Source organism: Protobothrops mucrosquamatus, unplaced genomic scaffold, assembly GCF_001527695.2.
Source record: "Protobothrops mucrosquamatus isolate PMUCROS unplaced genomic scaffold, P.Mucros_1.0 scaffold593, whole genome shotgun sequence".
Lineage (NCBI taxonomy): Eukaryota > Metazoa > Chordata > Lepidosauria > Squamata > Viperidae > Protobothrops > Protobothrops mucrosquamatus.
This window is the reverse complement of record NW_015386892.1, coordinates 332,093-399,991: the sequence shown is the minus strand read 5'-3', so window position 1 is coordinate 399,991 and position 67,899 is coordinate 332,093. Positions and strand designations below refer to the sequence as shown.

General features: G+C 45.3%; 3 protein-coding genes across 3 annotated transcripts in view; 2 read left to right on the top strand and 1 right to left on the bottom strand.

The window, feature by feature from the left end:
* The window catches only part of LOC107288801 (acyl-CoA dehydrogenase family member 11-like), a 20,269-nt gene extending 15,169 nt beyond the window's left edge, over positions 1–5,100 (top strand). Inside the window, exons 7-12 of the mRNA XM_015817450.1 lie at positions 2–126; positions 537–629; positions 1,230–1,337; positions 2,057–2,228; positions 2,945–3,011; positions 4,093–5,100. Of these exons, the coding sequence (XP_015672936.1) occupies positions 2–126; positions 537–629; positions 1,230–1,337; positions 2,057–2,228; positions 2,945–3,011; positions 4,093–4,219 (692 nt within the window). The 3' untranslated portion in view covers positions 4,220–5,100. The remainder of the gene's footprint in view (position 1; positions 127–536; positions 630–1,229; positions 1,338–2,056; positions 2,229–2,944; positions 3,012–4,092) is intronic.
* Positions 5,101–8,915: 3,815 nt separating this feature from the next.
* Positions 8,916–36,070, bottom strand: MTMR3 (myotubularin related protein 3). The gene is made up of 19 exons (XM_015817437.1): positions 36,056–36,070; positions 34,067–34,143; positions 33,435–33,524; positions 32,856–32,972; positions 25,346–25,428; positions 24,855–25,021; positions 23,695–23,791; positions 22,293–22,406; positions 21,128–21,333; positions 19,878–20,009; positions 19,374–19,485; positions 18,240–18,435; positions 17,518–17,703; positions 16,982–17,152; positions 15,747–15,892; positions 13,844–15,245; positions 12,272–12,360; positions 10,969–10,995; positions 8,916–9,304 (listed from the first exon to the last, which is right to left on the bottom strand). Exons 2-19 carry the CDS (start codon positions 34,133–34,135, stop codon positions 9,130–9,132), a joined length of 3,579 nt encoding a protein of 1,192 aa, XP_015672923.1. The 5' UTR covers positions 34,136–34,143; positions 36,056–36,070; the 3' UTR covers positions 8,916–9,129.
* A 21,672-nt stretch (positions 36,071–57,742) lies between these two features.
* ASCC2 (activating signal cointegrator 1 complex subunit 2) overlaps positions 57,743–67,899 on the top strand; it is an 11,123-nt gene continuing 966 nt past the window's right edge. The window contains exons 1-15 of the mRNA XM_015817436.1: positions 57,743–57,833; positions 58,892–59,050; positions 60,099–60,269; positions 61,179–61,308; positions 61,754–61,821; positions 62,052–62,162; positions 63,017–63,129; positions 63,823–63,897; positions 64,094–64,201; positions 64,547–64,615; positions 64,874–64,948; positions 65,298–65,472; positions 65,871–66,085; positions 66,676–66,795; positions 66,965–67,189. Of these exons, the coding sequence (XP_015672922.1) occupies positions 57,753–57,833; positions 58,892–59,050; positions 60,099–60,269; positions 61,179–61,308; positions 61,754–61,821; positions 62,052–62,162; positions 63,017–63,129; positions 63,823–63,897; positions 64,094–64,201; positions 64,547–64,615; positions 64,874–64,948; positions 65,298–65,472; positions 65,871–66,085; positions 66,676–66,795; positions 66,965–67,189 (1,895 nt within the window). The 5' untranslated portion in view covers positions 57,743–57,752. The remainder of the gene's footprint in view (positions 57,834–58,891; positions 59,051–60,098; positions 60,270–61,178; positions 61,309–61,753; positions 61,822–62,051; positions 62,163–63,016; positions 63,130–63,822; positions 63,898–64,093; positions 64,202–64,546; positions 64,616–64,873; positions 64,949–65,297; positions 65,473–65,870; positions 66,086–66,675; positions 66,796–66,964; positions 67,190–67,899) is intronic.

Sequence of the window (67,899 nt, the reverse complement as noted above, 5' to 3'; positions counted from 1 at the left end):
GCGTTCCTGCTGGTGATGGAGCTCGCGAGACTGCTTGGCCTGGAAGAAACGAAGATGGCGACGGAGCAGGAGAAGCACATGCTGAGGCTGCTCACTCCTCTCGCTAAGCTTTACACTGCAAAGCAGGTCAGGGTCACTTTGATTCCGTGGGCTAAGCGGTTCCCAAGACTGGCCCAGAGGGCATCTCAGTCTAGGGATCAGGGAATCGGGAACCATTGCCAGCCCCTCTTCCCCAACAATGTTTCTCCAAAGGCATCAGTTTTTGTCAAAAACTCCTGAAAGCAGATGCCTTTGAACGGAACGGGCTTGGCAGAGGAGGGCTGCCGGGCTCCTTCTGATCATATTTGACTGGGCAGAAGACCGTAAGCAGGCAGGGCCCCGAGTCCTCGAGCCAAGCGGGCTGAGATGTCTTTAAAGATCAAATGCACAAGAGCAAAAATAGATTCTAACATTTATGTATCTGGTGGATTGTTGTTTGTCCTTCTCTCAGCCCGGCTTATTTGTCAGATGTGTAAACAAGTCAGTTTGCGTTTCAGGCTGTTGCTGTGAATTCAGAAAGCCTGGAGTGTTTCGGAGGACAGGGCTTCATGGAAGATACAGGCCTGCCTGTTTTGCTCAGGGATACCCAGGTAAAAAGCACTGGACTTTTTCATTATTTTTTTTACTCCATCTCCTTACTCCTTCTTGCAGTCTGCTGCTATTTTAGAGAAGAAACAGGAAGACAAATTTGCACCTTAGTTCCTTTGTTTCACTTTTTCTTCCTAAGCTTTGTTATCGCAGACTTCTGAGATCATGAAGGGGAAAAAGTAATTCAGGCCTCTGAATACTCAGAAAGTTCTTTCGTAAAGAAATTAAAAGCCTATTAAATGGAATATTTACCTTTGAGAACGTTAATAGTGGCATTCCACAACACTTGGAGATGTTCCAAGTTTGTTTGGAAAACAGATTCACTTACAAAAGAAAATGTTAAAAAATAACATTTCCAAGGTCATTACTGAGAACTGATTTATTTTTAAGCAATTCTAGTGAGAAGGACACATTAAAGTGCAGAACATTCATTCATAGAAATGTGAAAATACCTTATTCTTTAGTGTTTATGGTGCTAGACCCAGAAAACCATGGGAACTATTGGGAGACTTTGGGACTGTTATCCTCGGTCAGCCCAACTTACTCCTCAAAGTTGTCCCTCTGGCATCTGCTTCTCCAGCTCTGCCTCTCTTCCCCCCCAGGTGCTACCAATCTGGGAGGGAACTACTAACATCCTGTCCCTGGATGTTCTGCGCTGCATTCTCAAGAGCCAAGGAAAAGCGCTGGATGTCTTTTTCTCCACTGCCCAGGTAAGCTTTCTGCAGACACCAATAAATGAGTTTGTCACACCACCGATAAATGTTAAAATTTGAGAGGCACCTAGTAGAAGCAACAGGCTCAGTCAGCCTCGTGTAAAATTAAGGCGGCATTTTTTGACGTTGATGTGCTGCTGTTGCCGCTTCAGAACTCACTTTTCTGTAGTTTGCAGTTTATTTCATCTTGTTCGTAGTCAAGCATTTAATTATAGTGCCTTCAGTGGGGAGGTTTTAGAGAAAAAGGAGGTGCAACGTGCATTTTACAGAAGCCTTAGAAAGCCCAGGATAGCACAAAAAGTAGCACCAACCAGGTTAACAGGCTCTAAAACTGCTGTGTGTTTTGAGGAAAGACTGGATTAAGTTATAAGATTGTTCATCATCTCCCATTGGTCTTCTAAGTAGCACAATCAGAATTTACTACCACTTCTTACATCAGTTGTCCCATCCACTAATTTTGAGGTATGTAACCCTCAAAAGACCAATGCAGTCCTTAGCCGGAATAAAGGTTGACCCTCTTCTCTGATTCACAGATGCTTGTATAACCAGTTCATTCTGAGGTGCCACTAATCTTATCCTTATTTTTTTGCAACAGTCTTGGGGGAATAGAGAATCCTATCTCCAGAGAAGTAGCAGTTGAGTAATTTCTTCTGCTAGCCCGAGGTGATTTGAGTTATTATGAGTGTTTGTTCTGTGACTTGGGGGTTTCCTTGCAGGCCAAATTGGAGGCAGCTACCCGACAGTCCGAACTGCAAACTTCTGTGCAAATAGTTCAGAATAATCTGCAAAAACTCAAGCAGTTTGTTCTAAGAATGGACTCAAAGGGAGAAGCTGAGTGGCAAATTGCAGCAAGAGACTTTGCCTATTCTCTGGCATGGATCTATGAAGGTAATTGCTCAACACAAAAATCATCTCAAATTGTTGAATGTTGCTCAGAGAGACTTTGAATCCTCTAAACCAACGCAGCATTCAGAGTATGCATGCAATGCTTTAAAAAACAGGATTCTCTTCTTGGAGTGATGGCACAGACAGAAAACCGAACAGCCTCTGGTTCTGCAACTGTTGGCAAGCAAGCTAATTAGAGAAAAACTAGCATGTGGTATGTGCAGCACTGAGGATGGTAGTACTGTGCTACAGTTAGAAATAATAAAAAAAACCACATCAAATTTAACAGTACAAAACTGAATCGATCAGGGAGGCAGAGAAACCCACAGATTTTGAGCTTGGATTAAACTTAAGATCAATAACATTAGTCTTGTCTTCTATAAATGGGATCTGAAGCAGTGTCCTGTTCTTGTGCATTATTTAACATGTTGGGGGTTCTTTTCTAATTCCACAGCTCATGCTGTGAACTGTTCTCCTAAAATCAAGTTTGGCAGTGGCTAAAAAACAAGCAGGAATCCTTTGAGAAAGCGGTTCCTGGAATGCTGCTAATGAGGATTAATAGGAAGACTTTAAAAGGAGCTTTCAAATTGTTGCCCACAATAAAGAGTTCTCCATGTGGTCAAGTGCCGAGACGATTCGGGTTACAGGGTAGATCCCATTAGATCTCATTAGGAAGCAAATCAGAAATGTTTAATCGACTATGCATGTATTCCCCGCAGGAGTCCTTCTGCTGGAGCACGCCACCGGGGCTGGTGCATCAGCCACAAATATCTACGCTGCTCAGAGGTACCCATTCAATCTAATATCAAAGCAAAGACTGAGAAACCCCAAATATTGCACACATTAAGTTGGGAAACAATTTTGCTCTATGGCTGCAGCAGCTGCTCTGAAAATTGAGAAATAGCAGCTTGAATAGGACAAGCACCTGACATGAGGCCAGAGAACTGAGACTGGAGTTTGGAGAAGAAAAATGAACAATTAGATCCAGCAAGGAGCAGCTGACAGCCTTAGTGCAGGCGGGGACGATGAGTTCCCCCACAGCACCCCTGAACCTAGGTGTGAGTTGTAGTGGCACAAATTGGGTTCCCCCTTGCCTCCCCGCCTTTTAAACATTAAGGATGGAAATGGGAATCAAATTCGGGGATGGCAGCAGCTGCCATTTCCCCCCTTTAAAATCCCCTTCAGGCCCAATATTATTCTACTGAAATTGGACAAAATTTAGATGATACAATTTCCAGCTTGCAAGTTAGGTAAAAAGGGAGTGGTCTGTCCCCCCCCTCCCCAATATTCCAAACAACCTCCCTGGTCAACCTCCCTGAGTCCACCCTTGCAGTGACACAGGAAGCCTTCTAACTGGTTGTGAGAACTAGTTCCGTTCCTAGACTCTGGGAAAATCACTCACCTCTGTCCTAACAAGTGGGTACACCAGGAGTCCCCAACACCTGGTCCTTGAACCGGCACCGGTGCGTGTCATGCTAGAAACCGGTCTGTGCAAACAAGCGAAGCTCCATCCATGGGATGCAGGCAGCCTGCGAAACCACACACCCCTCCAGTCTGTGTAAAAAGCTCTCTCCATGGAACCGGTCCCTGGTGCCCAAAAGGTTGGGGGCCGCTGGGGTACGCGATAATTTGTTTACAGCAGCTCAAAATGATTGGCTTTGTTTATCCAGTTTTCTGATATGTGTCATTAAGCTCTAGAGCTCAGCTGCCAGGGCAGATGCCACCAAAGCTTTCTGCAATATACTCGGTATCCAGGATGCGCCATCACGTTTTAGCAACAGGAAGCAATGTTGAGGTAGACGGGGTCTGAAACTGGGAAACGCCGTTTTAATTTGAAGACAGGTGGCTTTCTCCTTACCTTCCGCAGGTGGTGTCAGGAGGACGACTGCCTTGTGGACAGAGAAGAGAAGGCTGGTTCTTACAGCTCTAAAGCAGTCTCTCTGGATCAATCTTTGGTTTATGATGGCTATTCTTCTCTGAGAGGAAAACTGTAGCAAAGAATTATGAACGTGAAAGAAGCCATCTGGGGAAGGACATGACCTGGAGAAGTGTGCCTCCTAGAGTCTCAAGTTTTCTTTACTGACTTTTCAAATCATTCTTGAAGGTAGAAACAGTACTGTAGGTAGAGTGTAATCACTCAACTTTAAATATAGAATTTAAAGCAATCTTTCCCATTTGTTGCTCTCTGAATGTGCTGGACTTCCAACTCGTACGTCTCACTGGTCAGGCTGTCCACTAGGTGATGGTAGTTGAAGGATAACACATCTGAAAGGGACAGGACCTGGAAAGATAGCACTACTTTGATTGTAAAGCTATACTAACAGAATCTTGCAGTTCTGAATAAGCTTCTCTCCCCCAACCTTGGTGTGAACCAGGAAGGGACTAGAACGAGACGTTTTCTCACATTGCCTTTTGGGCCCCTTCTCAAGGCTCTTTTTATCTGGCCTTTGCTTTAGTAGTGCCTCAACTTCCTGTTCGTTAAAGCTATTTCCCCTGCTCTAAGGGGTCAAACAATTAATCCAGGCTCAGACCAAGGTATCTTCAGGATCCCTTCTCTAGTTTTTTCTTCCAAGTAACAAATTTGACACTTGGCGTAATTAATAAACTAATTGCTGGCAGCCAGTTCTGTTTAGCATTAGAGCAAAAGATACAAACCACAGAGTACGTTGTAATGAAGCACTCAAAGCAGCTCAATTTTTTTTCCCCATTTCATTTTTGTTTTAATTGGTACAACAATGTGAACTATAGTAACCAAATGGAGACAACTGGACACCAAATAATAGTGCATTTACTCTTTTAAAAAATGATCGGGCTTGCTGATACTGGACCAGACACAGTTTAGCTTGATGCAATAGATCTTTTCTTGTAGGATATACCTTAATTTCCATAAAAATAAACTTTATTCTGACTCTTCTGTCTTAACGATGTTCCGCATTTTTTTTCATGAAGATCCACTGTTGATTTCCTTTTCAGAGTTGAGTTCCTGCATTCCCTTTATCTAGACATCAACCATGAAAACTTCCATAAATATTTCCTGTGGTGAGCTGTTGCCGATGAAGCCAAGTTCCAAATTACTGGAATTACTCGCAGATATTGATAGTGGGGGATGAAAGTTCTGCTTGCAGGGACCTGCTTTTAAAATTTTACTGAGCTGATGGGAAATGGATGCCTCTGTTTAGCGAGGGCTAGTACAGTCTTGAAGTTAGAAGGGGATTAGATACATCCAAAATATCAATGGATACCTGTCGTAATGGTTGAGTTACTGACACCAAGTATGAGGAGAAGAATGGGCGGAGCAGCTGCCCAAAAATACCTGACTGGCTAGTGTTGAGCACAGGATGCAGAACAGCTTCGCTTTTCCAATGTTTTTATAAAGAAAACAAAAAGTACCAAGGACAATTTTTACAATAGAATATTGCTCTAAAACAGCTCAAAAGCAACCAACACAAAATTGCTAGGCTAAATTACGAATTGGGTCACAAAAGTTGTATGAAGCATAACTTTTCTTGCGAACGCTCAGTCTTTCACTATACCCCCTTTCTCATGATGTGCGAGCCCTTGGTGGCCATCTACTCATCTGGGAGCTAGCTGGCGTGTTGGTTCTCACAGCAGTGATACTGGGCAGCACACAAAGTTTAAAACCGTCGTAACAAGAGAAACCCATGATGCCCCAGTTAAACAATACCCCCCCCCCAACAAAAGCCCGGCACAACTCCTCCAATTGCCTGGCTCAGCAGCAGTTCCACTTCAATGACTTGCCATGTTTCAGCCAGGTAGAGTTCCTGGCAACTGGCAATCCAGAAAAACTGGAGATGTTGATTGTATTCCTCTTTGTGGAATTCCAAATGACTGCAGGGTTCCGGCATGCAAATCTCTGCCAGGCCCAGACATTCATAAGAAGTCTCACCCAAGTGTGTACGCTGAATCGGCTGAGCAGAGGAGGCAGCCAAGGAAGGTTTTAAACAAGATGAGGACTTGCCAGATAGAACAAATGAAAAAAGAAAAGGCCATTAAGAGTTCTTGGTTTATTAATATGAATTATATTGCTTGAGAAACCCAACTATGGCAAGTATGGTTAGCACAATTGATTGGGAACACAGAAAAGTGAGGCTGTGGTGTCATTATACAGGACATACCATTGTCTCTTCACAAATGAGGATTGTAGTGTTTTTAGCTTTGTCAAAGTGCCTGTTCAAATCACATCCAGCATTCTCAGGAAACTGATTCAAATCCTCCCCAGCCTTCAGTCACAAAGAAGGAGACCAAATTTTTAAATTCCGCCAACTTTGCAAGGAAGAAAATTAATAGGGACCATTAACAGGTAACTGACTCCCACTAAAGATTTACTAACTTGTTCCAGAACTGCAAATGCACTGGACTCTGGTCTAGGTTTCAAGCAATATAAGGAACATTTCTTTATAGCTGTCTAGGAGAATAAATTTCCCTGGTTAGCTTTAAAATGTGATGGCCTTGAAATTAAGAGAAGTTTGAGCAAGAGACTGACCTATTTCAGCAGGAGGAAATAACAGCACAAGATTGGGGCAGATAAAAATTAGGAAGTAGCTCAACAATTGTTCCGGTGTGCAAACTCTAAAGTTTATTTCACTTTTATTTATATATTTAATCATTCTAGAGTATTTAAGACTACGTCTGTCAAAAAATGAAAAAGTAGTTTTGCTCCTCCTTTAGAAGTTCTATGCTCGCGCGCGCACACGCACACACACACTTTCACACAGAGCCGGGTTTCCTGCTTCACATCCGATGGGAGGAAATTTGAATAAAAAAGTGCTTCATTGATTCAAAAGACTAAGAGCCGCAAGCGTTTTATTCACACTGTACATCACAGACCCCCAAAACCCGTATTGGAACCACTTGGCACCTATTGCGAACCACTGAACGTTGAGACCTTCTTTTTGCCCTCTGTTTGTACCATAAAATCACACTGGCTCAGTGCATCACACAATACCATTTCCCCTTTATTATTCTGCTTTGTTTGTTTGTTTTAAAATGTCTCGCTGCATCCCAGTTGGCACTGGAAAAGCAGAGATTAGCCAGCGTTCTGTATGTCCCTTCAATAACCTGTTTCCACATTCCCAACCTGGAACTGTACACCTCTGCCGATTTTCCCAGAGCGTTCCGTTCTTTATGAAAAAATAAAAAATCCACACTGAAATTTTGTACCGGTTCTCCCAGTTGGAAGAAGACAAAGAGTGCCAAGACATTACACCCCGTCTGCGTTAACGAGGCAGCGCCTCTGGCTACGCCTTCCTGGAATTTGGTTCCTTATTTTTCCATGTCTCCCCTGTATTATTTTGTTCTTTACAACGTATGTATCTTTCACTTTCCTTATTTTCTCCTCGGCAAGCAGGTTTACTAAACCAGTCTAGTTATTACAGCACAGATGCTTAGAACAGCTTAGCTGTTGTGTTTCTTGTTCCTTCTGTTATGTAGCTTGCTCTTTATTCGTGCCAGGATTGTGAGCTTATGGCAGTTCAGGGTGCGGGGACCTCCCACCTGGTACTCAAGGACAGTGTGTAGATCTGTATTGCGTGAAAACTAATGTTGCAGAGGTGGTGTATGGAAGGTGTTTGAAGTGTGGTGACGCAGAAAGGAAGGAATTGCATGTACCGATCTAAGCAGATGAGGACCAAAAGAAGAGAGTTGATTCTGGATGGATTCAGGCGTCTTATCGCAGATTATAAACTCTCTGCTATAATTCTTCCTCCCATTCCAAAACCATAAACTGAGAGTATTTTATGGAGAGAAAGAGGGGGAAAATACAAAACTTAGAAAAATAGGAGGACTCTATCGAAGGTTTATGGGGCAACATTAACCAAGCTAATTTAGCAGGAGGAAAACAGCTCTGGCCAAATCACCTCTTTTCCCAACGCCTCATTTTGGGGGCACCAGCAAACCCACCTTTCCTAACCAGCTCTAGAGCAAAGGAAAACCATCCCACTCTAGCTTTACGGGGTTGTTTTGTGAAAAGGACACCTCAATGCTATGCGGCCACCTGATGTTTGCACGTAGCCTACCGAGTGCAGTGAAGCAGCTCTGCTTTCTGTGTAAACTAGGTTTAAAATTGGGGGGGGGGGCAAGGGGAGGCATTTTAAAAGCTGCCTTCAAGCCTAGGCACCGATTCCTTTACAAAATAAAAATAAAAATGGATGTACAGAATTTTACATCGGGTGTGTGTGTGTGTGTGTGTGTGCTGGTTTAAAGCCACCCCTTCCCCTCTCCCCTCCCTCAAAGCCAGCAGGCATCTTCTTAGCCGAGTGACCCGGGCTTCTCTGCCCTGGGCCACAGAGGAGTGCCCAGTGTGGAGATCGGCAACCCACCCCTTGCGTTCGGGCGACGGGAACAATCCAGCCCACCCTACAGGACAGAGCGGGGGGGGGGAGTCCCTTTGAGAAGGCCGTTTCCGTTTCTCCTAGCAGCAACAACTCTCCAAACAGCAAAGGGGCTGCTGGGAAGTCACAGGAGTGACTGAAAGCTCTAGTCCTAATGCTACAGGTATTCACAATCTCTCTGGCAATTCACCTTCCCCTCTTCTCGGTAAGGGAGGGCAGCCTGCCTGCGGTGCAGTTCAACGGCAGGGTAGGGCAGGGCGACACCCCCCCCACCACCACCACTAGACCCCTTTCACGGCCTTCCCGCAAAATCCACACTAAATTTACATGAGAAGGATGGGAAGGGAAGGAGTAGTAACAGTGGGGAAGGACAGCTCCGCCAGGATCTATCTACCCATCGTCCTCTCCCCTCCGAGCAGCAACCTGTACTTCCAGCTCAAAGTGCACAGCTCCTCCCATCCTACCAGCTTCAGTCCACCGGGAAATTGGTGTGTCTTCCCTCAAGGGACAAAGGCGGCTTTGTCTCCTCCCAGCTCTCCTTCCAGGCTGGAGCCTCAGTTTGAGGTGGCCGCAATGGGCTTGTCCAGTTCGAGCTCAAGGCTGGAGCCACTGGGGAGGTGCAAGCTGCTGTAGCAGGTTTTGCAGACCCGGCTGGGTTCGAAGAGCTGTTGGCTGGGGACCGGCGCCTTCTGGTTACAGCAGCTGGAGCAAAACACATTTCCACAATTCCTTGGGTCAGAAAATGGGAAGAAAAAACACGAGCATGAGTTTGCAATGCAGGAAAGCAATTCCGAAGCAAGAACAGCACGGTTCCATTAGGATTAGGCTGAAAGGAGCCCTCCTGGAGAGAGAATCACCCCAGGAGTAGAGGTCTGAGTGCCTTCCCTTCAGGGATGGGCCTGTCCCTGCAAGGGTCGGGAGCAGAAGGGGTGAACAAAAAGCCCATTTCACAAATCCCCCTTTGAGTCATCAAAACGCCTGTGCTGGTTGCAATGGGACCCAGGTTCAAGTGTCGGCCTCCGGACGATTCCCCAACACAAACACCAGCTGATCCTGATGACGGCAAGCAAATCACCTTGCCTGAGAAGCCGTTAGGACTCGGAGGGAGTCAACAGTGTAGCCCGCCGAGGCTTCAGCACCCAGAGAACGTGAACCTGCCAGGGCCATGCAAAGTCACACAGCAAGCCGCAAGGGAAAACAAGATGCAGTCCACGTGTTGTGAGCGACGCAGCAGCTGACCGACGGGCCAGTGGTCAATCAGCAGGGGCATTCGAGCACCTGCGCCTCGTCTGGGTCACCAGAAGCAATGAAAGGGCAACTTCGTGATGGTAGAGGAAAGGATGTAACAGAACAAGTCTCCCCCCCCCCCTTCGATTTAAACTTTAATACTTGGCTGTGGTTTTGTTTATGCTATCCGTAATCTAACTGCAAGCACAAGGGAGCCTTTAAAAAAACAACAACACCCTGACACCTGTTGAAGCAGCCTTCAAATATCAAGCTGAAATCTTTCTATTAGGAAAGTCAAACCAGGCTGGGGATAAGCGATTCCAAAGCTTTCTTATGGACTCAAACAAGCTCTGGTATTAGAAAGAAAAGCAAAAACAAAACAAGAACAGCAGGAGTGGAACTTTAGTAAAAGAGAAAGAAAAACAGGATTCCCAAGCAAAAGCAATCCTAAAACAACTCTTTTGTCAAAACGGCATCGCAGATCAAGTCTGGAAGGGATCAGAGCAGAATCTCCTGCGATGGGACGAGAGCCTATTTCTGAGATGTTTCGAGAAGCAGAGGCCATTTGTGAAATTCTACCTGGGTGTATCTCAAAAATATCACATTGCCCCCAAAGAGGACCCGGGCCCACTAACTGGTTTCCTTTTGCCAAAATCCAAAAGTTGACTGTCGGGACTGATAGAAGAGACGGAGTCCCTGGTAATGCTCATGACTAGCAAAGGTGAACCTATGGACAACGCTGCTTTGTCTTCCAAGCATTAGTTTTTAACCTACATTTTATCCCTTGGTGTTAAAGCTCTTTTATTTGCTTTCAGATCTGGATTTTGGTGTGTGTGTGTGTGTGTGTGTGAGAGAGAGAGAGAGAGAGAGAGATTGTTCAAGAACTGTGAGCTACCATCAGTCGCCCATGATGCCAAGAAGACCAAGGCCGAAATAATCTGCTGACGGAGCAGTGTACATGAACCAGCTGCTGTTGCAAGGGAAACGGTTTGCAGCAAGACATTGGCAGCGTCCAACGTTAAAACAAAAAGGCGGGGATTCGGCTGTTTGCGCTTTAGGACTTCTGGGAAAAGGAAACGCAGGGGGGGCGGGGAAGGCAACTGTTAGTGGGGAGAAGTGATCAGAGAAATGCAGGCAAGACAAGAGAGGCTGATGCAAATGCTCACCAAGTCTGATCAACACATTCGGGGTCCCTGCAGGAAGGGGAGAAAAAGCTCAGAGTAGACACTAAATCAGAGAAGTTTTTTTTAAAAAGGACCACTGAGGTCTTTGGGGTTTTTTTTTTTTGGCCTAGAGTGAGGAACTTGTGGCTCGCCACATGTTGCCAGCGGCAGGTCCCGGCAACCTCCGTCGGCATCGCCAATAATGAAGGCTTTAAATGTTTGAAAGGCTTTGGCTTTCCAACGTGCCTGAGAGTGGCATTATATGGTCTTAAAAAAGAAATTGATCACTTCTCTGTCCGCGCATTGTAAGGAAATACTCTACACTGCGAGCTGTGGGTAACACATTCAGGTCAAAGACCCTTAAACATCTGTGTTATCCATCCACTGAGGCTGTCTGCTGGACCTCTACGTGACTGAGCTCACCTATTTCCAGTTGAGAGGCATGGCAAGGATTCATGCAGAGACACAGGGGGTCCCAGTGAGAAGAATTTATCTTTAACTAGCCTGTGGAATCCAAAGTCTAAGAAGACTTCGTGAGCTTTTTAAAACCAGGATTTACGGCAAATTCTCATTACTGATCCACCAAGGAGTCCAGAGCCCTGGACACTAATAACAGTTGCTAAGGTCACTAGAGTAAAGGTTGGCCAAAACTATTGAGACAAACAAACCCAATTCAGAAATCTAAAGAGACAGACTAGGAAGGTGATCTTCCAATTAACAGTTCAGTAAAAAAATAAAAATAAGGAAACATAAAGGCTTCCTCCCAACCAGTATCTTTTTACTAAAAAATACAAATTCCACCAGATTCATCAACTAGAGATTCAGGAAGGCTCTAGCTCAATCTGTCCTTCAACCATGAACCCAATGGGCTGCTTCAGGCAAGCTACCTCCAGCCTCAGGCCCACCTTTGCAATGTGGAGGCAAAATACAGATCTCTGTTGTTGCAGGGACCTGAACCTATTTCCAATACAGGCATTCTGAACATTTGAAAGTGTGCCCTATCAACGGAAGAGGGTTACGCTTTTATTCGGAAGCCAGAAGGGCAGAGAAACAGATTAGATGAGGGAAGTGACCAGAGCTAAATAGTTATTTTACTGTCAGGAGAGGAGCTGCTGCTGCTGCTGGGGATGGTGGAAGCACGGGAAAGGAACATCTGTCTGTTGCCCTACGTGCTGAACAGCTGGACGATTGGCTAGGGAGCTGCTCTAACAGGGAAGGATGTCGGCCAGAGGTCGAAAGGCTGAGTGGGAATGGCAAAGTGCTGTCTTGGTGACAACAAAGCAGGCAGCGTTGGGAGGCACAATACCTGCAGTGGTGTTTTCTGCTGACCAGCCAGAAGACACTGTCACAGCCGTAACAGTGCGCAGCCAGGTGATCGGGGAGCCACCGTGTCACCTACAAAGACAAGAGAACCCTTGCTTTCAAATGTAACACCGACAGGTAAGCATCAAAGCAATGAGAAAACAGCGAGAGACAAACTGATTTGAGAAGCGGCAGCTTTGGGGAGAGAGGAGAGAAGAGGACCAGGAGGAGAAAACCTCGGAAGAGTCTTCTGGCACAGAAATCCCAAACCCAGCTGACTCTGAGAAAGCCACCAGACGCTCGCTTGCTTTGCTCTGCGCCCTTCCGCAGGCAAGTGCGCAAATCCCAGAATGGCTTTTGTCACTTCCCAAAGAGGCAGAGCGGAAAGCAGTGAGACTTTGGCACCGGCACAGAGACGGAGAAGTTTCTGAGACAGCTGCAGAGTTGAGGAGGAAAGCTTATGGAGACCAGTGTTAGGACCAGAGGGAGCGGCGTGGTTAGTATGCCGTGTGCTGAGTAGGCAAAGGGGGGGGGGGGAGGCGCCGGAGATGGATGGAGGCCTGTACCTCTGAGTCCTGTTTATCCACCTGCTCCCAGCTGGCCTCAGAGAAAATCTCTGTACTGCAGCGAGACAAGCAGTTGTGATCCGGATTGCTTTCTGAGTCGGGCACTGAAGTCTGTTGGCAAACAAACACAGCTGAGCATAACCTACTCCCAGTCCACGGAAGGGGTTAGCAGCCGAGAACGGGGCATCTTCTACATCTGCTGTGGGGAGCAATCAGATTAGAGGAGGGGAAAAGCTGGGAGGGAAAGCTGATCCTATCAGCCTTGCTTACTTTGGAACACTTTGTCTCCCTCAGAGAACTGAGACTGCTGTCTGTCTGTCTGTCTGTGGAAGATTATCCGTCCGTCCATCTATCTCTATCTATCTCTAATTTCTCTCTCATCTGTTATACCTATTTCCCAATCTCTTATGTTTCTATCTCTCTGTCCCTCAATCATCTATTCATCCATCTGTCCTTTCTTTCTTTCTTTCTTTCTTTCTTTTCTTTCTTTCTATCTGTTCTGTCTATCTCTGTCGTATCTATCTATCTCTCTATCTATCTAAACAGCTAAAACAGTGAGTTAAACAGTTAACTCAATCTTAACTGTTTCATATTATCTTTTTTTTAAAACCTTTTGTAAACCACTTAAGAGTTGCTCCAACAGCGAGAGGGGCAGCATATAAATTTCATTAGTTCATTAGGATCCTACCTTCACCCCCATTTTGGTTCTTTTTATTCGCTTGGGGGTTAATTTGAACGTTTCAGCTTTAATGCCCGCAAAGTGTTTTTTTTTAAAATCTCTTAACTGCTTTACATTATTATTATTTATGGCAGGGTAAACCACCCAGTTTGCTCGATAGCAAGATGGGCGGCATATAAATTTAATACCTAAGCAAAAGATAAGCCGTCGATGGGCTGCCTGGGTCCAGTGCAGCCTCTGGGTTGGGGGCTGTTCTCTGTCCTGCGTTTGTGCCCTGGGCGGTGCAACTGGCACGAGGGCAGCCGTGCTGAGAAGGAACGGCCGTACTTACCACTTCGTCCCCATACTCCCCGTTGAAGCGCAGCGAGCTGTTCAGATATTGGCTTTCCAGCCGACTCCTCAACTCCTGCACCTGCTTCTTCAGGCTCTCCACCTCCTGCTGGTGCCCGCTTTCAATCTGGCGGAGGCGCTGCTGAATGACGTCGGCGTAGATCGGCATCCCGTCGTCATCCAGGTGATTCCGGGCAGGCTGGTCCGGGCTGCCCGCCGTCTGCTGCCGGCCTGGGATGGTGTGAACCCACTTGTGGTGCACGTTCCTCAGATGCAGCGGGGTGGAGCTGCGGCTGCCGGCGGAGATCTGCCGGCTGAGGGGAACTTTCGCCCGGATCTCGTCCCCGTTCACGTAGTGCCCGTTGGGCGCGGCGTGTTTCTGGGGAGCGGCAAAGCCCGCCGGGCTCTCGGCCATCTTGTTCTCGGAAGCGAGGTCTCCGTTGCAGACCACCTCTTTAAAGTCAGTTAAAGGCAAGGCACATGGGGAAGGGTTGCTGCTGTAAGGAGTCCTATTTAGAGCAGCGGCCAGCTTGTGAGCGTCCACTAAGTCCTCCCTCTCCGGCCGATGATCTTCCGTCTGGGAAAGTTCGTCGACGCTGCTGGCCGCAGTGGGAGGACGCAAACGGGGAGACCTGGGCTGTACCCTTTCTGCCCTGGCTCCCGTCTCTGTTAAGGTCTCTGTTGAGCTCTCCATATTTGGTGTGGCTGCCTCAAGTCCTACAGGACATGGGATAGGATGGGCAGGGCTGGGGGCATTTTCAGCTTCTGCTGAACTTCTATTAACACCCTCCTCCTCCTCCTCCTCTCGTGAAACTTCACTATTTCCAGGATTGTCCCAAAAGCCAAGCGGTACCTCTCCCCCCTGAGTTGGCTTCTGGACCGTGCAAGGGACAGCTGGGTGTCCCTCCTCTGGGCCTTGAAGCTCAGAAGCACCCTGTGATACCACCTGTTGATTAGAAACTGGATTGTCTAACAAGGTTTCTCCATCCGGGTTGGATTTTTCACAAACGCTGTTAGTCGCAGAACCAGCCGGGGGTTCAGTCCTGTGTTCCTTGTCTCGCGTGAGATCCCCTTCTCCTTCCTTCCCTGCCCTCTCTTGGCCAAACCTCATATTCTCCTCAAGGCTCCCCTCTTCTTTGGTGGCTTCTTGCAAGATGTTTTCCATCTGCCCCTCGGCCACAGCCAACGAAAGCTCTGCTCCCATCAGAGTCCTGCCTGGTTTGCCCAAACTTTCGCCGTCAAACAGGTCCTCTCCCGGATTCCCGAGGTTGCTGAGCTCCAGGGATCGGCGATGTTCCTGCCATTTCTCATTGAGGCTGGGGTCGCTACTCCGCCGGTTAGGGGTTGGTAGGCTGCTGTCGCAGGCTGTGGTCAGATTGTCAAAGGACCTGGTCTTTGGGAGCCTGCGGAAGAACAGCGAGAGTAATCAAGTGTAAGGTTTAAACTGTCTTGTAAAGCTCTTATAGAAGAGGCTGGAAACCGTTGGTGGACTTTCTGCACGCTAAAGAGAACAACGGATGGTTAGTTTAGCTTAACCTGTTTAACCTGCTTCACTGTTTTATATTATTATTTATGGCATGGGAAACCACCCAAAGTCGCTCGACAGCAAGATGGGCAGCATATACATTTAATAAATGAGCAAAATCAATTTTTTCAGCACCCAGCTGGGGTGGATCCTAAATGTTAAATTTATTTGATCGTTTTTTCCTCTGTTTTTTTTTTTTTGTATGCTATATGTAAGTTTAACTTTCCAGGGTTTACATTCCACAGTTGCAACAACAGCAGCAATAGAAGAGGGTGTTTTTCTACAAACCAGTACAAGTTTTAACACTTTATACACGTTGTTGGTTCAACCTATGGACGGTGAAAAAGAGGACAGTGGATCACCTGAAATCCGGGCTCACCTGCTCAGAGGCTGATCCTCAGGGTTCGAGCCGGCGACTGGATAAGGAGCACAGGTGTCATCCACAGGGGTGGAAGGTGAGGAGCAAGGCAGGTACACGGCACTCCACAGCATTAAGTTGCGCACATGACACACGGGATACAGCACCTAAGGAAGACGAACAGAGACTGAGATTTTGACACTGACCCCTGCTGGTCGATATCAGTATGACAGATATAGTTTATTACTGATGTGTTGTTTTCAATTTTCTGTCTGTCCTAGCCATTTAAAAAAAAAAAATCTGCCTTCCTCTAATCAGGTACAACTGTAAAGTGATATCCCCCCACTCCAAAGAGGTTAGAAATAAAAAAAATAAAGCGCCAATGCAGAGAAATAAATTAGGTAAGGCTGTAGGAGGCCCGAGAAGAAACCACCAACTAATTTTGTGGCTTCAGGGATGACCTCAGTCTGTGTGATGGAATCTGCACCTGGAGAAGGAGGAGGAAAGTGGATGGGGGGGAGCGATCCTGGCAGGAGTACCGTGGCTTCCCAGAGAGGAGGCAGTCCATTTGAGAGAAAGAGAGAGTCCCAAACTGAGAGACTGCGCAGTCTGGATGGGGGAGGAAGGAAGAGGTTCAGGGTAGCCACACCCTAGGGCAGGGGTGGACAACTGTGGCAACTTTATAACCTGTGGACTTCAACAGATCTACAGCATGGCTGGCTCAGGAATTCTGGGAACTGGAAATCCACAGGTCGTAAAGTTTCCATAGCTGCCCATCTCTGCTCTAGAAACCTCTCAGGATGTAGCAACAGCAATAGTACATAGACTTATATACCGCTTCACAGTGCTTTACGGCCCTCTCTGAGAGGTTTACAGAATCAGCATCCTTCCCCCCCCCCCAACAATCTGGGTCCTCATTTTACCGACCTCGAAAGGGTGGAAGGCTGAGTCAACCTTGAGCCGGTCAGGATCGAACTCCTGGCAGTGGGCAGTGAGTTAGCCTGCAATACTGTATCGATTAAGTTAGACATTTTAGCTTTAGTCTGGCAAAATTCTGCCCATTAAGGGCAAGCAAAGGAAGGATTGAACTTGGCTGGATTTCACGGTGTTGTGTCCTGACAGCCAGAGCTGCATCCTCTGCTGAACCTGCTCAGGGTAATTGTGAGAATCAAACAGGGGGAAAGGGGGACTTATGCCCCTTGGAAGAAACAAGGGACCAAACAAAGAATAAAGAATGAATAAAAACCAGAACATACAGATTCAGACTGGGAGGAGTAAAGCAGGTTTTTGAAGGCCTTGTTTCCTCCTCGTAGCAGGGACCACACTGAGCAGGTCCTTTCTTGGGTGTGCTTCTCGCCTCTCTCCTTCGCGTTGTTGCACAGGAATGTACCAAAGAGGCAGGAGTAGGTGTGTTGCACCAGCTTGACCTACAAGAAAGGATAGTACTGGGGCCTGGGCTGAATTTGCAAAGCCGAATGTTTTAACAGTTCTTCTGCTGGGGAATATCTCAAAGGAACCCGCAAGTTGCAAAATTTTTGCCAACAGAGGTTGCAGGTTCCTTTTACACAATGCACAACCCACAACAGAACAGATGGTGACAAAGATAAAGGCAGAAGAGCCTGGGAACGGCGACTCATCACTCAAAACTCTTTTTTCTCTTTGCCAGAGTAAGCAGCAGAGTCAGAGATGAACTGAAGCCACCCTTTTAACTCCAAGGTGTGATCTGGACATTCAGCCAGATTGTGTAGATTCAACACATTCAAACTGTTGATTGGGAAAAACAATCACTTACAAGGAATGCTTCGTTAAACTCGAAGGAGCAGGGGAACTGCCTCTGGAGTTGATGGACGCAGTCGAGCCACTGCAGAAACACCGGGCAGCGTTCGTTGAGGTCGTCTGAATTCTCGCCGTGCCCACAGCGGTCTGCAAACTTATGGCCGAAGTCCAGCCATTCCATCTCCACCAACACTTGGAAACCCTGCGGGAAACCCAGGGCAGTGACTTCGCCAAGCCCGTCCTCTTTTGAGCTCCTGGATCGACTGAAGGCCTTCTGAGACAACCGTAAACCTCAATATACCTCTGACAATCTACATCAGGGGGGCGTCTGATCTTCGCAACTTTAAGACTTGTGGACTTCAACTCCCAGTATTCCCCATGCTGGCTGGGGAATTCTGGGAGTTGAAGTCCACAAGTCTTAAAGTTGCCAAAGTTGGACACCCCTGATCTATATGGAATCAACCCCCCTCAAAAAACCTCTGGGGAAATGCCAACACACCAAGGCTGCTTTAGTGCAACAAGGAGGGCTGTGTGTGAATCGTTTCTGGTTATGTCTGGCGTGAACCTAAATCCTTCCGGTCTCCTCCTGCTTCACTCCTCCTGGGACACATCTTTGTGTCTTTAAACACCTTCTTACTCTGCAATTCTCTTCTTCCAGTGAGCACCACCCCAAGCGTTCTAACTTCAAAGCCTCTTCTCGACCCAAAGTCGAAGGCAACCCGTTCTGGAGACACAAACCTCAATGGTCCTGTAATAGGGATCCAGCAGCAGCTTGGACAGAGCCACGATCTGCGGGGTCCGATCCCAGCCATCGGAGCAGTGGACCAGCACAGGCCGCTGGTCTCTGTCCACCGCGTGAACCACCAGGAGGGCTGATTTGAGAAGCACAGAGAGATGCTGGAGCCACTTGGTGCTCTCCAGAGCCGACAGCCAGCTGCAGAGGCAGACAAGAGGAGAACCTGACTAGGACATGCCATTAAAGCCCAAAGAGGGGACTTCCCCTGAATTGGATCAGTGTGTGTGTGTGTGTGTGTGTGACCCTTTGAGGTTACAGCGGCACTGAAAAAAGTGACTTGTGACCCTTTTTCACATTGCAGCATCCCCCAAGGTGACACAATCAAAGTTCAGATGCTTGGCAACTGGCTCGCAGTTATGACGGTTGCAGTCTCCTGGGATCGTGTGATCCCCTTTTGTGACCCCTCAGACAAGCAAAGACGATGGGGAAGCCAGATCCACTTAACAACCGGGTTACCGACTTAAGAACTGTGGCAAGAAAGGTCGTTAAACGGGGCAAAACTCACTTCAGTCTCATCTCAGTACAAAAACTGTGGTCTTACGCTGAGGACTGCCCGCACACACTTGCTTCACATGGGAAGACAGCAAACCTCAACAGGGCAGGAAGTCACACCCACAACGCTCAAAAGCATTGTGGAAGTCGGTACACACAACGCTGCCACAAGGCAGATCTTTTTGGATTGCTTAGGCAAGAGTCAACTGATTGGTTAAGTGTGATCTGGGAAATGGCTCAAGGAAGGGTAAGGCAGACCTTGGCAAAGTAACACGAGGGAGAAAACCACAACTGGGCTTCCCCTTGGCTTTTGCGACAATGAAACCTTTCACCTGCCAGTTCTTCAAATATAAGTCAAACAATCCAGGTTCCTTTTTCTAAGAGGGGGAGAAAAAAAAACCTACCATCTACTAAGACAGGGATGTCCAACCTTGGCCACTTGCGGACTTCAACTCCCAGAATTCCCCAGGCAACTATGCTGGCAGGGGAATTCTGGGAGATGAAGTCCACAGATCTTAATGTGGCCACGGTTGGACACCCCTGCACTAAGGCAAGAAGGGACGAGTGGGGGGGGGAACACTTACTTTCCCGGGTCTGGCATCTGCGTGCAGAGCAACCTCAGTGACTGAAAACTCTTCCGAATAGAGTGGATGTTGGCCATTCCCATGAACACCACTTCACAGTTTGGGTAGTACTCTGTTCGAAAGCAGAGAGAGAAGAGAAAGAGGTTCAGAAGAGGCCAGGAAGAACTGAATTACAAGCTTTACTGCGTAAACCAGCTGGCAACAAGCTGGGGCCCGTACCCTGTTTGAGAGACTCGGCTGAGTTTGTAAATCAGGAATTATCATCCTTGCTCTGGAGCGCCAAACTTGGCGGCTTTAAGACTTCAACTCCCAGAATTCCTCAGCCAGCCATGTTGCCAAGTTTGGCGACTCCTGTTCTTAAAGCGATCCCCACATTTTTACGGCGGCGTCCTTCTTCCTGAACTACCTTTCGGAAGCCGGCAGGGCCAAGTCCGGACACGCTCCCTGCTTCCTTGGGTATATAAATGCACGACACCTGGGTAAGAATTTAATTGCAAGACCCACCTGGACATTCACAGCCCCCTCCTTTGGCTCTGTTGGCGACTGCGGCTGTGTAGGAGCGTGCATCTAAGATCAAAAGTTTCTGAGGCTGGATGGCTAAGCTTTCTGCTCCGGAAGCATTGGAGATGGAAGAATCTGGAGAACAAACAGGCGAAACAGAAATAGAATTACAAGGTAGCGATCACAAACGGATCTCCTTCTGCCTAACACTCACCCATTTTGTCAGTGTTTCTCCATCGTGGCTACTTTAAGACGGGTGGACTTCAATCCCCCATTTAAAGTGGCTGAGGTTGTAAAACACTGCCTTATAGTCCTCCAGATGTGCACAGCTGCTATTTCCAGAGTTTCGGGCCAGTTTAACAAAAGGAGTGGCAGTCCGGCTAATTTGGAAAGTCTGTCTTATATTGCAGACAGGAGAAGCAGCTCTATGATATTTGCAGAAATATCCAGACGCCCATAGTTCAAACTAGCTACTTTATTGTTTAGTGCCAATAATACAGGAATCTCCCCAGACTGGCAACTTGCACCGAGGAAAGACTAAATAAGGCTCAAAGACTCTCTCTCTGTCTCTCTCTCTCTCTCTCTCTCTCTCTCTCTCTGTGTGTGTGTGTGTGTGTGTGTGTGTGGTCAGATCTTGCCCCCGTGTTTATGTACTGAATATAGGCTAATTCCCACTTTGAGGCCCCCTCCCAACTTAGCCAACTGCTCTCCCACAGGTACATGGGAAAGGTGGAGAAGAGAGATGCTGCCTAGAGAAAGATTGGATAATGACGGGCAGAGAAAGAAACTCACAAAGAAACTTTCCCAGCTTATCAGGTTATCAAAGGGATGGTGGAAGATCTGTACCTCCACACTTGCAAGATTCTGTTCATGGAGCTTTACAATACAAGTAGAAAGTTAGAGCCCTGGTGGCGCAGTGGTTAGAATTGTAGGCTAACTTTGCTAACTGCTAACAGTTCAACTCTCAATGACTCAGGGTTGACACAGCCTTCCAATCTTCTGAGGTCGGTAAAACGAGGACCAAGATTGTTGGGGACAATAATGCCGACTCTGTAAACCGCTTAGAGAGGGCTGGAAAGCCCAGTGAAGAGGTATATAAGTCTAAGTGCTGTTGCTACTGCTAAAACAGCTCCTCCGGCCGTGTTTCCTGTCTGGCCTACCTGGAAAGGCTGATCTCAGTGGATGTTGGCCATCTGCATTCCGTAGACAGCTAACCTTTTGGACACAAAGCGAGGTTACCAAAGCATGCTTACCAAACTCTGCATCAGAAAAGTCTCCCCCATTGGAGAACTCTCGTGAGCAGTTCCCATTCATAAGTTTACCGCTGCTCAACTTGGAATCGGAGGCACAGGCTTTGGCCACTGACTGGACAAGATGTTCGTCGTCGGCGTTTCTCCAGCCCCACCAGCTGACCTCGGGCTGCCCACAGCGAGAAATGACTGCCCCGTTGTTCTGGTGCCTGCGTGGAAACAAAAATCATCCCAGCGCCGTTGAAACAGGAATTAACTGCAGGTTGTATGTGCACATAACAGGAAGCAACGGCCACAGAGGAGGAAAAAGCCACTTAGAGCCTTAGGAAGCTCTCTGAAACAATTCCAAAGGCAGTTTAGTTTGTCTAATAACTTGATGGCCTGTGAAACAACCCTCAATATCGGCCACCTTTGTGATAAAAAGCACGAATTAATCTCCACTGGGATTTAAGCAGTTTTGTGGACCCTGGTGAGGAAACACGCTGCAAAGTCATCAAACTGGTAAACATATCTGAATACTTAGGAGGATCCGAGTTTGCTTGTTTTTCGGGGGGGGGGGGGAACTACCAACGAACAGCCCAGCCATAAAAAATTTACAAAGTATGCAAAGAGAAAGAAAAACAAAAACTAAAACCTGAATCAGCTTTGGCAGAGGAGCGTGAAATAACACGGAGGTATCTAGAACTCGTCAGTTAATGCTGAATAGCAATGTCAGCAGTTTGGACCTGCCTTTTGTTCAAAAACAAGAGAACCGAGGGACTCATCTAGAGTTTACGTAACCTGCGAGGTTAACTGCAGTTGTTGGGTGAATCTGGATTCCCAAAAGGGGATCAGATGACCTTGCAACTGTCATAAATCTGATCCAATGGCCGGAAGCGTCTGAATTTTGATCAGGGGACCCTGGGGGTGCTGTAAGGGTTGTTAAGTGCAAAAAAAACCCCAACCAATCATAAATCACTTTTTTCAGTGCTGTCGTAACTTCGAACAATCACTAAACAAAGGGCTGTAAGTTGAGGACCACCTGTATCAATATCCTCCCTTCTATCCTCAAAGGAGGTACACTTTGACAGCAACAGGCATCTGCCAAAAGTCTCTCTGAGATTCAGCAAACCGACCTGCAAAATCCGATCCTCCGGATGCCAGGAAGGTGCCTCGGGAAAGGCCTCACCTGTAAACCACCACAGGGATGCGTTTCCAAGATCGGAAATTGGCCACGCTTTCCAGCTCTTTGTCCGTTATCCAGACCGGCACTATGAGTTCTTGAGGGTAGCTACTGCAGAGCCTGTGTGGAAGAGAAGAGACCAGCCACGGGTGGAGCAGACACATCCCGTCTCTCCTTCCACGCTGCTGCCCCCGTGAAACAGCAGCAAGGGAAACGCAGATAAACAGTAAAACTCAGCGGCTTTTTAAGCCCCCCGTTTTGTTTTTGGGCTAGAGCAAGAGAGGCTTGTGCACATCCATCAATGTTCAGCTTAAAACTTTGTAGGGTATGGAGGACGGATCCAGCCACCTTTTGCTTCTTCTTTTTTCCCCCAGATGATTATTAAGTTTTATGCCAGTTAGGCTTCAAAACACAGCGATCGGTTTCAAATATAAAAACACAATGTGCGGATGCAACTGTAACAGAAGGCACGGCGTGACCCTCGCTGGTTCATCTAGCAAGTGCTTTTTCTTTTTGTAAATTAAGGCTAAATTTGCACCACTAGACATTAAGAAGAAAAAGGGGTAAATGTCTTTGGGAAAAGGCATCGTGGCTAAGGCGGGACTCGAACTCTCAAGTCTCGTGGTGATTGGCCTAAAGTCACCCAGCTGGCTTTCCTGTCTTCAGGCGGGACTAGAACTCAGAGTCTCCTGATGATTGGCCCAAGGTCACCCAGCTATCTTTCGTGGTTAAGGCGTGATTGATCCAGTCAGCCACCCGGCTTTCATGCCTAAGGTAAGACTAGAACTCACCGTCTCCTGGTGTCTTAACCACTAGACCAAACTGGCTCCTTCTCTTTCTCAATAAATAGATGATCATAAAAAAAATAAACAACCCTAAACTTTTCCTTCCTATCCCAGTCTTTGGAGCCTCACTTCCTCAATCTCGGCATGCAGCTTCCATTTGGGAAAAAGGGGTTATATTTTCTGTTTTTTTGCTGTGGTACAATAACAGTTTCTTATCTAGAATTTATTGAATAGAATTACGGTGAGCCATAACTCACGGTTGAGCTCTCTGTTACGTATTGAAACAAAACAAGCCACATGACAGCTAGAAGCCAAAGGCGGACTCGTATGATGTAGCTGGTGTCAGAAGCCCAGCTTTTGGAGACCAGAAAGAATAGAGTGACAGTTGTGTCCATCTTTCATGGATCAGCTTACAAAAGCTTGACAGAACAGCAACAACGGAGTGTCAGGTTCCTTCGATCTTCTTTTGGAGACTTTAAAGCTGTTCCAAAAATGTCAAGTTGCTTCCAATAATGAGCGGCGTTGGCATGTGTTCGTAGCCGGGTCCATGTACAGCTGAAATGCCCCGAAGTGCTGGACTTTGACAAGAGCAGATGGCCTCTGTGAACATCTAAAGAGCTTACTTGTACTTCTCGTTGATGTTGGAGATCCGCCAGGCATTGTTCATGTCAAAACCCATCCGCTCCACCTCGTTTTTGAATCTCGACGTCACGTGCTCTCCTAGATAGCAGAAGGAAAACGGGAAGCAAACAGGAACTGTGCCTGGGTTTGTGGAGTGAGATACTCCCCCGTGACCGAACAATAGCAGAGCATTCCTTGACTCTTCACTCACAAGTCTATTCAGAATTTTGAAAAGCTTGTTAATCCTGTGTTAAGAGCAAACACCATTCTCTGCAAAGGAGGGAGGTCCAACCGTGACAACTTTTAAGACTGGTGGACTTCAACTCCCAGAATTCTGGAAGCTGAATTCTGAGAATTGAAGTCCATAAGTCTTAAAACTGACAAGGTTGGACACCCCTGCTGTAAAGACAAAACATGCAAGCATCTTATTTGCTCCACTGAAGGGGAACAATTCCTGGCATGTGATGGTGCCACGTAGGAAGCACAATGCAAATGCCAACTTTGCATCCAGCCAGGAACGCTCCACAAGGTCAAAACTCTCCTTTGACCTCGTGCACAAGGCTATCTTCCAAGAGTCATCAACTCAACCGTGGTACTTCAAGGATTCCTTTATACCAGCGGTGTCCAATCTTGGCTTTAGGAGCCGTGCACTGGCGCAGTGGTTAGAATGCAGAATTGCAGGGTAATTCTGCTGACTGCCAGGAGGTCGATCCTGACCGGCTCAAGGTTGACTCAGCCTTCCGTCCTTCTGAGGTCAGTAAAATGAGGACCCAGATTGTTGGGGGGGGGGGCGCTGACTCTGTAAGCTGCTTAGAGAGGGCTGTAAAGCATGGTGAAGCGCTATATAAGTCAAAGTGCTGTTGCTATTTAAGACCTCTGGACCTGTGGACTACAACTCCCAGAATTCCCCAGCTGGCCATGAGCAAATGGTGATCACATGACCCCACCAAGCACCTGAATTTTGATCCTGTGGCCACTGGGATGCTGCAATGGCTGTAAGTGTGAGGATTGGCCATAATTCACTTTTTTCCAGTGCCATTGTAACTCTGAATGGCTGCCAAACGAATGGCTGCTAAGTCGAGGACCGCCTATAGTGTACTAGGTAATGCTTGCTGTTAAAAAAAAAGGTTCTAGTCCTATGCAAGCAAAAGGCCAAACCTACCTGGGCGACACAGATCCCCATGTTGCTCCTTCTCACTCGCGTACACCTCCATACACCAGGCATGGTATGCAAAGGAGAAAAGGTCCTCTATCCTGGAGGGGGGGCGGATGGCGTTGTTCAGCCGCTTCAGCCACTCTTGACACTGCTCAAAAGTAGAGAACTGGCACCTGCAACAAACAAAGAAACAATCCATGCAAAAGCCAATGAAAGCAGGGGGTTGGGCTAGAAGACCTCCAAGGTCCCTTCCAACTCTATCGTTATTGTTATTTCTGATATTCCAAGGCCGTCCAGTGGTAAACTAAAAACGTTTTTGCGATTATTCTGCCAGTATTTGGCTGGCACCACCAAGTCTAGAGCCGGGAGGAAACCGTGCCATTAAAGGCGAATGCGTAATGATTCAAAAGGCAATTATATTTATGTATTTTAGGGAGGGGAAAGCCACACTTGCATTAACTAACACGAAATACGGGCTGTGCTGGGACCGTACATACCGGATAACTTTGCAATCTTTGCAGGTCAAGTGAAGCTGGAAAATATCCCGGCATTCCACACTTTCTATGAGCTGCAACGGGACCTGTGATGGAAAAGACATAAGAGGTTATCTGAGGGACCGTCTCCCCACTAGAGCGGGGAGGCAAGGAATGTTGTGTCCCCTAAGGAGGTCCACCTGGGGGGACCCAGAAGAAGGGCTCCCTCCCTCTGGAACATCATCCCTCCGGAAATGAGAGCGGCCCCCACTCTGACACTTTTTCAGGAAGGCCCTGAAGACGCGGTTCTGCTAGCGGGCCTGGGGAACCTGGAGCGGGACGGAGGCCATGAGTGGCTGGCATGAGTGTGTGTTGTCACCAGGATGGGGGTGTTGTTGTTGTTATTATTATTTTATATTATTTTATTTTGTGTTTTTATTTCACCTCGAGGCAATATACATTTTCCAAATCAATCAATCAATCAATCAATCAATCAATCGTCTTACGCCAAAAGGCTAACACCATTTTCTCACAAGGATTTATTACAACAACTGAAGCCCTGGAATGAAACATTACTCACACTGCCAATTACTGGTAGCATTTCCCTCCCATTATTATGCAAGCATCCAAGGCTAAATCATGAAGTGACAGTATAACGTGGCATGTGGACGTACTTCTCATTTTGATCTAAAATCCACCTTGGTGAAATGGGGTTGCGTCAATTTTACTGTAAAACTCCAAATCTTTTAGTACATGTCTCTCAAACGTGGGAGGGGGCACTATGCTCCCTTTTACACAGATCACACTAAGATTAAAAAAAAAAACAATAAGGGATTTTCTATGCAAAAGCCCGTTATCTGAACTCTCCTGTGAAGCCAGGATTTATTTTAGAACATAGAATCATAGGATTGGAAGGGACCCTGGAGGTCTTCTAGTCTGACCCCGTGCTCAAGCAGGAGACCCTCTATTCATTCCAGATAAGTGGCTGTCCAGTCTCTTCTCAAAAACCTCCAGCGATGGAGGCAATTTCCGTTCCACTAATTAATTGTTCTCACTGACAGGAAGTTTCTCCTGAGTTCCAGATTCTTTCTTCGTGTCTGTTGGTCTCCTTTGCAGCCAAAGGGCTAGAATAATTTGCGTGCAGTTGGTATAAAATGTATTACCACGTGCAGGTAACCTCTGCGGCTTCACCATTTGCCATCAGACTGGAGAGAAGGCGCCTTCGCAACCAACAATTTTCTTTCTTCAGCAGCTCTCGTTTCGCTAACCTTTAAAATTACTCGGAGAACTCTTAAGAAAGCCCAAGTGCACTTGGATCAAGTGACGCAGCGTTTTAGAAATTGAGACGGTGCTTGCAAAACTTCCCCATATTCAAATGTCTGGCTTGACTTCTCCAAAGATATGTGATGGGGCTCCCCCAAAGACTCAAAAGTGTGGCCAGGCTCATGTAGGTTACTGCGGCTTCATTGAACGATGGCTTCAGGATCAGCACCAATTTAAGTGATTCTGAGAGGAAAGCCACTCTCCACATTCATAACTTGGGTTAAAACAGATGAATTAGGTAAAACTAATGTCTCCATTTCACTTTCCCTCCTTCTGAACAATTTCCTTTATGCACAACTCCCCATAAAAATGGTGAATTTGCTCCCTAGCAAAGGCATCTCATGCTCCTTTGCAGTCCGCCTTTTTGTCAAGCGTTATCTCCATTCCCCGAGCAATCTTCATGCTGAAAATCACCCCAAATCAAAACACACCATGCAGGTAAATAATTAGTGCCAGCCTCCGATAACCGTTTGCTGAATTTTGTTAGCAAAATGCAATGTTTAATAAAATGAATCGGCTGTTTAGAGGGGGGGGAAATATAAACCCTTTGGAAACGGGGAAAGGGGAAAAGAGGAACTTTCCGGAGCAAAACAATAATAAAAAATTAAAAAAAATGTAGGCCAGGATAAAAGCGAACAGGAAGGACTATTTTGGAAATTTATATGGGAATGACAGGGAAATATCAAAAAGTGGAATTGAAATGGAGAAAATTGAAAATAACAGGTTGCAGATGTAGATGCTGTAACTGGAGAATATGGATGTGGTTTGCTTAGGAAGACCATTTAATGTCAGCGTGAAAATTGCCTCTGCGTCCAGCAATTAGAACAATTCTATGATTGCATCAGAGATTCTCAACTTGGGGACCTCTGGAAGAGGTCCATGAATTGGATGGGGGGGGAAAAAATCTAGCTTTATTTTTGCCATTTTGTTTTATGCATTTAAATGTGCTTTTCTGCCAAGGGGTTTCTAGGGTTCGCAGACTCTCAAACTGGCCCCCAAAGATTGAGAAACCCTACCTTAACCCCCTTCCCCAAAAGGTGGGCTTCAACTCCCAGAATTCCCCAACCAGCCATGGGAGCTGTAGTCCACAAGTCTTAAAAGTTGCCAAGTTTGGAGAGCCCTGATTTAAGTCAACATTTCACCCTTGCTCTCTTTTTTGGTGTCTGTGTGTGTTGTGTAAGTAAGGTAGGGTTTCTCAATTGCTTTGGGGGGGGGGGCTTTGAGAGTCTGTGAAACCTACAAAGCCTTTTGCAGAAATGCACATTTAAACACACAAGACAAAATAGGGAAAATAAAGCTACGATGATGTAAGAAGGGACAATATTTGGGAAGTAGAATCTGGCCCTGTGCTGAGCAGGGGGTGCACACAGACTGGATTTTTCGCTCTTTGGACCCCACTGAGAAATGTGTGGTTGTGAGAAACGCACGTTTGATGATTTGAAGGAAGGTTATCACAAAGAGAATACGCTGGAATTGCTGCCAACGTGAACCTCAAAGTGGCTTGTACGACGGGACAAAAGCATGAGTGAGAATGGAGGTGGTGTGTTGAAAGCGAGAGAAAGAAGGAAGACAAAACCACAGAGTACACGAACTAAAACGGAAGGGGACATGAGGAAGGGGGAAACTAAGAAAGTCACCCCCATAAAGGAGAACATGTGTAGCTCAGGGCTGAAATGAGGGGTCTTCTGAGCTGGCTTGTTTTCAGTGCTGATGATGTGACCTAGTTTAGGTCAGTGGCCCCCAACCTTTTGGGCACCAGGGACCACTTCCGTGGAGAGAGATTTCTCCGTGGACAAGAGGGGGCATAATTTCACGTGCTCTCTGCATCCCGAGGATCGGGCTTCGCTTGTTTGCACGGCCCGGTTTCTGGTGCCGGTCCATGGACCAGGGATTGGGGACCCCTGGTTTAGGTAGCAAAACATCTGCAAGAAAGCAACTAAGCTCAGAGAGCACCAAGGACCCCTCCTAAAGTCGTCCCTGGATGAAGCTGACAAGGTCCTCCAAAAGAGAGAGGTGGGATTAATGAACCAAAAGGTATGATGGGTGTGGCAGAAGTCAGGAAGGTTTGGCAAAAAGCGACTGGAAAAGAATAGTCAATGATAGCGGTGCAAACTAGATCTAATTCTGTTTCCCTTTTCTTTGTCTTATCTTACCCTTTTAATTTCTTTGACTTGCTATTCCTGGCCCCTTTTCTCTGCTCTTCGTAAGGTCGCTTCCTCCAAACGTTAAGACTGGGACCTACGTGCCAATTACCTTACTGGTTATGAATGAGCATGCAGGACTAGCCAAGCTTACCCCTGGCATTTCACAGAGTGTAATCTCTAGGAATGTGGATCGCCTGTAATTAAATAAACAATCTCCTAAAGACACGAGAAAGCTTCTGAACTCGCTGCGGACTGTGGCTGGGAATGGCCACTTGGGGGGGGGGAAATACACGAGTAAGGGAATTAAACGATGCAAAATTAAACCAAGTGGGAGAAGAAAGACCGATTGGCCTAATTAAACTTCAACTCTGAAGCCTTGGAACTTTGTGAACCGTGTCCAGGACTTGCTTACGATGAAACCCAGTTCAAATGCATAACTTTTGGGCAATCAAAAGAGAAGCCTCTTAAATTTCATGCAGGCATAAAGCGTCCCTGTTGAATATGCAACTGCTTTCAAAAGATGGGTGTGTCAATATTTTAGAGAAACCACCATTCCGTGAGTTGGCCACTTGGTCGACTGAATCTTTTACTGAGGTATTTATTTATACAGGAGGGAACTTCATGCTCTGACATGATCCATGCACGCCTGCCTATGCTGCAAGCCACGGTCAGCACATGTTCACTGTATTCCAAGCAAAGGTGCGGCAGTACAAATGCTAAACAGCAACGTTCTACTTACTGGGATCTCATAAGCGGCAAATTTACAGACATTCTAATGAATTGCAAAGAAAGAACAAAATTAGGCGAGAAATCAAAGGCCGTGGGATATAAACCTACATCGGCTAGATCACTAACAAACTCAGATGGAACACTGGGCCCGTTAAACCTCGTGTCCTAATTGGAGGGAAGCGGAGTCTATTAAAGCAGAATGGGATGTCACACGTGTTCACACCTTTTATGCTTACGAAGGAGAACTGATGCATCCACAAAAGAACACATCATAGGGAGATGTTTTTCCCGTGGCAGTCTGCTAAAGCAAGGTTGGTTAAGCTGAGGATTTCCTGAAATGAATTTGGGGTGACTAATTTTTGCCTGGACAAGGTGTTCAGAAGCAAAAACTCATAGACATTCCATCCAGCATTACAAGAAGAGAGTTGTTTTTGTTGTTCAGTTGCTACGTCATGTCCGACTCTTTGCGATCTCATGGACCACAGCACACCAGGCCCCCCCTGTTCTCCAGTATCTCCTGGAGTTTGCCCAGATTCGTGCTCACTGCATTGGAGACACTATCTAATCGACAAGGAGAGAGTCGGGGGGGTCCATTTTCAATGAAGCTGTGAGATAAAAGCTAGCCAAGATAATCATACCTAATAAGGATTTCACTTGTTAACTCCACTGATAAAAAAAAAAAACCTAAAAAGGGGGAGAAGAGCTCTCCAGAGTACTGAAAATTGCAGCTGCACTACTTAGAATCAAAACATTATAAAATTGCAGAATGCAAGAGTCAGAAGGGGCCAGAGAGATAATTTTAACTAATTCCCTGCTCAGTGCAAGAAGTCTTTCTAGATGGATCCCCAGCCGTATTTAAATAGCCCTAGTAGGGGAGAATACCCTCCTGTTCCAGACAGATAGTTTAATTCCTTAACCATTTTTCTTGGTTAGGAAATTGATTGTAATGTTCTGTTAAGATAGGCTAGATGAAGCATCTCCACAGTTTGGCTATAACTATACTTTATTGAAATAGACCAGTGCTGCTCAATCTCAGAAACTTTTAAGATGTGCCTGGGGGATTCTGGGAGTTGAAATCCACGCATCTTAAAGTTGCTGGGTCTGAGAAATGCAAAGATAGGGTATAGCAACAGAATATTGCAAGTCTTCTGGTTTTATCTTCCCTCCCTCTTTTACCCCATTGAAAAAATCAGCCTGGGCTTCTAGTCCAGGGGCCTTCAAACTTGGCAACTTTAAGACTTGTCAGGAAGGCAGAGTTAACCCATTGGTGGATTCTACGTCTCCAGTGCTGGAGAACTATCTTCTGCTGTAGCTGTCTGAGGTTTCTCATTGCAGTAATTCCCATGCAATATTAAAGTATTAATTCATTTAATATTACGTAACTGTCTGAGACGGTACCCATTCCAAGCACTCGCTCTTGCATAGCCAAGCAATAACTCACTTTCATGTCAGCCGCAATTGCATTCTTTATTTAGAATGCTGTCAATTCCTAAACAAACAACATTTTTGTTCTCTGGGAGGTTAATTTTGCAACTGGCTAGCTGCACATCAAAGACAAGAATCAGCTAAAATGAAAATAAACTCGCAGCTGCGTACGAAAGAGAGAGGAATGGCCAAGGCTTCACACGGACATATTTCTGTTTAATTACAGAATTCTACATCATCGGGTTAGCACAAGGGTCCTGTATGTGGATCTTAGGGGTCTTCTAGTCAGACCCCCTGCTTAGGCAGGAAACCCTAGACCATTTTAAGAGGGGGGAAAGATTACAGCTAAGTTTGGGTTATGGCTGATCATGTAAAGGCAGGCCATGGAAGATGGGGGTCTAGAAAAAAAACTGCGGAAACATGGTTTAATATTAAGATATAAACCAGAGCTATATAGATTTAGAGGCAGTTTGGTGTAGTGGTTAAGGAACCAGGTTAGAAACCAGGAGACAGTGAGTTCTAGTCCTGCCTTAGGCATGAAAGTCAGGTGGGTGACTTTGGACCAATCCTTCTCTTTCAGCCCAGTCCATCTCACAGGGATATTGTTGTGGATAAAGTTGGAGGTGGAAAGAGTATTAGGTATTTTCGCCGCCTTGGGTTATTTATAAAAAAATAATAATAAAAAGCAGGATAAAAAAATCTAAAATAAAAATCTAAAATGAATGAATGCAATTATTTTGTTTCAGCAGATCAAAGACTCCCAAGTATGGCAGCTGAGGCTATCAAAATCCCTACAAAGACCTGTCTGGCCATCTGCCAGGACTCCTGCCTTGCTTGAAATTTCCCTTTTTAAAAAAAATAAAATAAATCTCTTCATTTAAAACAGGTTAAAATGTTTGTCAGGCCTGCTACACAGTAAAGAGCCAATCTCCAGCATCAGTTTTATTTCCCAAAAAAGGCTTCTGAGTCTCACACCCATCCTATCAGCATTGTGCAAATATAAAGGAAGAAGATTGATGCAATTTAGGACAATTTGGGGGAACAGGCGAAGCAACCCAGAAATGACAGGTCAGCTGGGGGGCTGCAGGTGAGGAGGGAAGAGGAGGGCTCAAAGCAGGATCCTGACCAGCTCAAGGTTGACTCAGCCTTCCATCCTTCTGAGGTTGGTAAAACGAGGACCCAGATTGTTGGGGGCAAATTGCCGACTCTGTAAATTGCTTAGAGAGGGCCGTAAGAGCACCGTGAAGCGGTATATAAATCTGCTATTGCTATGAAGGAAGATTGTCCAGGTTTTGTGCCCTTCCTGAGACTTCGAGGATTGGCTTGGGCCAGGGCAGAACTTCACAGCCTGCTTGCAATGTTTCAACAGCTTCACTTGAACAATGAAGTTGGGGATTGGTTAGCATCGAGGCCCAAGTTAAAAATCCGAATAAATTCTAATTCTATTTCACCTCCCTGTCATAGCTTTGGGATGAGTCAGAGCTTTGTGATGGGAGAGAAAGAAGAGCAAACTTTTGTAGGTGTGCAGCTGCGAGGACGAGAGGTGTTCTAACTTGCCAGCTGACTAGGGAACTCACACGCTTCCGCAGCAGAATATGCATGAGGATTTTAAAATAATAAAATAAAGTGCAGCAGTTTTGCTTTCCTTGCCCTCAACCAGCCGTTTGGAACAAGAACCTGTAAAATCAATTAAAATTCCACATGCCTGTCTGCACTGGTACACACAACCAGGAGACACTAGAGTTGGCAGGCAAGGAACTGAAATGCCACCAATGATAAGAGGTTGCCCAAAATATCACAGGGGAGACAAACCAGCTGGCTTTTCAGATATTTTCAGTTTTGAACAAAAGGCCTACGGGTGCAGCTCCGGCTTCCATCGCCAGCAAGTTTCCGGTTCGGAAGAGACAACTTACGTTCACCAGAGATTCCTTAAATTTGATGTGAAGCCTGTAGTTGGACAGGGCAATGACCGCGTCATCCGCTCGGCCCACGTACTCGGTGCTCTCTCCATGGAGTTCAAGAAAGGGCACCTGCAGAGACAGTGGAAAGATTCGTTTCGGAAAGATGGCAACGATGAAACCACAAAATGCACAACTGTGTGTGTCTGCGCAAACATTTCCTACAGCGGAGTTTCACGGTTCTGAAACAGGAACCCAAGGGGCAGGGGCATTTCTATGTAAGCTGGCACCTGACCCCATAGTCCTGTGTGTCTTGGCAAACTGGATGATGCTGCAGAGGCTGTAAGGAGCAGGGCCCATCTGCAACGTGGTGCCCGTGGGCCTCAAATGGTCCAAATACTTTGTCCTCGGCCTCAGACTAGCTCCAGGACCCACCTGATTATCAATATAGGTAGTCCTCGATTTACGACTGCACTCGAGTCCCAGATTTCCATTGCTAAGCAAGGCACCCCAAAGTTCTGTTGTCTAATCTAGATTAAATCCCACACCGCCCCTGGGTCCCACTGCAAGATCAAAGGAGAATCCAGGGATCACCTGGAGATTTTCATCCTCCCGGATCAGCTGCTTCCTGGGGAAGATCTGATTAGCTTGGATGCATTCAAGGCTGTGGTGAGTCTCTTCATCCTGCGAATTATTAAGTTGAGAAGTCAAGCCAAGGATTGTGTTCATGCCAATAGACTTGTACATGCTAGTTACATTTTTTTACCACCTGAATAATCACAAAGATTCATTCTTAGTCACCACATTCTGAAACTCTGTTCCTCTGTCAAACCTTTGAGGACACAGAATGTAAAGTATCCAGTCTCAAAGGTGTTTTTTTTTTTCAAGAGGCAACTGGACTTTGTTTTTCTTGGAAGACGTTTCGCTTCTCATCCAAGAAGCTTCTTCATAAAGTGTCACGGTTGGAAAGGACTTTGGGGGTCTTCTAGTCCAGGGGTCCCCAATCTGGTCCATGGCATGCAAGAAACCGGTCTGTGCAAACAAGCAAAGCCCCATCCGTGGGATGCAGGCAGCGCACGAAACCAGACCCAATTCTGGGAGTTGAAGTCCGCGAGTCATAAAAGAGCCAAGGTTGCCTACCCCTGACCTAAGGGTTGCCATGCTTAGTATTCCTGTGGTTCCACTGTCTTTTCTTTTTCTCAGCCCTGAAGGATCTGTGCACGTACCATGACAGAGCCGAGTTGCAAGGCAAGGTCCTCACCCTTGCTTTCAAGTTCTGCAGCGCTATATATCATGGAAAGATCTGGAAGACAAAAATTATAGGGTGGATATTGAGAGCAATACATTTATTATTTGCCAATAAATATTACAGTATCAGAAATACTAGAATCGCCCCAGAGACCAAAAAAGACATAGGTAGAATTCTAGTGATAAAATTTAGAGGCAGGCATTACCAATTGCATTATGTTTTGTTTAAAATATTTATAGACTACATTTCAACTCAAGACTCTTGCCAAAGTGGCTATGTGTAACAAAAGGAGAAAGACATCCTTAAAATTAACATATAATCTTAAGTAAAAAAAAAATCAAAATTTTAAAAACCCACAGTTCAAATTTGAATCTGACTCACTGGACCTGTTCTGAAAAAATGATTTGCATAATGCCTTTAAAGCTTGGTGATAATTTATTCAACCACAGATCTGACTTGTTTCTCAACTGTCTCCTCTGCTATGAAGGAATTCCCTTTTAAATCTTTTTGGTGGTCAAATGCCATACAGTATAGGAGTCTGCTGTTCAAAGGCTAAAAGTAAAAACAAAATGCATTTCATTTCCTGGGCACACCTAAAACAGCTCCTTGCATTCTGGACAATGCATTTATTCATTAAGTCCAACTACTGTAATGTTCCATTAAATTTTAATGTTGCTGATACCACAATTCTAACAAGGGTGTAGAGATCCAGTGACCTCTAATACTGCTGAATCTACAAAGTCAGCAAAGTCACAACTGGGAAATCATGAATACTGTTGTTTAATATGGCATCAGAAAGCAAAGTCAACCCAAAGACAATTGTTTTACAGGTGGGTCATTAGTTTTATATGTCAGACTTAGGAAGCGTTCAGTGAAAGGATGAGTTCCAATAACATTCCTTTTTTTGAAGTTTCTGATCTGATTTCTTGAAGATGGTAAAGTGTAAGGTAGCTTGTTGGATTTTGGCTTAGTGCTTAGGCACGAAAGCCAGCTGGATAATTTTGGGCCAATCTCCAGGAGACGGTGAGTTCTAGTCCTGCCTTAGGCACGAAAGCTGGCTGGTGATTTTGGGCCAATCTCTCTCTCTCTCTCTCAGCCCAACTCACCTCACAGGGTGGTTCTTGTAGGGAAAACAGGAGGAGGAAGGAGTATAAAAATAATAAAGACGGGATAAAAAATTCAAGGCCAGGGAGAAATTCAGGTCGGTGCTGACTAAGAGACAGGATGGAAGGAGAGAGAAATTTATATGCATAGTCTGTATGGATCTTCCCTAATTAGGGACTTAATGAAATCAAGGTTCCACACAAAACTGGTTTGGTTAAGGAGCAAAAGGGAAGAATTAATTACTGGTCCAGATTGCTGCTTTCCTAATCATATTAAAAATGCACAATTTGTGGACAAATAAGTGCTGGAAGAAAAGGAGGAGAGGGAGCTACCCTTTTGAAATACAATAGCAATATTAACATTCTACTGCTATATGAGCCCTGGTGGTGCAGTGGTTAGAATGCAGTATTGCAGGCTGACTCTGCCCACAGCCAGGAGTTCGATCCTGACTAGCTCAAGGTTGACTTAGCCTTCCAACCTTCCGAAGTCAGTAAAATGAGGACCCAGATTGTTGGGGGGCAATGTACTGACTCTGTAAACCGCTTAGAGAAGGCTGTAAAGCATTGTGAAGCGGTACATAAGTCTAAGTGCTGGTACTAAATACCATTGAACAATTCAGCACAACTATTTGAAAGGTTAAGAAAACTATTTTTTTTTTATTTTTATTGTGCCCTTTCATCACACTTCCACTATAGTCTACAGGCAGAATCTAACAATTAAAAATAAATAAATACACAGAAAGTTAAACAAGATAAGCAACTGGCAACAAAGGGATGCAAAATAATTAGCTGGATTTTTTTAAAAAAATGCAATTCTGGAAAAGGAAAACATTGCTGGGCATTAAGGATCTATATAAACTTACCTATTAATAATAAACTCCTTTGATCAAATTTTAGACGCTCTTCAGATTGTCGGGTATTTCACAGCAAAAATAGCTGAAAGGACAAAAGATTATCCTGTAATTAAACTGCATCAACTGCTTGCTTGTGAATAAGCTTCATCCTAAACTAACATTTAAGCTGTAGAATTAAAGGGCTGCTTCTAACTTATTCTCCCAATCTTGGTACTGGTCAATATGGGTAGTTCTCAACTTACTTAATGGCAGTTCAAAGTTACAACAGCACTGAAAAAAAGTGACTTATGACCAGTTCTCACACTTATGACCGTTGCAGCATCCCCACAAGTCAAGGCATCAAACTTCAGGTTCTTGGCATGTATTTACGATGGTGTCCTGGGATTCTCATTTGCAACCATCCTTGGGATCTTCTGACAAGCAATTAACGGGGGAAGCCAGATTCACTTAATGACTGCACAATTCACTTAACCACAGTGATTCGCTTAACAATCGCAAAATGGGGCAGAACTCATTTAACGACTGCCTTGCTTAGCAACCATACTAAGGGATCCCAATTTACTCAAAAGCTCAGGGCTGGTATCTCAATCAAACATGGGTCTCCTGGTTTGTTACTTCCCAACAAACTAAGATCTCTGGATCGGACAATGCCCCGAGATCTAGTTTCTTGATCAAATTGTTCTTGCTGTTTGCACGTTGGCTGAGGAATTCTGGGAGTTGAAGTCCACAAGTCATAAAAGGGCCAAGTTTGAAGACCCCTGATGTAAAGGAATATCAACTCCAACACTGGAAGTTTTTAAGAAGAGACTGGACTGCCATCTGTCTGAAATGGTATAGGGTTTCCTGCCTGAGCAGGGGGTTGGACTAGATGACCTCCAAGGTCCCTTCCAACTTTATTATTATTATTATTATTATTATTATTATTATTATTATTATTATTATTATTATTATTATTATCATTATCATTATCATTATCATTATCATCATCATCATCAATGGAAAACTGTTGGTTATCTATGTGTCATACAGGTAGTTCTCCTCTATCGCTATTGATCGAATCAAAATGTATACTGTAGGCTAATGAACATTTTGAGAGAGAAATATGGGTTCCAGGGGTGCTTAAAAATGCCAGGGAAGTACCCTAACAAATTCCTTTGGGGTGGAATCATTTCATATGTCAACCTCATGTTGGAAGTCTCTGGTTTCAGCAGATGGTTGTATACTCTTAAATTAACAGGTAATAATAGTAATGGCTATTACAAGCTGTCATGGTGTGTGTACATAACAGGATTGATAAAACGTAGCTGGAGGGATGTTCATTCTGTCGTTTATACAAAGATCACACGTCTTTCTTATTTTCTACTCATTGAAAGGAACACTTCAGACATTTGCAGATACTACTTTATCCAATTAATTTCCCTTTCTTTCTTCTTGTAACGTGAGCTCGCTTTCGACCAATGAGTGTAAATACCTAGGTTTAGCTTTAATGTACGTGATACGTATGTGTTTTGTGCCGTTTCCTTCTTTTTCAAATGAACAGTGAAATATAATTTAAAAACTGCTGGCTAAACACGCCATGTAGAGCTCTGGAAATCTATTTAGACGTAAACTCCAGTGATCTAAGAATGCGGAAACCAATCCAGAACAATTAAAGCATTCGCTGAAATTAAAAATCCTAAAAATCTGAGATTTTGCTAAAAACAAGGAAGAGAGGCTAGACATGGTCTAGAAGATAGTCAAGGTCAGGAGGCAGTGCTTACATTCTGACTCCCTCAAATCTTTCCTGGTAGCCTGCCAATACATTTTCTTGCTTTTACAGTCAACCCTCACCTACATCTCTCCCTCTTCTCTGACAAATGAGGATAAGCAAAAAATGAAAATAAAACAGATAAAGCTCCAAATGGACAGGAAACGACGGAATTGCCTTGACTAGGCTGCCTGACTCTTTGCACATTTAAATGACAGATGATTGCACGTGATTATTACAAGGGAATACAATAAGGATTGTGGAAGTCTTTATTTAGAGGCCTAAATGGAAATACGGTTGCAGAGGTGTGGCGTCAGTTCTCAAGTCTGCTAATGAAATGACAGGTTTGATATCCAAATTACCTTTCAGATCTGCTCCTTTTGATGGCGATTCTTCTCTGCCTAGCCTCACTTCCACGTGGGAAACCGGCTTTGCAGATATCATCTGCTTACAGATACAACAAGGATTCCAGCTTCCCTTCTGGAAGTACCGCTCAGTGCCAGCTGATCTGGCAAAAAGCCACCCTGCATGCTGGCTTACTTCTGAGTAAACAAACCCCAGGGTAGCAGATCAAGTCGGCCTGAACCTCTTAGGCTGTATCTCAAGCAAACAGAAGCATGTGATAACACAAGTTAAAACATGTGCCCTCCTGCTCTGGTTCTGATAAGTTTTTGCCTATTAATAAACATCCGGCACACACATTCAAACTTAACTTTGTTCTTGAGGAACCTAAATCCAGGGATCATAAAAAGGAGAAGGGGCTAGCCTAAACTGGTGTGCAAATGCATTTATAATCCTCTATAAAGTCTTAAGCCCAGGCTAAAGCGATAGTTCCCAAAATCTTCCTTTCCTTTTCCAAATCCTAGCCTGTCTTATAAACAAATTTACAGGTAGCCCTCAACTTACCACAGTTCATTTAGTGCCCGTTCTAAGTTACAACATCACTACATCACTACATAAAGTGGCTTAGGAGCCACTTATTACCCCGTGGTCACGTGATCCAAATTCAGACAGTCGCCTCGGGATGTCTTTTCAACTTGCTAACCTAACTTATGATCCTAAAACTCAGCGGAGATTTTTCTTCTGAATATATATCCCTATTTAGATATCGTCACGCTCAGAACTAGTCCAGGTGGTTCACAACGCAGAAGACCATTTCATCAGAACACATCAAGCCTTACAGAAAAAAAATAAAAATAAAACATTCTCACTGAGAAGAAAAAAATAGACTGGATCTTGAGCACTATATGAACGTAGATGGGTCAATTACAGCCTGAGACAGGCCTAAAACACATTCCGAACGTAAGCGAGAAATAACCATCAGAAAATGCGATATTGAGATGTCAAGAAAAGACAAGAGCGTTCAGCAGAAATGGATGAAACTGTCCAAAATCATGACATAAGTCCATGTGCCTGTATTCTGTGTGTGTCTGTGTGCGTGCCATTGACTCAATCCACGGGAATTATTCAAACCAGAGTCAGCAGTCATTTCAGAAAAATGTGGAAGGACAGCTTGAAAATTACATCGGCTCAGAAATTAATTAAGAAGATGAACAAAAGGCATGTCTTCGTTTTATTGAGAGTAAGGGTTTCTTTTCCTGAGTTCAGCCAGAGGTTCTGAACAAGAAATGGTGTTTTAAATGTATTTCTTGATTAAGGGGACTCAATCTTGTCCTGGGGGTCAATCTGCAGGATCAATATGAAGAGGACAGACATCTGTGGAACTTCTCATCAGCTGCAAGATTTACGATTGAGCTCAATGTTCCTATTGCTAAGCCAGACAGTTGTTAAATGAATTTTGCCCCATTTTATGTCCTTTCATGCACACCGTTATTAAGAGAATCTGGCTTCCCCATCGACTTTACTTGTCAGAAAGTTGCAAAAGGGGAAGAAGACGTGATCCGGGGACACTCCGACCGTCGTAAATAGGAGTCAGCTGTCAAGCATCCAAATGTAAACCACGTGATCCTGGGGATGCGTCAATGCCGTGATAACTTTGAATGGCCACTAAATGAATTGTTTTAAGTCGAAGACTACCGGTATCAGAGTTCTTAAATTATAAAAGAAGCAGCTGGAAAGCAACCTGAGGCATCCTCGAAGATTACAGGGCATTCAAATGTGAAACAGAAAAGGTTCCAGGTTGAAGCAAAAGCTGAATTACTCTGCACTATTGGGCAAAGCAATCTGTGTTTCAGGTAGAATGCACAAACCAAATCCTGCAGGAATGCAGGTTGTGAGAAATTAAAAAAAAATGTTTACTTAGCAAAAAATTAAATATGAAGAACGGCAGAAGCAAAATTCTTTTCGATCTGAAAAGTGCATTATCTTACTGTGAAAGCTTGTCTAATAAAGTTGAAAGCTTCACTGCATATAGACAAAAGAACATAATTTGCTCATACTAAATAGCCAGCCACAATTTAATATTCCTGCTCACAGCAAATTCTTGTTACCAGGAATATGAAGAGTGAAGGCAGAAGTAGAATATCTGAATTTTCCCTATGTGTGCTCTTCAAGTAGAAAATTGCATGTAGTAGACTTTATTCCACTGCTATTGCAAAGTCCAAAACTATTATCTTTTGTCTGAGAGTGGTCAACACCTCTACGCCAAACAATGCAAGTTAAATTTTATGCATTTGGCAAATAAACACAGTTCAAAAGGATGCCATAAGCCGGCAGGGCATCAGAAGCAGTCTAGTTATAGTCTAATATATTGCACTTAATATAATTAGTGTTCTCTAAAAGCAGCAGCTTTTAAAAAATGAACTAGCAACTTCCTGCTTATTTTTGCATCTTGTCAGCCTATAAAAAAATATACTAACTAGTTGACTCACCCATAGCCACCTGTATCAGCAGATCCTGGAAATCAATTATGGGTAGAACTCCCTACCAAAAGCCAAGTCCCAAAACACCAGGGAATTTCTAGAAGCCTGGCACTCTGACAAATCAGCCATCAATAGACATATAGACATACACAATATCTATAGACTATGCTAAAGGGACAATCACCCAGCCCAAAAGGGAACAAAAAGATCCAAGCATCTCTCCACCAGCAATCGGCACCCAAATCAGCACAGATTAAATCTAAGATTAACATCAGGCCAACAATTAAGTAATCAAAGACCCAATCAACAAACTGCCAAAGAAGCCAACAGTAAACAGCCCGAGCAAAGAACTTCTAAGACCACCCCAGGATAAGCCCCTAAAATATAAACTGAGAGCAAACCCCACTCCCTTCTAGCACTGATGATGCTACCTAGTTTGGTAATGAAACGTCTGCAAGCTCAGAAACCACCAAGGACCCTTCATTTCAACCCTCAGCTACAAATATTCTCCTTTATTGGTACAAGGCATGACTTGGCGTGAAGTGTGAATCCTGTTCAGGATAGATGTTGAACACCTAAGAACCAAGCCTTTCTCATACATTTTCCTTCATCCAGCCCACTAATTAGCAATCAACCAGATATGGAAATTCCCCTGGCATCTTTAATTCATGTGAGCTTTAGCAAATGGCTTATAAGTGTTTCCCACAGCCAACTTAACCTATCAGTGGAGGAAATTGAATCCAGACGTATTTGCCATTAATACGTTCAAGTTGATTGCTATTAATTGCCCTATTCCTTTACACGCTTGTAGTAATTTCATAAGCAAAAGGATCTTTTATCTCCAGGAAACACATACAATGAAGGAAGGACCCTTCTTTTCTGACACAGCTGTCTTAGGTGAACGACCCCAAAATCTTGCATCGGGTTTTCCAGAGAATATTGGAGAAAGGACTTTGGAATGGCAAAGTCAGACGTTTGCCCCTGTTTAAAAAAGTAAATAAATAAAAAAGAAGCTTTTCTTAAATTCACATTTCTTAAGGAAAGGGACTGGCAATGACACTAGGAGGGGTGAGAAAGTTGGTTTTCATCACTTCTCAACCTCAGCAAAGTGTTGGGAAACAGGGAATAATTGAAAGTGCTTCAGTTGCTGCCTTCCAATAGCAACACATTTCTTGGACTTCCCAGCCTTATCAGAAGGGGTTTGCAAAAGATGGTGTTTTACACACATATACACACACTACCGAATGCTCCAGACCGGAATGAGGCATGAATCGGTTAAGACAAGTTGATCACAGCTTAAATGACCTGCTACCAGGTTTATGAGCAATATTGGTGTGTGTGTGTGGAACTAAGGTAGGAGCACGTATAAATATTTCCTCTGCCTAAAATGCCCTTTTTTGCCCTCTAGTGTTTCCTTTATATTTCCTCAGAGAGCTGTCCTCACATTCTAAATCATTTTTATGAACATCACTTAATAATTATATTTAGATATAACCTAATAGGCAATTTTTAAATTAACCAGTGTGTCTCCCAGACCAAAACAAGACACGTTTTAAACAAATCACTGTTCTGAACAGAATGAAAATAAATATACACTGCAGCCAAGCATTCCCCCTGGGAACCATCGCAGCTGTAGCAAATATAAAATATGTGACATAAAAAAGTAGGAAGGTGGCTTGTACATCAAATCACATCCCAGCTCAGCCTAGCTTGGAGTTGTCTAAACCAAGGAAGAACAACCAGTAGCTCTGGAACCACGGACATTAAGTAACTTTTATTATAAATGATGATGATTTGGAGCTGCAGAGTTCAAATTCTGCCTTATTTGGAGGCTCATGAGCACATAACCAGGTCCACATTGAGCGATCAAGATTTGAAAAGCTTGAACAGCAAGAGAATAGAACCATACCTGGAAAGAGGTGCACACCAACACCTATTGTGGATATTCCCAGCTCAGAAAAAGGAATCTAGAACAGCATTTTAAACTAGGTGATGATGTCACAATGCACAGAGCAACCTGGAATACGTGCTGTGCTTCTGGCAACAATTCACATTCATGTATTCCGTGGTGTTTACACTGACTGCGTTTCCCCTTCCCAAAAGCAAAGCAAAACAAACCCATCTCAACAACCGCATTAGCACAGGTAGTCCTTGCCTCACAACCATTTGTTTAGCGACCATTTGAAGTTACAACAGCACTGGAAAAAATGATTTATACAACTGGTCTCAACATTACTACTGTCCCAGCCTCTCCAGTCACATGATCAAAAATTCAGATGCTTGGCAACTGGTGTGTATTTACAACAGTTGCAGCTTCCTGGGGAGGTGGGGTGTGTGTGTGTCCATTTGCTCACAGTGTGTGACCTTCCCTGTCGGCTTCCCACCAACAAAGTCAATGGGAGAATCCAGATTTCTCTAATGCCATCATGATTGAATTCATATCTGCAGTGATTCGCTTAGCAACTGCGGCAAAAAACAGTCGTAAAGCCAAGTTCAGCTCACTTAACAGCCGCCTTGCTTAGCAAGGGAAGTTCTTGTCCCAACTGCGGTCGTTAAGTCGAAGACTACCTGTAGTGCCCGTTTGTGGGTTTGCATCTGAGATGACAAATTTAAGCAACCTTCCAAGGACAAGGCAGCTCACACAAGACAGAGAGGAGTATGGAAAGGGAAAGAAAGAGCTTGGAAATTAGATATAAGCAGCCTCTCGCTCTGTTCTGTCACTTCACAGTAACAGGCCTGGGAGCCATTAACTCTGTCACCACAAACCTACCAGCGAAGGGAGAAAATTACTCTCCACTTTTACAAAATACCCCAGTTCTGGTACTGCAGAAAACTAGCATTAAGGAAACTAAATTGCATGTTTGTCGTGAGGGTTAAATCTACAAACCATGATTATACAACCTTTCCAGAGGAGACAGGAGCAAGCGGTTGGGAGGATTCAAATGAAAAGCAGCAAGCAACTACGGGACGGGGTCTGCTACGTCTTCCTTGGAAAACTCGGAAGGATCCATTTTGCACAAGCCACGATGCTGCTCGCACTGCGCCACTCCCGGGATGCCCACAAACCTAGTCAGAAGGGAGTGAAGAGGAATTCCCAAACACTGGACAGCCCCCTTCGGAGGATAAGCACGCCCAGACGCCAGGAAAGAACGGAGAGTCCTTTTCTCCACCAAGTAACGCTGGTATCCCTATTTACAGTTCTGAAGTAACACTTTCTGCTTTGTGTAAACACCTTGAAAGGGAGCTTGTTCAACTGAAATAGGCCTGAGTGACCTAAGCTGGGAAGAAACCTCAGCAACTCTGGAGACAGGAAGAAGTCAAGTCTGACCTAAGCAGAAGTATGCCAGGGTTATTTCATTTGTTGGTCACGCCTGGGTCAGGAATGCCAAGGAAGAGGGCATAGCTAGGAGGGGCAACTAGCAGACCCCCCCGATACCCCGATTTGGCCCAATTTTCAGCTGCATGCTTCAAGCCCTAAGGTCTTTGACTTACGACCACGACTGAGTCCAAAATTGACGCTGCTAAGGTTGCAAAAGGTGATCACACATGAGGTTACGTCTTGCCATTGTAACTTTGAATGGCCACTAAATAACTGGCTGTTAAGTCGAGGACACCTGCACTAAGGAGTTTGGGATATTTTAAGGAGAGTAGTGGAAAAACCAGGCCTCCCAGAGGACTTCCACTCCCATTCTTAAATCTCCCCCCAAAAAAGGGAGGGGAAGGAAAATTGGTCTTGCCCTCCCCAACAATGTCACACAAACTTCCTGTTCTTCTCCAGGAGGCCGAGAGGTTGACTTGCATCGTCCCCCTTCAAAGAGTGCAGGGCTGCAGCCCACCTGACACCCAGAAGGGTTTCTAAAATATTTATATTCTATTGAAGCTGGCACTCCTGAAATATCATTTTAATTTAAAACTGTTTCATTAGCCTACTTCTGTCAATCACTTTAAGTAATAAGCTTTTCTATGACAGCTCTGACAGGCTAAATATGCAACATAAAGCTAAATGGCAGTGTGTCTGGGCTCCCACAACATAGGCTTCAAAACCACACACTGGCTAAGTTCCCATTATGCTTTATTGCCTTCCATTAATCATAGGCCTGATTGATTTATATCCTTTCTGTCCAGGAGCTCAAGGCAACACACACAGTAGACTCTTCTCGCATTTTCTGTCCCCATAACAACAATCTGGGGAGATAGACTGGGCTGAGAGGATGACTGGCTCCAAGTCGCCCTAAGGATGGAATAGGCCTCCCCAGACCTGGTCCAATATTTTACCTTTCACACTAGTGTTTCTCAACCTTAGCAACATTAAGAAGTGTAAACTTCGATTCCCAGCATTCCCCAGTCAACCATGTCTGGCTAGGGAATTCTGGGAATTGAAGTCCACGTATCTTAACCTTATCAAGGTTGAGAAACACAGCTTTACATAATATTATAGATGGTTCATACCGTATGTTAAGACAATTGGATTCCTACAAAACTATGATCCACAAACTAACAAAACACAGTTCAGCTTAATTGTTATGTTCTATAAACCCACGATTGTTTTATTTATTAATTTTTTATGCCGCCCATCTCCTCTACAAGGTGACTCTGGATGCCGAAGAACTACATTCTTCCTCGTAGAGCTTGCCATAGTAACCAGTAAACTGCAAAGCATTTTTGTAAAATATATATTACTGGGAAGGGCCACTTTCCGATTTAGGCTTTCCCAAGAACAATTCCTACAGCATAACTGGAAAAGATGACTATCTGTGAACCGAAAATCACTTTAAGGAAGTCATAAAGTAAACGTGCCAACAGTTTAGTTCAGAGTAAAACAGGTTCCTGCAAAAATCCAAAATCCTAGTAAGATTGTTTTTTTTTTTTGAATACTTCAACATGAGCATGATAGATCACATGAGAACCAGCTGGAATAGCTCTTTAACGAGCTGTATAATTTATTTGAAAAAAAAAATCAAAGGAGGAGAGCCTTACTTCCTCTTACCTGATTACACAGTTCCATAAGCATAATAGCAACCTGCAATTTTGCCCTTGAACAAAAAATATCCCTTTTGCATTCATCTTAGCTCTTTCTGCCTCCCTCTTTAACACCTCTGCAGTTATATAATTGCAATGCACAACTCAATATGGCACCAGGAGATATTTTGCTTTCTGCCACATTAGATGACACAGCAGTTTGCTATCCCAACCTTTCATAAACCAAGTAACACGCGGTCCTCTGAAGCCATGCAAAACCTTGATCTCCGTGGCGACTTCAAACCCCCAACCCCAAACGTCATTCCTTCTCCTGCTATTTTTCCAACTGTTAGCCACGTTTTTCCAGCCACTGCCACAAACTAAAGAGGTCTCTCTCTGTCCTCACCCAATAACTTCCTCTTCTGGGACAATTCTGAAATCTGACAGCTGTTTTCAAACCTCTACAAATTTCCCAATCCGGATTTTTGAGGCGCAACCTAAAGACTAGCAAGTCACAATAGTTCAGCAGCTTGCACGGCAAAGAAGAATGGAGAAGATGTGGAACCTGCACTGAGTATTTAAGCATCAGCAAATACTTCCGGTCAGCTAAAAGGAAACTGCTCAAAGACTGGAGAATTTCTTAAAAGAAACGGCATTTCCAAGAACGGCCCAGTTATTAGCTGAAAGGCCAGTTGCAGACGGGCTTGTTTATTTGGACTTAAGTTGCAATCTTCATCCTGCTTTGCAGGCCTCAAGCAAGGATTCCTTTTAAAGGGACTATTTTTGAACAGAAATAAGAGACAATTAGGCAGAGAGGCAAGAAAAGACTGCAGTACAGGACTTCTGAGGTGGAACCTTCAGAAGTAACCAAAAACGGCAATATTTTGCCATTAAATGGCATGATGCCACAAACCCAACCTACCATCCTACCTTTAAGACCTGACTGAAGAAACTATGGAAGGCCAGAGTAAAAGGCCAGTCCCCGGGACACTGCGGCCGTCGTAAATACGAGCCACTTGCCAAGCATCTGGATTTTGAGCACCTGACCATGGGGATGCTGCAATGGTGGCTAAGAGTGAAAAAGGGTCATCAGTCACTTTTTTCCAGTGCTGTTCTAACTTTGAATGGTCACAAAGTAAACTGTTATAAGCTGAGGACTATCTGTATTTGACAGACCGTACAGGCAGTCCTCGACTTACAACTTACTTACAACTGTTCATTTAATGACCGTTCAAACAGCACCGAACAAAGTTGACTTCTGGCCATTTTTCACGCATACAACCATTGTAGCCTCCCTCCCCGGGATCACCTGATCAAAATTCAGATGTTTGGAAACTGACTCACATTTATGACGGTCGCAGCGTCCCGGGAGGGGCACGTGATCCCCTTTTGCGACCTCCTGACAAGCGAAGTCAATGGGGGAAGCCGGATTCACTTAACAACCGTGATACTGGTTTAACAACTGCAGTCATTCACTTAACAAATGTGGCAAGAGAAGTCGTAAAATGGGGCAAAACTCAACACATTTCTCATGAACAAAATTCTGGGCTCAGTTGTGGCCATAAGTCAAGGACTATTTAATAACCAACGTGCCGGGATACTTGTGACTGTCATTTGTGGTCAGTTAAAGACTTTAGGAGCTGACTTTCATCATGCTCCTTTTCCTCCAGGGCAGTTTTCCCCCCCCACCCACCCACCCACATGCAACTTGGAGAGAGGTGTTTTATAAACCGGCTTCAATCCCTTAAATCATAATCACAGCACAGATACAGCGAGAGGCAAAGGAGGATGACTTTTCCCCACACCCTTTTCAAGGTAGTCTAATCTGCATGATGAATGGGAGCCCGGAAGTGGAAGATGGGAGTTACTCTGGATTAACCACAGCTGAGCTCAAGGATGATTTAATTTCAGTAATACTGGACGGGAAGGAGTGAGGACCAGCCAGAAAAACAAAAACAGAAGACTCAGCTTGGGGGAACAGAACAGAAAGCTGCCACGCATGGTGTGGGAGAAAGGAAGCAAAGAGGACGGAGACTCAGTTTCCTGCCCTAGAGATGAAGGATCGCAGATCCAAAATCTGGCTGCTTCCAGTCTAGGAGAGGCAAAATTACATCTCATCTTTACTTACCAATTTCTACAGCAGCACAAAAGCAGGGGTCCTGGTTAAAATTGGACTTTTCAGCCAATGTGCATTTGTGAAAGGAGCAGTCTTGCATGCTCCAGTCAGGGCACGAGCCCCCTTAAACTCTTAAGGGTTTCTCTTCAGCGCTTAGCTACCTATCCTGATAGGACTTGCAGAGGCTTCTCAACTCCAGCCCCCACATCACGAGTGCTGGACTCCCCACCCCATGACTTTCTTTTCTGGACCATCCGCAGGGCCGCAATCCCCCTTCCCAAGACACCCCACTCCCTTCTTCCCAGGCCCCTCCAGAACAGCCGCCCTGCTCCCCAACCTGCCCCCTAGTCAGGGATGATGAGACTGGAAGCCCATCTCCCCACGAGAGAGGGATCCCCCTCGCAGAAGGGGGACCAGGCCTTTCGGCCCATCCTCAGCCTTCACCGCTGCAGACCATGCCCAGCATCCGTCTCGACCTCCATCCCCTTCCTCCTCTTCCTCTTGGTGGCTCATCTCATTCAAGGCCAAAATGGGGGGGGGGAATCATTATCCCTTCTGGAGACTAATAACTATTAATGGCCAGAAGTGATTGGTTTATTATTATTATTATTAAAGATTTAATCTTCAATTAGATTCACAGTCTGGGACTGGTAAAAACAGTTCCAAGTCTTAACCAAGGACCTAAGAACTGCTAAGGTAACATCTCTGTGTGTGTGTGTGTGTTATTATTATTATTGATTTAATCTTCCATTCAATTCAGTCTGGGACTACTAAAAATTTAACAGCTCCAAGTCCTAACCAAGAGAGCTATTAAGGTAGTAGTAATGTGTGTGTGTGTGTGTGTGTGTGTTAGTGTGTTATTATTATTATTGACTTGTTGTCAAGGTCCTGCAGTGAAGATTCCAAGTAAGGTGGGATTTTTTGCAAAGTCAGAATATTCGGCTACTATTATTATTATTATTGCTATGATGATTATTGATCACCGCACAGTCCACCCACCCCCCCACCCCGGGCAAAGAGGCTCCTTCTCACCCTCCTCCTCCTCGGGCTCCCCCTGCCCGCAGCATCCCTCTCCCTCCTGNTTGTCGGCGGCTCCCGGCCATGGCGCGGCGGCCCTCCGGTCCCGGCGACGACGGCGGCGAGGCAGCCCCTCGGGGTCCTCCGTGGCGGCCGTGGCGGCGGCGGCGGCCGCTCTCTCGCTGCCGCCCAGCCTCCGCCTCCTCACAAGCCAAACAACATGGCGGCCGGGGCCACACGCCGGGGGCGGGGTGAGGGCGGGGCTGGGGCGGGGCCTAGCGCGGGGAGGGCGGGGCTGCCGGCTTGTCCTCGCAAAGCGGGTGGGGTGGGGGGGAGGGAAAGGAGACTTTTAAACATTTTGGCCCACGTTTTATATAACAACAACAACAACAATAACAAAGTTGGAAGGGACCTTGGAGGTCATCTAGCCCAACCCCCTGATCAGGCAGGAAACCCTATACCGTTTCAGACAAACGGCTGTCCAGTCTCTTCTTAAAAAACTTCCATTTTTTACATCCGTTTTTAAACATTCAGATCTGGCGCCTTTCAATGTTTCTAGCCCGGTTTGACACATTCACAAGAATCTTTTAAACGTTGGCGTTCATCCGTTCGAGGTTTGGGTCCACCTTTTTTTAAGTTTGGCCAGCCCTTTCTTATGTACACCAAAATACAGGTTACAAAAAACAACAACCGATAGTAATATCAATGTGTTAGAAAGATACAGGTATTTGAATAAGTACTGCGTTAGATAACCGTATGTAGAATGGTAACGATTTACAGCTAAAGGGATATATACTTCTGTTTCATGACTGCCAAACGAATAAAGTACTCTTTAAAAAATAATAATAAAGGTTGCACTCTCTAAGTCAGGGGTCTTCAAACTTGGCCCTTTGATGACTGGTGGACTTCAACTCCCACAATTCCTCAGCCAGGCACATGCCTGGCTGAGGAATTGTGGGAGTTGAAGTCCACCAGTCATCAAAGGGCCAAGTTTGAAGACCCCTGCTCTAAGTCAATGCTCTCAATGTTGGTTGGTGAGGGGAGCTGTTATAGTTCATGAAAACTGCTGTTGAGCACATCTGGAGCCTTCATCTTAAAGAATTCTGCTCTACAGGGTGAATTATACCCAGATAAAATACTGTGAATTGATGAGAGGGGCTTTACCTTAAATGACCTCCCAGTACCTTAGTTTTCCTTGACCTACTAATCAGATACACACACCTGGGGCAGTCCTGGGGCACCGCAAATTCATTGTCAGGATTTGCATGAAGAACCCCTTTTGGGCTTTAGGATGGCTCGATTTCTTATTGCTGCAAAACTAACCTCACTCCGACCGATCTTTCAGCTTTGACTGAGGCCATTTCAGGACTGCTTCCATAAATCAGATTCCTGAGGGGAGATCGTTTGTCCAGTTTAGCTGTGAGCTGTCAAGAGCTGGAAAGGGAGCCAAGAATCCAGCCTAAAAAAAAACATTATTGGTCAGGAAGTCTCGGAGTCCAGCCAAAAGCCTTAACCATCCTTCCTGTCCAAGAGGCACCAATAGCCAGCCTGGATGAGTAGGGCGAGTCCCATCTCAGGAACTCTTGATAGCAGATTGCAAGAGGCAATCCCGTATGAATGCTAGTCCTCGGTTTACAACCGTTTATTTAGTGACCGCTTGAAGTTAAAAGGGCACCGGAAAAAGGGACCTGTGACCGTTTTTCAAACTTACCACTGTTGCAGCATCCCTACAGTGACATGGCCAAAATATGGACGCTTGGCAACTGACTCATATTTATGACGATTGCAGTGTCCCGGGGGGGTCCCGTGGTCCCCTTCTGTGACCTTCCAACAAGCAAAGTCAATGGGGAAGCCAGATTCATTTAACCATTGCAAAGTATTTTTTTGCCAAACATTTTATTCTCCCAGGCTTTTTTAAATTATGTCTATCCTATTTTGAATCTCGGCAGATTGCAACGTTTACCGGATTCTCTCTGGTGATGGGATATTAAACAGGGTTTGACCTGGTTAGAAGTTGATGGGAATCCTCCAGAAAATAGCAAGGCAGGACTAGGAAGCCAAGAAACGTCTCCGATAAGACATTAGTCAGTCAATTCTGCATTAGGGCCAAGAAAACCGCATGGACATGCTTGAACTCAACTTGGAATTGACATGACATTTACCGTTTTATCCTCTTTGAAAATGGTTTGACTGATTGCCTATGCCTGCTCTTTTATTTGATGTCTAACTTGATTGCCAATGGGTTTACTCCCAAGTTATATGCATGAGAGCAAGATGGAACTTATCTCCCGTTATACGTGCAACAGACTGCCTGGTTAACGATGGCCTTATTAATTTATTAATCACATTTATAGACTGTTTGAGTCCGAAAGGATTCTCAGCCGTTCACAAAGACAAGAATATGCAATATGTAATTAAAATACACAAAACATCCGCAAGTCCAGTGAAATAAGCTTTTACATTACCAATTATGTACATCTACCCAAGGAACTCTTTAAACCTCACCGCTCTTTAGAAGTGGCTGAAGAGAGAGAGAACAGGAAGGAAAGCACAGTTCTGTTTGCCCGAGATGACTCAATCATTGCAAGAACAGATTTCAAATCACTCAAACCTCAGAGTGAAGAGCAAAAATGCCCAAGCCTGGTTCTACTAAAAGCATTTGTGCAAAGAGAGATGGCCACGCTTGATAGGAAACAAAACAGGATTAAAGAATGATCCTATTCACGAGGGCAGGAAGTCCTAGTTACAGGCGATACCTATTTGGAGCTTCAGAAAAATTAAGGAATTCTTTAAGAAATTAAAATCGAGGCTTTTAAGCTACTGTACTTGTGCAAGAAGACCTGCAATCTCTCATATTTTTGTGCTGGTTTGGGGATTTTGAGATTATGTCCAGTCCTTGCAAAATTACCGAGCTAGCTGAAGGGGAACCTCTGTCTACTGTGGCTCGTGTGCTAATCCCAAAGCACTCGTGGTACTGGATGTGTGTATTTTTGTGTTTTGTTCCCTCTGTTTTTTTATTATTATTTTAAAAGCAAAAAAAAAATGTATAATTCAAAACTAACTGTCGGAAAATATGACTTCACAGAAAAAGACCAGTTGGAAGCTTGGAACCAACTTCCAACAGAGGCAGTGAGTGGATCCACTGTCAGTCACTCAAAATTTAAACATGCTTGGGATAAACCCGAGCCCATCATCGAACAAAAATGAAAAATAAGATTAAAAACATCATAAAATGTAAAAACAGTAATTAAGATAATTAATTACAGGTAGTTCTCGAGTTCATTTAGGGACCGTTCAAAGTTACAGCAGCACTGAAAAAGGGGCTTACCACTGTTTTTCACACTTATGGCCATTGCAGCACCCTTACATGATCAAAATTCAGACGCCTGGAAACTGACTCACACTTATGACAATTGCAGTGAGCCTCTGAGTCACGTGATCCCCTTTTGCGACCTTCTGACAAGCACAGCCAATGGGGAAGCCAGGTTCGCTTACTAATTTAATAACTGCCGTGAACCACTTGCAAGAAAGGTCATAAAATGAGGCAACACTCACTCAACTGCCTCGCTTAGGAACATAAAGTTTGGGCTCAATTATGGTCGTTAAGTCAAGGATTATCTGTGATTAAAAACAAACAAACGAGAAAAACAAACTCAAAGGCCAGACTCCATGGACTCCAGGGGCTTCTTCTGCTGTCAGTTTTTTTTTACATTTCTAATAATTAAAAGGAATCATAGTTTTCAAAGTGGTGCAACTGATCCCCTTCCTGCGACACAGAATGGTCCCTACCATCACTTTCTTTTGTACGTATTCATACACACACACACAAACACACACACACACACAAAACTTTCGCCACTGGCAGAGTCTATTGCAGATAGGGGCGTGCCAGAGAATGCAACCCTCCTCCGCAAATACCTGTGTAATGAAAAAGGACCCAAACAAACTATGTAGCCCTAAAGCCGCGGCGTTGTTAATTTCCTTCCCGTTGGGGGTCACTGGAAAAAGAACCAAAACACGACAAAGACGACATTTGCCTTCGGCCAATGGCTTCCCCTCTAGACTTCCCCACCCCAGCTGGCAAAAGCCCTGCAAGCCATGGAAAAGCTTTTAGAATTCCGTGGAATTTGTCCCCTCCATTGTGGAGCCCCATCTGCATGCGTCGTTTTTAATAACCTAGATTGCCAACGAAATGTACAGTTTGACTTGTTTATGCTTTCCAGGTTCCCCGGCCTACTTGTGGAAAAGGGAAAAGAAACAAAAGCCCCACCACGACTCGCTCCCTTCGCTCCGCCAGCCTTTCTTTGTAATTTCCCTTGAAAAGAAAAGCAAGCGGAACACGAAAAGCCAGCCAAGTTGAGGGTGGCTGCTTTGCATTCAGGAACGGGGGTCAATCCGACTGCAGCCGAGGTGGGCCAAAACGGGAGCCAGCATCTCTCTGCGTGGACAGAAAAGAAGGCTTATGTTTTAAATGACGGAAATGTGCCTCGTGAACTCTTCCGACAGTTGAAGATGGCCTAGAAAAGTTTGGAGGTTTGGGGGCCTGTCTTCGTTAGCAGATATGCATTAATGAAACGCCGACTTTAAATCTGCCGTTCTCTGCTCCTGACATTCTTTGGAATGAAAATGCTGCTTTGTACCCTCTTACTGGCTGTGCCAGGAAGCTTCTCCTAACACTTAAAACAGAGCCAAGATTGGTGGCATACATCTGTCAAGCCTTCCCATCAAGGCGTTATCTGAAGCATTCACAGGCAGAGCCCGACTAACAACTCAATAGTTGCCGTTCATCGTGCCCAATAACTTCCCAAAACCTATCCCTCCTCAAGAAGAGATTTTATATCAATTGCACTGTTGTCTGTACTCCGTTTATTTAAACGCTATTAAAATTCTGGCCAGCTCTCATTCATGCCAAAATATTAAGATGCGTGAACATCTCTTCTAAATATTCTGTTAAGCATTCTTTTGGAACAATTATATAATGGTTCTATGCCATTTCTCGGGGCAAGGTAGCCACACTGGGATTTATTACTTCATAATAATACTTTCATACAGTCAGTTTGGTCTAGTGGTTAAAGCACCAGGCTAGAAAGCAGGAGACCAAGAGTTCAAATCCTGTCTTAGCCATGAAAGTTGGCTGGCTGGCTTTGGGCCGATCACCAGGAGACTACAAGTTCCAGCCCAGCCAAGCAGCAATGTGAGCAAGTTTAGCCAGAGATGTTCTTAAAGGAGAGGACGTATAAAAATCCAACACACGCAATTCCTGTGGGGAATTCGCCCTTGATGCTGCCCAAAGATAAATAAAGTGTTGAAACGATTCAGCCTGCCTTTCTGGTTTGGGGACTCTTTAGTCACAAACCTAAAGCGTGTATTAAATATGGGAGACAGAAACATTGTTTTTTCTGTAACTTTGTTTTTTTACCTTGTTGTTTTGTCTACTTACAAAGGGTTAGAGAGGAGATTCTTTGGAAAGATTGCTTGACGTGGCTCAGTCAATGGAGAGAGCCAGTTGCCTAATTGTTAAGACACCAGGCTAGGAAGTGGGAGACAGCGAGTTCTAGTCCCGCCAGGAAAGCCAGCTGGGTGACTGTGGGCCAATCATCAGGAGACAGGGAGTTCTAGTCCTGCCTCAGCCATGAAAACCAGCTGGGTGATGTTGGGCCAGTCACTCACTCTCAGCCCAACCCACCTCACAGGATTGTTGTTCTGGGGAAAATCGGAGGACGATGTGTGGATATGTTTACTGCCTGGAGTTATTTGTAAAAATATTAAAGGCAGGATAGAAATAAAATAAACAAATAAACAAACAATGGGAGAGAGAGACTTGTTACATGGGACAACTCTTCGCTTTATAACAAGAATATGTAGATTTTAGGCTTGTAGAGTTGATTGCTTTTTATTTTTTTTAGCCAGAACTCTTGATATCTACCAATTGGAGCCTTGTGCAAAATATTCTGGTTTAATAAATTAAAGAATTCTGAGACCAAGGATTTCCAAAAGCAGTATCTCCCTTCGCCTGATTTTCAGCAATATAAGGCAGAAAATGAATCAGCAATGTTCTTCAGCTTCCAAAAAAGCAACCAGTGGAACAGCTTGCCTCCAGAAATTGTGGGTGCTCCATCACTGGAGGTTTTTAAGAAGAGACAGACACTTGTCTGAGAGGGTATAGGTTCTCTGGCTTGAGCAGAGGGCTGGACTAGAAGACCTCCAAGGTCCCTTTCAGCTCTATTTCTATTTCTATTTTGGCTGCACCAACAAAGGTCAAGATCGCAAGTGATAATACCACTTTATGTCACACTAATGAGGCCACACTTGGTAAAAGGCAGATTTATACGATTTGAAGAGAAATCAGAGTACAGATAGACCTCGACTTACGACCACAATTCGTAATTTTGGTTGCTAAGTGAAACATTTGTTAAGTGAGATTTGTCCCATTTTACGACTTTTCTTGCCACTGTTGTTAACATAATGCGTGGATATCTTGTATTCAGATTGATCTGTCCACATAAAATGCACACCTATATACAACAGATAATATACAATATTAAATAGAATTATGGTATATGATATAATACTGTATGTGGAAATGCATTTTATGTAGTTATAAATATAACAGATAAACTCTCGGGATCACATTTGTGTTTTTGTGTGTCTATTTACACTCCCAATTACTACTCCTTTTCTTTAAAGAAAAAGCTCTTAGTTTTGCCTTCTTTCCCTTTTCCCCTTACATTCTTCGTCGTTTTTACCTTTTATTTAATTATGAGGGCCGAAGTAAGAAAAAAGAAGTGAGGAGTGACTCCACAGTGACGTCCCAATAAAGATTAACGTAAGGCTGGGGACAATGGGACGTGTAATCCCAACCTCTCTTCTTTCCCCGCCCGCGAGGAAAACGGGCTAGGAAGAACTGCAGCCCTGGCCACTAATGATAATGACTGAATAAAGAAATAATTACCCGCCTTGGTAGCTAATAATAAATATAAAACAGGCGCGAAAAAAAAAGCTCCCTCGCAGCTAAGCAACCCGGTTGAGGGCCTTCTCGACCCGGAAGTGCTTTTTTCAGCACCGGAAGTCAGAGGCCGACGGGAAGGCGAAGCTACCACCGAGGCAGCGCCCGCTGATTGCGGGGTGTTTTCTCGAGTGCCTCGTAAGGAAGGAGGAGAGTCGGCAGGCAAAGCTAAAAGGCTCCGGAGGGCCTCGGTGCCGCGGCCAGCTCTCCCTACCCGAGCCCGGCTTCCCTGAGCGGACTAGGCCTTGAGTAAGTCAACAAAGCTCGAGCCAGAAGACCCGGATGCAGGGCGGGGCCTGCTGTGACGCTACGTGCTGAGCTGCCGGACGGTGCGCGGTGACGTCACGGCTCAGGAAGAGGATTGGTCGGTTGCTGGAGAGGGCGTGGCTCGGGTGGGGCCAACGGGTTGGCAATGCCAGCTGATGCCTGGCCCGCCTTGCAGGGTTGTTGTATGGGTGGAGACGAAGCTGGTTTGAGAGGTGACGTGATTTACTCGCTCTGCTCCTCTGGGGAGGGGAGGGGAGTTATGAAATTAGTACAGTGAGGGGAGGGGAGGAGGAGGGCTTCCTAGCGGCGTTGGACTACAATGCCCATGAATGAAGGCAAAGACTACAGATCCCATCTTCCTCTGAAGCTGAGCCAGGCAGAGCAACTCGGACTTGAGATGGGAAGCTTTGCCTTGGATATAAATGCAGATACATCCAGCTAGATTTGGGAAAGCTGGAACAGAAAGACAGTCCATCTACATGTAGGGGACCTAGTTTTTTTTTTAAAAAAAAAATAATAATATTATTTTTATAACTGGGTGGCTTACACTAGCTAACATATTTTAAAAACAAAGAACAATAGAAAAAAGCCCTACACCCAGGAAACCACACAAGGCGGAAGAAGAAAGCCAGCCAAGAAAAGGAAGGAAATGTCTGTCCAATCTCTTCTTAAAAACCTCCAGTGAGGGAGCACCCACAACTTCTGGAGGCAAGCTGATTAACTGTTCTCACGGTCGGGAAATTTCTCCGTAGTTCTAGGCTGGATCTCTCTTTAATAATGGAGAATATATCATGGTGACCAAAACTGGATGCGGTATTCCAGCTGTGACCTCACCAGGGCTGTATAAAGCAGTGCTCACACTCCATGTGACCTTGATGCTATCCCTCTATTGATGCAGCCTAGGACTGGGTTGGCTTTTTTTGGCAGCTGCGGCATACTGCTGGCTCATGTTTGAGTAGTGGTCCACTAGGACACCTAAATCCCCTCTCACGTAAGGTCTGCTTTTGAGCTCTGTTCCACCTATTCCATACCTGTGCATTTGTTTGGTTCAGACGAAAGAAACCCCGAGGCATAATTAATGCAAACCCCATTGCAGAGTTCATGCCATACTCAGCCACACCTAGGCGGACCATTTAATATAAGGTCTAAATTTAGCTAATGCCTGAGGTCTGATGCCAAATTTGCAATCATATGATATTTTGCTATTTTGCAGTTGTTCATTTCGACTAAGTGTACAAGATTAGTTATGTGCCACTTTCTTCTCCAGAACAGAAATCAATTGTGGAAATACAGCTTTTTTTTAAATAAAAATAAAATATGGCAGAGGAGGATATTGGTCATACAAAGTCCTTTAATCTTAGGAACTTTATATGAAGCTAGTTTGATGTAGTGGTTAAGGTGCTGGCCTCTTTAAGCTTCGTGCGAAAAAATCTTGAGAATTTGATGCTGGCTGGGGAATTCTGTGAGTTGAAGTCCACACATTTTCAAACTTGCCAAGGTTGAGAAACACTGCTATACTCTATATACTATGCTATGTTGTGCTGTACTCTGCTTTGCTCTGCTCTGCTATACTGTACTGTGGTGGCTGACATTCTCTTCAAGCTTCGTGCGAAAAAATCTTGAGAATTTTATTTTTCTCTCATGTTCTTTGTTTATACAAAAACAATTTGAATCTCTAGGCGTGGTTACCGTACCAGGATCAACATGAGTTTTGGGTTGTGAATTCCTGATGTGCGTGTGTATCTTTTCAGGTGAAAAGATATCCTGGAAACATGCCAGTTTTGCCTCTGGATGAACTCCAGTTTACAGAAAAAGATTCACTGACAGGGAAAATAACAACTTTACCAGCACTGGTAAGCAGAGTTTAAATGTACATTTATGCTGGATGAGGTGCAGGAAAAAGTGGAATCCTGCTTATAAACCTGGAAAACACGGGTATCTCCCTGAAGTTGTTTTTCAGACTGCAGACTGAAGAGCCATTGATTGAATGGCAGTTACGTTTTGTTGACTTCTGTAGCCTTTTTGAAATGCCATATATTGGGGAAGCTGCCAAAGCAATTTGAGCAGAAGCCACTGCGTCAAGTTAAAAATACAGGAAGGGACAAAGTCCGTTGACAGAAAGGTTCCCGTACCTAAATATCAGGGTGACGGTCGGGGGTCAAACATTTGGTAGTACCCTATACTCAGAAGTCAAGAGGACCCAAACTCGACTCAACATCCTGTCTCCATCAGGAGTTAAATACCGGCGTTAAGTCGGGCTTTAAAGAACGGCAATTCACTCTGTAAACAACTCACTCAAAACGGGCATTTCAGTCCTTTCTTGCCTCTGTTGTTAAGTGAATCAAAGCAGTTGTTAAATCAGTAACCTGGTTCCTAAATGAATCTGGCTTCCCCATTGACTTTGCTTGTTAGAAGGTCGCAAAAAGGGATCATATGACCCTGGAACACTCAACCGTCATAAATATGAGTCAGTTGCCAAGCGTCTGAATTTTGATCATGTGAACCTGCGGATGTTGCAACAAAGTGTGAAAAACGGTCATAAGTCCCTTTTTTAAGTGCCGTTCTAACTTCGAACGGCCACTAAACAAACTTAGTGACAGGAGGAGCAACTTGATAGGAGAAAAGTGGGACCTGCGTATCTTAGGAGGAACTGGAATGTGGTACAAATTAAGGAGGTTTCTGGAAATATTTAAAGCAAGGCTCTCTCCCCCTAAAGTGTGATGAGGCAGAAAGGCAGAATTGCCAGCATTTTAAAAAGACCAAACACGAGTTTGATGGTTAACCAACCTGGCCAAATTCTCCTGCAAACACACAAACTGTCCTTGGCGGACAAGCCTTCCAGAATCACTCAAACCAAGGACTACTGTTTTGCCTTGGGGCTCGTGACACCCACCCCCATTTTGTTTTCCAGCATCCCCAAAATAAAGCAGACCGCTCTTTCGTGCTCTACAAGCCCCTCCCGGGCACCGAAGACCCAGGCCTGGTGGAGGAGTTTTCGGAACGAGCCAGATTTATTGCAGAGGATCTGGATTGGCTCCTGGCTCTGCCTCATGATAAATTCTGGTGCCAGGTACCAGTTTTTTGGGTTTTTTGTTTTGAAAAAATGGGAGAAGGTGGAAAGAAAAGAAAAGAGGATTTTAGATAGAACGATAGAGGCGAGTTAAGCAGTGACTGAGACAGTTAACCAGTGGAACAGCTGCTCTCCCAGAGTTGTGGCTGATCCATCCCTGGAGGTTTTCATGAAAAGATTGGTGGAAGGATTCCCTACGACTCTATGATTCTGTAAGTACAGGAAGTCCTCAGCTTACGGCCACAATTGAGCCCCAAATGTCCATTGCTAAGCAAGGCAGTCGTTAGGCGGGTTTTGCCCCTTATATGCTAGAAAGAACGGTCTCAACAATTCACTCAATGACGTCAACAATTGAACCACCCCCACGAGAATCTCCTAGGTTCAGGGTTTTGCGGTCCCTTAAAGACCTTCGGACCGTGAGACTGGTTAGTCGGTAGTTCTCTGTGTATCTGTAATTGTTGTAGATATCTGATACGTTTTCTCTGTTAGTCGGTCCGGTTTTCCGAACAAAAAGACCCCAGCATCTCTCCACCAGCAATCAGCACCCAGATCAGCCTAGATTAACTCCAAGGTCAACATCAGACCAGCAATTAAGTAAAGAATACCCCAATTAAGAAACTGCCAACGAAGCCAACAGCAAACCAAAGAATCTCTAAGACCACTCACACCAACACTGACAGGGAAAGACACTAGAATATAAACTGACAGCAAACCGCACTCCTTACTAGCACTGGTGATGTTACCTAGTTGGGTCATGAAACGTCTGCTGGAAAACAAGACAGATCGGAGAGCACCAAGGATCCCTTTTTAGGATAGTGAAGCAGCCTTTTGACAAAGATTCCAGGGTAGTTTCCCACTGGTTGAAAAGATGGAAGAGAGAAAGCCTCTGATTGGGTGTGGCCTGGCATTCCCCCCCCTCCCCAATTAATCAGAAAGCATCACCGGAAGGGTGAAGGGAGATTCAAGATGGAAACCTCCCTTAACCAGGTTTCCCTCCCACACACACTCTTGACCAATTCCCAGGTGGCCTTTGCTTTCCTCCCAACAGGTCATTTTTGACGAGTCGCTCCAGAAATGCCTGGATTCGTACCTGCACTACGCCCCCCGCAAGTTCGACAGGAGGACGGAGCTGCCCGTTGAGTTGAACGACCTCGAGAGACACCTTCATCGGAATGTTTTCCTAACATTCCTCCGTATGTCCACTCACAAGGAATCCAAAGTAAATGCAGCTTGTTTGTTTTTTAAGACATGGTGAAAGCCTGCAACGTAGACGTGTTTCTGTTTGGAGAAGGGGAGGGGGGTGGAGAAAAAAAAGGGATGAAGGAAGGACAGCTTTCTGTTTACCCTTCTCAAAAGCCCATCCTTGGGGAGTCGAGGCTTGTTTTGAGAAAGTTCAAAGGCTCTTCCCAAGGCCGGCCTTTCACGTGTTTGACATTTCTGTGGATTATTGTTTTATGAATTAGTCATGCCATGTTGAGCCACTCAAAGGGCTCTTCAGAGACATGTGGAAGCATGCAGTTTCTAATCCCCTAGTAATCAACCCAGAGAGGCCTGCAAATTGCTTTGTTCTGATCAAAAGGCTGCTCTAGAACAGTTTTCAGAGATCTCCAGTTTTGGCACCTAAAGATACGTCCTTCTTTCTGAGTACAGTAGCTAACTCAGCTCAACCTTGTTCTCTTGTGGGGTCCTTGAAGCTCTCTGAGCTTGGTTGCTTCCTTGCAGGTGTTTCATCACCCAACTAGGTAACATCAAGAGGAGGAGGAGAAGGACTGTGGGATCCTTGAGGCTCTCTGAGCTTGGTTGCTTCCTTGCAGTTGTTTCATTACCCAACTAGGTAACATCATCAGAAAACAAGCTCAGAGAGCACCAAGAATCTCATACTCAATTTCCTCCTCTTCCTCCTCTCTCTCCTACTGATGATGTTACCTAGTTGGGTAATGAAATGTATGCAAAGGAAAGAAAACAGGTTCAGAAAACACCAAACACCCCACAGTCAACCCTGAACTACAAATATCCTCTTCTATGGAGTAGACATTATCCTGCACTGATGACTACAACAGAGACCCTTTTTATAGCTATCAATAAATGTCTTCCAATCTCTCTCTCCCTCCCCCCCTTTCTCCTGTAGGATCATTTCATAACACCGTCGGTATTTGGAGAGATCCTTTACAATAACTTCTTATTCGACATTCCCAAGATCTTGGATCTGTGTGTGCTGTTTGGAAAAGGCAACGGTTCCCTGCTCCAGAAGATGATTGGTTAGTTTATAGGATGGGAGAGACAAGGGTGGAAGACTGTGGGGAGGGACGGCGTCTCTTAAAACTGAGGTCTGATCTGTCTGAAAGATACGAGATTTATTCGTTGTTGTTTTTTAAATCCTCCCGTTGTTTATCAAAGCACTTTGCAGCAGCTTTAAATCATCCAGTAAGTAACAGGCTTCGCGTAGCAAATTAATCCCCCCCCCAAGGCATTTATGCTAAAAATAAGACATAACGTGTGCACTCATTTAAAGTATGTCCAGGAGAATTTTCTGGTTTTCAACGATTGGAGGACCAGGACCCCAATGCATTAAAAGGTCCCATAATTGGGACCCTAAGCTCTTCTTTCACCTTTCCCATTGGTGCCCTCATCACCCCCCTTGCTTCTGGTTATCATTTAACTAGCCTTTTCTCTCTCTCCTCTTCCTCTCTGCCCTGTCCACAGGAAATATCTTTACGCAACAGTCGAGTTATTTCAATGATTTGGATGAAATTGTGCCTACAATTCTTCAGGTTGGTTTACATCTTTGGGGATATTTGAGAGCTACTCAGAGACAATATATAAGTCCCTCCTCCTCCTTCTCCTCCCCCTCTCCCTTCTAGCATTGATGAGGTTACCTAGTTGGGTCCTGAACCCTCTGCAAGAAAGCCACCAAGCTTGGAGAGCACCAAGGACCCCACAGTTCAACCCTCCGTTATCAATATCCTCTTCCATCATTATCCATCTTTCCTTTGCTTTCCAGGTTTTCAGCAACATCCTCAGTGCTTGTGGCTTGCAAGGCGAAGGGGCTTCAGCTGATCCACAGAAGCTGGAGGAAAGGGTCAGGATGACTCCAAAGGGACTGCCTTTGCAGGTGAGGGCTGTCCAATTGCAGTGAGGCTGTGTTCCTACCCCCCCCTTGCCCCCCCATCTAAACACTTTTCCTTCAGCCTGCCTACGTCTTCAACTGGGCATTCCTTCTCTTGTCTGTCCTGTGACTGGGTGAGGCATCTTCTCCCCATCACATGTGCTTGGCCAGGCTTTTTCTCCAGCCACATGATTACAGTTCCGCTCTCTGTATCACTTCTAGCCATCTCCCTGAACAGTGCAGATTGACTGGAAGACTTTGCAAAAAAAAAGATGTCACTCCAGTACAGGTCAGAACAGGCCAGGAGAAAGGAGATGACAGACACAGGGAGAGGGTTTGTCATCATGGCACAGGTTGAGAACGTTTGAAAGTTAGAGACCTCTTCGAAGGTCAGCTTAAAAGAGCAGAGAGCAAGTCCAAAACGCCACATGAGCAACAAGGACACACGACTTTTTCCTTTTGACAATTTCATGAGGACAAGCCAAGTTCACCGACAAAAATGAAAACAACCAAAACAAAAAGGAACCCACATTTTTGAGTTGGGTCTCAGCTCTGTGGTTATCTTAGTGGGCATCTGAGACGATTCAAGAGGTTGGGATGCCAGAGATAGGCAAGTACAGTTAGTCCTCAACTTAACAACCATTCGTTTAGTGACGGCTGAAAGATCCAGTAGCCCTAAAAAAAAGGACTCATAGCTGATTTTTATATTTATGACCCTTGGAGCATCCCCAGGGTCTCAAGATTAATATTCAGACATTTGACCACTTGCAATGATGAGATTTGTCGTTCCCATCTATTTGGAACCCAAATTCAGGAAATACCTCTTTTTTTTCTCTCTCTCTCTCTCCCTCTCCTTTTAGGAGCTGAAAGATATTGTCCTCTACGTGTGCGACAGCTGCATTACCCTGTGGGCCTTTCTTGATGTCTTTCCCTTGGCTTGCCAGACTTTTCAGAAGCAGGACTTCTGTTTCAGGTATTCTTTTAGGCTGCCCGGTGTTGGTTTCTCCTGCCTTCCATGTCAGTTGAGCCTGGAAACCTTCTCCGCTTTTTGGACTCATCCAGCTGTTTGGAGTGGTATCATTCTGATGCTGTTAAGCAAGGGTGTCTAAAGAGTGTCCAAAGCAACATTAAGGCTTGTGGATTTCACAAGTGGGCAGGGCTGTGGAGTCGGTAGATAAATGTTCCGACTCCGACTCCTCAGTTTTTTGTACTTCTGACTCCGACTCCAGGTACCCAAAATTTCCCTCGACTCCGATTCCACAGCACTGCAAGTGGGACTTCAACTCTGGGAAGGCTGGGGAATTCTGGGAGTTGAAGGCCCCAAGTCTTAAAGTTGGTGGGGAATTCTGGGTGTTGAAGTCCACAAGTCATAAAGTTGGTGGGGAATTCTGGGAGTTGAGTTCCGCAAGGATTTAAAGTTGCCAAGGTTGGACCCCTCTGATCTATGGCTTGCTCTTTCTTCTTTGCCTGCCGAGATGTGTCTTCGGGAGGAGATACCGACAATTTTGCGGCACGTAGAGCCGTGCTCTTTTTTTTCTGGCATCCTCTGAGATCCATCTTAACATTTTTTCCCCCTATCTCTCCTTCCCCTCCCCGCTCCAACTTCAGCCATTTGATTGGCCGTTTGATAAAAGCCCACTCGCTCTTTTGCTCCTTGTCTTGCCAGGCTGGCTGCCTTTTACGAGCTGGTGATCCCCGAGCTGGAATCTGCTATCAAGAAACGGCACCACGAAAATATCAGGTTCGTGATCTTTGGCGCGACGGTCTCCTTTCTCATTATTTCCATTCATTTTCTCTGCCCAGCTTGGAAGGGGCTCTTGAGATCTGCTGTTTTTTGGCACCCATTTTTATCAGGGTTCTCCTGCCTTTTAAGCTGTGAATGTCTTACCCTAATTTCCACGACGGTGTGGGATTTATTTCTTCCTCCTGCCCTTTAGAGTCTTGTCAGATTTATGGAGGAGGCTGTCTCACTCTCGGAAGAAGATGCTGGAGATGTTTCACACGGTGGTCCACCAGCTGTGTCTTCAGCCCATTTTGGAAAGCAGGTATTCCACGTTGTAGAGCAGGGGGAGGCAACCTTGGCTCTTTTATGACTCGTGGACTTCAACTCCCAGAGTTCCTGAGCCGGCATGGCTCAGCTTGGAAACCTCTCCCTTTCCCCTCAGCATGGCTGGCTCGGGAATTCTGGGAGTTGAAGTCCACGAGTCATAAAAGAGCCAAGGTGGCCTACCCCTGGTTTAGCAGTTGAAAAAAAACAACAACTCAGCAGCAGCCCTGACCTCAGTCTTAGAATTAGTATCCCCTTCCTTGCAGCATTAAAAGCAGGTAAACACGGACTCTGTCTGTATCCTTCTCACGGATCATCTGCAACTCTCGTCTTGTTCTTACAGCTGTGACAGCATCCAGGCTTACATTGAAGAGTTCCTGCAGATTTTCACCTCCGTGCTTCAAGAGACGAGGTGAGAGATTTGGATGCAACTCTGGAACATGGTTAACCTCTCCAAATTCTCTGCCTTGCCGCCCTTTCGTTGCCGCCCTATATATATATATACCACATCCTTAATCCAATTCATCCCTCTCTTAAATTTATGCAATCCAGTGAATTAAAAAAAGTCTGGGGTTCATGGAGTAGAAGACCTGCACGGCCCCTTCCAACTCTGTCGCTCTGTTATTCCTTGTAAATCATGGGGGGGGGATTTGCGTCTCTCTGCTTTCAGGTTTCTCCGTGATTATGACGAGCTCTTCCCTGTGGCAGATGATGTCAGCCTGCTACAACAAGCCTCTTCAGCGCTGTATCCTTTGCCACTGGTGCGAATGCTGTCAATCCACCAACGACGGTTAAGGCCAAAAATATCGGCGGGCAAGTTTTGCAGTCAGAGGTAGAACCGGGGAAAAAATAAACTCCGTTGCTCGAGTTTGATCCTGACCGGCTCAAGGTTGACTCGGCCTTCCCTCCTTCCGAGGTCGGTAAAATGAGGACCCAGATTGTTGGGGGAGGGGAAAAAATAGGCTGGCTCTGTAAACCGCTTAGAGAGGGGCTGTAAAAGCACTGTGAAGCGGTACATAAGTCGAAGTGCTATTGCTATTGAATGTTCTGCGTATACGGAGAATCGGGAACCTGCCCTTAACCCCACTGGATAGAGATGAAACTCGAACATCCTACATTTTGCAAGCTGTGGAAAGCGCCTGGGACAAAACGGATAGAAGGAAAAAGATGACCCAGGATGCGGCCCTCACTGAAACCGCAGCCAGGGCCATTACAGTGTCCAGTGTCTCAGAGCAAACGGAACACGTTGAGGAAGAGGATCACCTGGAGGTCAGTCTTTGGAGCAGAGCATCAGCCTGCAACAAAAATGGCGGCTTTCTGGCTGATCTAGGCCCTTCTCCTCGGGGGGAGGCCTATCTAGGTCAGCCCTTTGCCAGCTGAGAATTCAGGAAGGGCCATTTCCAGCAGGGTGCCAGATCAAAGGAGGTGGCTTAAAATGTATAGGAAAGTTTGGAAGGCTCTTAGAGGACATAGTGCTTGCCTTCTTTCTGAGGACATCTACCATAACCTTGTGGAGCACAAAAGTCCAGTGCAGTGGGACAGAAAATCAGAATTTGGGGTAATGGATGGTTGCTGCTTTTGATTTAGTTGTATTCGGGGTGCTTCTCGGTTTGACTGTTTCCTCCTCCTGCTGTATGTAACGTGGCTTATTGATTTGACCTGTCTAGTGTGCTGGAGCAGCTGCAGCTCCCGTGGCCTCCGTCTCTGGAGTAGAGCTGGATTCCCTGATCTCTCAGGTGAAGGATCTGCTCCCTGACCTTGGAGAAGGCTTTGTCCTGGCCTGCTTGGAGGAGTACAACTACAACGTGGAGCACGTCATCAACAACCTTCTAGAGGGCAGGTTGGCCGTCTCCCTACAGACGCTTGACAGAGCAATGCCTAGGTAAAGTTGGAAGGATTTTTAAAAAAAATTCAGGGATGTTAATTCTGACCTATCCAACTGCTGCTGAACAGCTCTTCTCTCACACAAAATATCCAGGCTGAGCTGCCTCTTATTCCTCTGGAATGCAGCCCCTCCCTCCTGGGGGATCCGCCTTCTTCATACATTCCATCCCATCATCTGTAGACTTCCAACTCCCGGGATTCCTCAGCCACCATGTGTCAGGTCCTAAATGAAGAATGACACATGGTGATTCTTCCAAGCCAAGTTCCTTACGGTTTCATAATATCTTGCCAGACTGAGGACTCCACTCTCTGTATCACAATATACTCTGGGAACTCTTGAGGAGGAGCTGTCCTCGCCCTCTTTCTCTCACACCTGCTATCTCGGCTGAGTTGCCTCTTGCTCCTCTGGAATGTCCTCCTCCCTCCTGGGTGATCTACCTCACTACACTCCATCCCGCAGGCTCACATTCAGGCACCTGTTTTGTAGTCCTAAAACAGCGGTGTGTTTCCTGAAAAAAATGTGTTTCTTTGTATTCCTGGGAATGAAGACTCTTGTGACTGTTTCTTTTTTAAAACTCTTCCTGCCAGGCCTTTGAAGCCAGACCCAACTCCTCTTGTCAGCGCCCGATGCAACGTTTTCCAGGACGACGAGTTTGATGTGTTCAGCAAGGATTCGGTGGATGTCTCTCGGATTCAAAAAGGCAAGAGGTGAGCTTGCCCTGCTCCCATCCCATCCAGGGTTTCTCATCGGATCAGCTCAACCCCGAGCTGTTCTTTTCTGTTGGTATAAGTCCAGTGTTTAAACGAAAGAAAACTTCCTATTCCCCAAGACGCCGAGTGGTACCCGGATTTTGTTTGTTTCCTCTCCCGGTTGCAGGAGCGACAAAGCCACCACAAAAAGCTTAGTAAACGACAAGCGCCTGGTGAATGAGCAGAGGGAACGCTACAACCAGTATTCCGTGATTGTTGAGGAGGTCCCCGAGTCGAGCGGGTGTGACCTCTTCTCCCGGGAAGATTACGAGGACGAGTATGATGACACCTACGATGGCAACCAGGTGGGAGCAAATGATGCTGACTCCGACGATGAGCTGATCAGCAGAAGGTAAGCGGGAGACCATCTGCAACCAGTGCTTAACTGCCCAGGGCTGCAGCAACTCTTGGTCAGGGCTTCCTGCTTTTCCAGGCTCTTGAGTGGCCACGTGGACCTTCTCCACACCCTAGCTGGGTTCACAGGACCTGCAGAGCTTAATTCACCTGAGAAGGCTAAGCCGTGGTTTAGCATGTTGGCAGAACCCAGCCCCTTTCCTGGTTAGGTTGTTTAAACAAGACCAACACGTGTTGGGCACAGAGTATAAGGGGAAGGCAATTTGGTTAGACCAGGGGTCTCCAGACTTGGCAACTTTTAAGACTGCTGGGCTTCCAGCTGCCAGAATTCCCCAGCCAGCCAATTTCTGACTCGCCTGCTTTGATGTCCTTCGATTGCAACACAGGCTGGTTGTATTGTTAGGTGAGAGATCTTCTTATTTAAACCTGATGGTTTTTAGGACAGATCTTCTTGAAGATGCCCACCTGTCAGGCAGACAAGACAAGGGCCTTCTTCATCTTTCCCAGCCTATGAAGTCCACTCCTCTTTAAGGAGTAAGACAGGGCCTCCCCTCTTTCTGCTTGCAAGAAGAGGGCCCATGCAGGGTTTCAGCTAGGAGGAGCATCTCCTCCGTGTGAGCATCTGCTCAGGCAAGGTCTTGAGTAGGGCTACACTCCTGCCTCCCTTGTGACAATGAAGCTTGGGCCTCAAGGCTCTCGAGCAGTCTC

Bases quoted from the DNA above. Each gene is read 5' to 3' on its own strand.
- MTMR3 (XM_015817437.1), bottom strand. From the start codon at position 34,135: ATGATATATAGCGCTGCAGAACTTGAAAGCAAGGGTGAGGACCTTGCC. The intron at 17,153-17,517 runs GTAAGTGATTGT...CCTTTCTTGTAG, and splicing joins AGTTTAACGAAGCATTCCTT to GTCAAGCTGGTGCAACACAC. The intron at 10,996-12,271 runs GTATTGTGCCTC...CCCTTCCTGCAG, and splicing joins AGCAGAAAACACCACTGCAG to GGACCCCGAATGTGTTGATC.